The sequence below is a fragment of the Sorex araneus genome, chromosome 2, assembly GCF_027595985.1.
Source record: "Sorex araneus isolate mSorAra2 chromosome 2, mSorAra2.pri, whole genome shotgun sequence".
Taxonomy (NCBI): Eukaryota; Metazoa; Chordata; class Mammalia; order Eulipotyphla; family Soricidae; genus Sorex; species Sorex araneus.
Genome location: NC_073303.1, coordinates 102,059,971 through 102,132,059, shown reverse-complemented (window position 1 = coordinate 102,132,059; position 72,089 = coordinate 102,059,971). Strand labels below are relative to the sequence as shown.

Here is a 72,089-nt window from a genome sequence, read left to right as displayed (position 1 = left end):
CATTATTTAAGTTTAAAGGCACTTAAAATCAAGTCATACAATGGTTACATGTTCTCAAATCAATGCATGCTACTCAAATGAAAGCAATGAATAGATATAAAACTGTATGAAAGATGTACTCTTTTCAAATCTGCTCTAGTTATGTCCGTTTTCCAATATTCAATAAGCATCTACTATGTATGAGATATTAAACAATGCATTTCATTATACACATAGTACATAGGAAATGAGGCATTAAAACAATGCTTTCCTGTAGAGTGATTGATTTTCATTGTACATGTTTCCTGGTCATTGGCAGGTTCCACATAGGAACATTTAAATGTAAATAGAAGGATCCAATTACTCATATCCAAGTGAGTGTGTCTGTTTCCTGGTAACTGGGTAATTCACTTACAACTGGCATTCTACTAATATAGTCCAGTAATATTTTGACAAAGATATAATGAAGTGATAGCTTAAAAAATATACATTTTACAAAACTAGGATCTTTGCAATTATGTCTGACATTAAGCAAGCAGCCACCAAAACAGCCAAATCTTAGCTTTGTTGGGTTACATTGAGCCTTCTAACTAACATAGTAGTATAAAAAGGATGTCTAGATACTGTCATAATATTGCCAGATATTTTTTGCCTCTAGTGTCTTCTAATGCATTTACCTGTGCATGTGTAAGGCAATACCTTCATAAGAATAGGGGAAAATTAATATTAGGCTTAGGTTTTGGACAATAGTAAAGTGAGTTATAAGACATTCTTGAAAATAATGTCTAGAAGTCCAGGGTTACCACTTTTAGCTTAAGATAAGTCTCCAAAATAAGTATACAAATGTGAACATTTTATTTTATTTATTTATTTATTTATTTATTTATTTTGCTTTTTGGGTCACACCTGGCGATGCACAGGGGTTACTCCTGGCTATGCACTCAGGAATCACCCCTGGCCGTGCTCAGGGGACCATATGGGATGCTGGGATTTGAACCCGGGTCGGCCGCGTGCAAGGCAAACGCCCTACCCGCTGTGCTATCTCTCCAGCCCCAAATGTGAACATTTTAAATACATAATGGCAATTGGTTTTAGTTTCCTAAGGACTGTTTTGTTATTTGCTTGCTCTTTAATAACTCCCATTGATTTATTTTATTTTGTTATTATTTTTAAATAATGTAGGATTACTGCTATTTGTTCAGCCATTGATTAAGTTGATTGAATTGGGCAGGAACGGCACATCACTTTTTTTTTTAATTGTATCACCAAGAGATAGAGTTACAAAGCTTTCATGTTTGAGATTCAGCCATACAATGATGGAACACCCATCCATCCATCAATGCATATTTTCCACCACCCACATGCCAGTCCTCACCCTGCCTCTACAGAAGACAATTTTCCCAACACTCTCTAATTTTGGGCATTATATTTTGCTCGAAATTTTCCATCACCATTCAAGCCTACCTGCGAGGGACAAATGTTAGATATTTTATTTTCCATTGCTCATTTTGAGTATCATGAGAGCTTGCACCACTGGGATTGTAAATGTAAATTTCTATTGGCCAGGGCTGTTGGTGTGCTAAGATGGAGCCAGAGGCAAATTGTGGGCATGATAGTCAGTCTGATGGGTGGGCGGGGAGCTAGGGAAGGACAGCCCAGGTCCTCTGCTGCCATGCAGCCTGGAGATTTAGTCCTGAACCTGCATACCTGGGCCTTGCTTGTGGAAGCTCTTGGTCACCGGGATTCCATCTGGAGTAGGCGGGAAGACCTGCTCCATCTGAGGTGCCATGGTGAAATTGGCCTGGCATGGGGCCTGGAAAGATCTCCGGCACTGTGACTTGCTGCTGTGTCTCGGGGCCAGAGCTGTTGGTGTGCTAAGATGGCACCCAGAGGCAAATTGTGGGCAGGACAGCCAGTGTCATTCCCTTCTATAAAACAGGTTGCCACATCAAAACCATCTGTAAAAGAAAAGTGATGAAGAAGCAGTTGCTCATAATATACAGTGACATTCATCTCTGGGAAATGAAAGGTTAGGGCTGCCCCTAATTTCAGCATACTACTTCGTGTGGGTAACGGAGACCTTTTACACTAAAGTCTGTATTGGACTCCCTAGTGCTTTTCACACATGCCCAGTTCTTGGGCATCACCTAAGCCATAATTTACACATCCACATCATGAGTAGCCACAATTTCTTTTTTTTCTCTGTAGTCAGTAGAGCATTTAGTTTTAAATTATACAAATAGGAAACTTGATGAATCAAATATTATGTACATTGTTCAGTTGTCATACTATAATGAAGCAACTAAATTAGGGTTTATACTCATTTCACCTGTATTCCAACATCTAAGTATTTTTAAACACCTTATGCTTTTTTTCTGCTGTTGATAAGGCAACCACTATGTCTTTAAATATGTAATACATTACTTTATTTTTGTCCAATATATCTAGTATTTTAGTTCACATATTACAAATACTAAAATTCACCAAATGTTAAAATGTTTTGCTTCCTTATATGACTTTCACATTTTAACATTATTTTTCATGGAGGCTGGAGAAATAGTCCAGTAAGTGGCCACAATTTCTATCTGCACCATCGTTGGTCCCCACAAGCAGGTCCTCAAACAGGTGGATTGGGTGCAAGAAATTTAGAACGTGAAACCAGTAAGAAAGTGAAGAAATTGGGCAAGAAGTGGAAGATAATCAATGCATGATGAAGGAAGCCAGGGATGTGGGAGATTGGCATCTAATCCCACTGGAGAAACCCCAGGACCTGGTATGAAGCTTGTCTCTGAGGCCTTGGTCTTTGAGTGTCTCCACCAGAGGGGCAAAGGATCTAGAGGCATCTCAACTTCTGTGCCCAATGACCGTGGACTGAGGACTACTAGATATTAGAGACGGAGGTGGCACAGGAGTTACTTTTTAATTCACGGCAAAACACAATACTACAAAAAAAAGAGCCTTCAGGAAAAACACAGGAGCTAGACACTTGAAGAGTCTGTGCTGATATGAGGCTCAGAGGTTATAAATGGGAGGTTATGAATGCAGAGCTGCCAGTATCAGTTATATGCTTCACACAATGTAGGGCCCGGCATCCTTCTTTTATGTCTGCTTTCAAAACCACCAGCAGTCCGATTTTCCCAACATTTGACTGACAATTTTGTATACTTTTCTGGGTTTTCTTCTCCCATCCAGTACAGAAAAACTCAGAAAATGTTCAATCTTTGATGACTTTAATCCAATTCACCACCAGGTGAATTTCATTCAATATACATTAAATTAGAACTGAAAACATTATATTCTTGAGACTACATCATGAATAGTTTGTAAAGTTGTAATTCATGGTGAATCAATTCTTAAAAAACTGAAAATCATAGAACAGGAGATAAGGATATTTGTCACACATTTTATCCACTGCTAAATATTCATATAACATCCTAGTTCTCTGATAAATAACAAAACTTTTAAGATCTAGTTTTTATTTTGTTTTTTTTTTTCTTAAGAATTTCTTTTTTTTTTATAATTTATTTATTTTTAATTAGAGAATCACCGTGAGGGTACAGTTACAGATTTATACACTTTTGTGCTTATACTTCCCTCATACAAAGTTCGGGAACCCATCCCTTCACCAGTGCCCATTCTCCACCACCCGTAAACCCGGCGTCCCTCCCACCCTCCCCAATCCCATCTCCCCCCCACCCCACCCTGCCACTGTGGCAGGGCATTCCCTTCTGTTCTCTCTCTCTAATTAGCTGTTGTGGTTTGCAATAAAGGTGTTGAGTGGCCTCTGTGCTCAGTCTCTAGCCCTCATTCAGCCCGCAACTCCCTTCCCCCACATGGCCTTCAACTACAATGTAGTTGGTGATCGCTTCTCTGAGTTGCCCTTTCCCCGGAACGTGAGGCCAGCCTCGAAGCCATGGGGTCAACCTCCTGGTACTTATTTCTACAGTTCTTGGGTATTAGTCTCCCACTCTGATATTCTATATACCATAGATGAGTGCAGTCTTTCTATGTCTGTCTCTCTCTTTCTGACTCATTTCACTCAGCATGAAACTTTTCATGCCCATCCACTTAACTACAAAATTCTTGACTTCCTTTTTTCTAACAGCTGCATAGTATTCCATTGTATAGATGTACCAAAGTTTCCTCAACCAGTCATCCGTTTTGGGGCATTCGGGTTTTTTCCAGATTCTGGCTATTGTAAACAGTGCTGCGATGAACATACATGTGCAGATGTTGTTTCGATTGTACTTTTTTGCCTCTCTGGGATATATTCCCAGCAGTGGTATTGCTGGGTCAAATGGGAGCTCAACCTCTTTAACAAATGGTGCTGGCACAACTGGACAACCACATGCAAAAAAATGGGTTTAGACCTTGACCTGACACCATGCACAAAAGTCAGATCAAAATGGATTAAAGACCTCAACATTAGACCACAAACCATAAGGTACATTGAAGACAAGGTCGGCGAAACCCTCCACGATATTGAAGATAAAGGTATCTTCAAACGTGACACGGAACTAAGCAATCTAGTAAAAACAGAGATCAACAAATGGGACTACATTAAACTAAAAAGCTTCTGCACCGCAAGATATACAGTGACCAGAATACAAAGACTATCCACAGAATGGGAAAGGATATTTACACAATACCCATCAGATAAGGGGTTGATATCAATGGTATATAAAGCACTGGTTGAACTCTACAAAAAGAAAACATCCAACCCCATCAAAAAATGGGGCGAAGAACTGAACAGAAACTTTACCAAGGAAGAAATACGAATGGCCAAAAGGCACATGAAAAAGTGCTCTGCATCACTAATCATCAGAGAGATGCAGATCAAAACAACCATGAGATACCACCTCACACCACAGAGACTGGCACACATCCAAAAGAACAAAAGCAACCGCTGTTGGAGAGGATGTGGGGAGAAAGGGACCCTTCTACACTGCTGGTGGGAATGCCGGCTAGTTCAGCCCTTTTGGAAAACAGTATGGACGATTCTCAGAAAACTAGTTTTTATTTTGAGCTTTTGGGTTTTGGGGACTTTGTTTTTGTTATTGTTTTTGTTTTTGTTTTTGTTATCTCAATATTCAGGTTAAAGTATATCTCTCTGCCATTATTGGAGGTTATGCTACTTGTCTCTTCTCAGTTCCAATTGCACATACTCTTGAATATTAGGGGAAGAACAATACAATTTCTAAACTTCACATTTATTTCCCCAGCATTTGGATTTTCCATGCTGTTTTTTTTTTTCCTTTTGGACCTAATGAGTGGCATCAGACTCGGAAATCTGTATTTTTAGTTATGGCTCATGCATTTTGCCATTTATCCATTTTTAACCAACCAGAAGAAGAATTTGCCCTTCCATTTCAGAGCTACTAGCAGTAACATGTGACTTAGGCTTGGCCAATCAGAACATTATTGCATTATCAGGGAAATAATTTTTCCCTATAATAAAGCAGTTGGTTTTGCATAGGCACACGATTCTTGTAGAACCAATGCAATTCATTATGATGCTTTCTAGAAATGTTTAGGACATTGCATTCTTCTGGTCTTGAACCTTATGTGAAATTGCTGGCTACCTTCTTCACGAATCATGAATCACGAAAATCACCAATTTCTTGGGCGGACTCAGTATCCTCTCATTTCATCCTTTCCCTGAAATTTTAGAAGGCTATCTCGACTGACCCTCACAATGATGTCCCACTGGGGGCTCTTTCAGGGTCAGGGGAATGAGATCCAGCTTGTTACTAGATTTAGCATATGAATACACCATGGGAAGCTTGCAAGGATGTCCCATGTGGGCAGGAAACTCCCAGAAGCTTGCCAGTTTCTCCCAGAGGGTGAAGCAGGCTACATGATATCGCAGCCACGCGCTTCTGAGAGCTTGCTTTTAAGTCTCTCTCTGGATGTTGGCCATTGATGGGATTACGCACACCTGGGTTCCTCTGCCCTTACCTTCATGGATGAGGCCTGTCCGAATGTGTGGAGAGGGGCCTCCAGCATGGCTGTAGCTAGGTTCTGGTGGTCTTCGGCTGCCGGGAGCTCTGTTCAGGGTGGGGAGGGAAGCTGGAGCCCATCCCCTCCCAGGGGCCCGGGGAAGACAGGAAATAAAGCTACCTTCTTATTTCCTCTTAATTTGGAGTCTGAGAACGAAAGATAATAAGTAGTACTGCACAAGGGAGAATGGGTCTAGGTCAGTGGTTTTCAACTATTTTTCTGCAAACCCGCATTGGAGCGAAAGCACAGTGGGTAGGGCGCTTGCCTTGCATGTGGCTGACCCGTGTTTGATTTTTCCATCCCTTTCAGAGTGCCCAGCAAGCTACTGAGAGGATACTGCCCACACGGCAGAGCCTGGCAAGCTACCTGTGGCATATTTGATATGCCAAAAGCAGTAACAGCAAGTCTCACAATGGAGACGTTACTGGTGCCGCTCGAGCAAATTGCTGAACAACGGGATGACAGTGCTACAGTGCATTCTGCAAACCCATGCAGGTCTGTCGAAATTTATTGCCCACTCATAAAATAGCTACCATTTAATTGGTAGTGGCTTTCGCCAGCTAGTCCTCAGTCCTGTATTGGCCTGCAGGTATTAAAACAATTGAAAACCACCTATCTAGATGACTATTTCAGCCTCCCTTGAGGCAGGAATTCTTCTGACCTTAACACACTTCTATAAAATAACAAATCACTTTTGGCTTATAGTAGCCCAGTTGAATTTTCTGTTCTTTGATTCCAAGACCTCTATAACTGATATGAAGCCTCTAGAAACTTGGCTTTAAATCTCACTTTGCCTCTTGCTAACACAACTTTTAAAGTTCAGCTTCTTATTCATTCAAATGGATATACAAGTAGCCCCTTGACGGGGAGCTTATGAAGATGGAATGAAATAATTTATGTGAATACCTCTGCAGTGTCTGCTATAAAAGATAGCCAAATTCTTCTTTTCCTTCTCCAGCCACTTCCTGAACTACTTACTGTTCTTCCCTAAACACATGTCAAGTAAGGTAAAGTTCTGTAGACTGAATACCTTGTCATAATTGGTAGAATAAGAGAACATGCGTTCTTGGAAACCCTGATATTCAAGTAACTTTGATCTGTATCAAATCCCATACTGAGTAAGAGGGGGACTCCAAGCTGTTCTCACTCTGCAATGGAGAGTTGTCTCATCCTTATCACTTGAACAACTTATTCACCTTTTTTGAATCACTGTAGATTACTGTCATCCCGTTGCTCATCAATTTGTTCGAGCGGGCACCAGTAACGTCTCTCATTGTGAGACTTATTGTTACTGTTTTCGGCATATCCAATACGCACGGGTAGCTTGCCTAGCTCTGCCTGGTGGGCTTGATACTCTCAGTAGCTTCCCAGGCTCTCCAAGAGGGGCAGAGGAATAGAACTCGGGTCGGCTGCATGAAAGGTGAACGCCCAACCGCTGTGCTATTGCTGAATGTCAGTTTTTTTTTCTCAAATAAGAGGAATATTATAGAGTTCTTTTATCATGAATCTGTTTTGTCTTTAAAATATTTTATGCATGTTCTTTTTTAAATTTTATTTTCATAAGTGTTCACAGTAATTGATTAAATCCAATATTTCAACACCAACCTCACCCACATTATATCTTCTCACCACCATTATTTTTAATTTTCCCACCGCCACCCAAGACTGCCCCGAGGTCAAATGATAAATAATTTATTGTGATTGTTATGAATAATTTACTAAAAATTATACAAAAGGTTTCCTTAAAGGAAAAGTGTGAAAATTATTATATCTCATCTTGGGGCCGTTAAGCCCCTTTATTAGACTAACACTAACATGTTGGATGGTGATTTGGGGGTTCGGAAGCATCTCTGCAACCTGTGGCTCTCTTCTGAGATTCATTTCTGAATCTCTGGATCATGACCATTAATGTGCTTAAATGGCACCCAGAGGCAGATTGTGAGCATGATTACCAGGAAACCAGAAGCACAGGGAGATGGGAGGAATGGCCCATTTCTGACTCCAGATGAGCCTGGAGATTTCAGCCACAAGTTTTGAATACCTGGGTTTTTCAGCCTATTTAATCTCGTGCATGAGGGGCTTAGGGTGTACCTGTGAATGCATGAGCATGGCAGCCATTGGGTTCTGTAGGTTTGTGACTACAAGGGTTCTTTTGGGGCAGATGGAGAGAAACATCTGACCCCCCGAGATGCCAAATGAAATTAGCCTGACACTGGGTGAGGAGACATCTCTGCAGTGGGTTGCTCTCTTCCTAGATTCATTTGTGAGTCCTGTGCCTCATGTCCTGAAATGCCTTTTCTCCTACTTAGTAGAGTCTAAACTATCTGTACTTGTATTCAGAACAAGGTAATATTGGTTGATGAAGTCAGTGTTCCTAGAACAAACCATACTAAGAATCCTTGATTCTCACATGCAGAACCCACATAGCATAAACTTTAAATAACTCCTTACATTTTGCTACCAATCTGATCAGCCCTGAAATGTTACACTTTCAGCAGCTCTAGATTAAGATATATGAAAATTGAATGCTTTGGTCATTTGCTCATTACAGTTAATTTCTGGATAATATAGTATTTTGAATGAGACCCAGGAAACCAGCTCCTAAATATTCTTAACACAACTGAAGACTTGTCCTGACTTGTTAGTTATGGACATTGTTGGGCCATTTTACCCAACAATGGTCAAACATAAATCATACTGTTTCACCAAGAGTTCAAGGTTTTAGTTCTGAGTTAGTTGAAGTTCTAAGAGCTTTCCCTCCCTCCACCATAGCTTCCTACCTTCTTATAATTAGTCCATCACCCTAATTTTTTATAAATCAACTGAGAAGCTTCTTCATTGTTGTCAGTCATTATTTGATCGGTATATTGCATGCAACCCTTCTAAAAATGTAAGAAACACAAAACAAATAAAACACCTTTGGTCTCGGAAATTATTTTACAACATGCATATTATTAGCCTTGAGAGGAAAAACAACAACATTGATTTTACTTCATTAATGTTAAGTTAGATAAGATCGAGAAAAGAAATATACAGAAAGGGAATATTCCAACACTGAGAACAATGATAGAAACAATGAGAAACTGGAGGAGAAGCACATATTAGGTCAAAATGATCCTTTCAGATTGCATCTTTAAAGCAGATATGCACATATTATGAATATAAAGCATATTTTCATAGTTTACAAAACACTGGGCACTTAACATATGCATTTAATACTCATGACAACATTTAGATGTTATAGTTTCACTTCATAATAAGTAAACTTGTACTTAGCCCAAATTGGTTTCTCAAGATCAGTTGTGTAAATTGTAACTAAAGGGGGACAAAAGAGATAGTACAGTGGGTAGGCACTTACTTAACACACAACTGACCTGAATTTGATATGGTCAGCATCTTGTGTACTTCCTCAAGCCTTCCAGGAGGAACCCTGAGCACAAAGTCAGGAGTAAGCCCTGAGCAACACCAGGTGTGGCCCAAAAACAAAAAAATAAAAAACCCTATGATTTAAGAGTCTATGTTGAAAATGATACTTCTCTGATTAAGAAAAATTGCTAATTTATCTTCACAATTTACAAAGAATCAGTTGTGACTTTGATTGATTATTTGCCCTTTTCACTTGGAGTTTTCACTGTTTTGAGTCATCAGCTAAGTGGTAAGGGAGTTTAAACACCGACCACTATGGAAGGTGGATTTTTAAGAGCCTGCTTCATAGAAGGAGTAACTAAAGAGATTTTAGGGAAGAATTGAGATTAAAATCCATGACTTCTTTTCCAGAAAAGTTTCACATCTGTGGCCACAGCTGCTTGCCTCCTGGATCTCACTATTTGGGTGTCTACAGCAACTGCTGTGCTATCTGAGGGAGCTTTAATGCTGTCTCCCTTTTGTGCCACAGATGGCTTCTATCAGGTCAGTAACGAACACCTCACAGATAGCCCTGAATTTTGTTAGAAGAGGACATCTTCACAGTAACTGTCCTTTAAGGAAAGCAATTTTATGAGTGGATTCTGGTGCAATTTGCCTGGGCTCTTTACTGATCCAAAACTCAAAACTTGCTCTGCTTTTTTCAGAAACTGAAAAGCTGAAGCAGCCATCTCAGGGAACAGCTCCAAGGATCCTGCAACTGCTATTTATGGCTTTCAATACGGCATTTGTTTGTGGGAAATACAATTAATGTCATTTAGTTTTATCCAAACAGCCAATAGCAGATAAAGAATCATCAGAGGAGAAAGTGAGTAGCTGTTCAAAGGGGTAATTATAGGAAACATACATTTAGAGCAAGTGACAAGATCAGTATTGGCTCCTTCAAAAGGACAGAGAGAAGGCTCTGGCACCTTTCCAGGGCAGACATTAATGTTTCCTAGCATGAGTAGAGGTATAATTATGGGTTAAAACTGTGAAGGGATATGGACTATTCTGGGGTTAATTTTGCTAATGCTTGAACATAAAACTATGTCCTCATTTCAGACTCCATATTTGATGCAAATATTCACAAGCAAATAAATCCCTGGTATGCAATGTATTAAAGGAAATACTACTAGAATATGTCTTATATTTGACATAACAAATTAAATATTGCTGGTGATTTCTCATAGCCTCAAATACTCTTAATGATCAATTTGGGTCATTCCTTTTAAATTCTTTGTTTTATCAATGAAGCATATTTATTTACTTTACTTTCTCTCTTCAACTCCATCCTAGACAATGAGTTCTTCAATTGCATACCTTATTCAGTGAGTTATTCAGCAGGTATGGGTCTCTACTGCCTAACATATAAAACACTTAATAAGTGTTCGCTAAATTTTCAAAATTATCTCCAGATATCTTCCTTATTATTTTAAAGATTTTTTTAAACAATTTTTTATAGCTACTCTCACAAAAATGGAGTTATCAGTCAGTCAACAGACTACTCATGAATACATACATACATGTGTGTGATATATAAATGTTGGGCTTTTCATGTATCTGTGAATCCCCCCTCCTTCAGAAAATCTTCCATTCAGCCAGGCAAAGGAAGAACTTAGAGTGTTACAGAGGGTCACATCTTGTCAGAAGGTCTTTACAGGCCATATTTTGAAGTTATATGCTTAATTTCATTCACATCCTGTGGGCCAGAATTCTGTCACATGCTCTGACCAAGTTGTAAAAGAAGCTGGTATAATATGGCAGGGCTGAATGTCAAACAAAAATGAGAGAAAGAAGAAGAGGCTTTTTTAGAAAAGATTTATTTCATTGTGAATACCATTTAGTTCATTCTTGGGGGTGTGGGAGTGTAAAATATTCAGGGAAAAAGAAATGGAAGGATTCATTTGTATTGCTGTGTTTTCTTTTTTGAACTGTGTAGTGTACACATACAACCATCTGTTGTATTTTTCTTTGCAAATTCATTTTCCCCCTGAAGTATGTTACAACACAATAAAAAGTTTACTAAAGCTATTTGATAGAATGTAAGGCCTCTAGTCAAAGCATTTGGGATTCAAACAGTTCTTCTGCGTGGAATATGTAAGAGAAGTCAATCAGAATTCTAGTTTATTAAATTTGAAAAAAGAAGTAGGACTTTTGCAATTTAGAGCTCAATAGGTGTGCAAAGCTAATTCCTATCTATCTGGATGTCCTTTAAATTTAAATTGATTCTAAAAACAGTGGAAGTAAATGAGCACATGTTACTCTACTGGAAAGGGTCGGCAAAGTCTGATATGCAATTCTTTTATGCTACTCTTTGGCTAACAAGAGCTTCTGCTGCTCAGTGTCCTTGCTTGTACCTTCTTATCAAAGAATCATAAAATGTAAGAACCGGAAGTCTCTGCAGAGACAGGCACACTTGTCAGCTTTCTAGTAGGGGCAGGGATCTCCTCCAGTACTTTGGACAAGAGGTCAGTCCAGGCCCTGCTAGTGGACAATGCCCTAGACATTCTCTGTGGACCTACTTATTATACACTCTAGCAGACCTACTGCTGCCAGGAGAGGGCTATGGGAATGTCTTGAAGCACAAATAACCTTTATCAGACCTTTGAAAATGATCTTTACACCTGCTTATTTCCAAGCAATTATATAAATTTGCTTTGCTATGACAGAGTGCATATCCAAGATCAGGATAAAAATTGGTTAAAAATTGTTTTGACCATCTAAAGTTGCTATTCAACTCCTTGATCACAAAGATGGCATTTCCTCACCCAGCTTGTGGACGATTTTGTTTATAACTTTAAAAAAATCATATAAATAATGTTCAAAGTTACTTGATGGTTTCGTATAGACCACGTTCATTACCTGCAATCTCTGGTCTGGAGAAAATGCATAATAATAAGTGGAAAATATGGAATATTTTAAAAGTAGTGATAAAAAACAATTTGAAAGTTGATGGGATGTGAAGTTATTTGTTTAAGAGAAGTTATTGTGACTAAGTGGTTATGCAATTAAGATAAACTATAATGGGAGTTATACAAGGATTCATTGGAAAGCTGGCTGAATGCTTAAATGATGTGTAAATTGAAAGGCTTTGAGAATGCAGATACAATGACAATATTAAAAGCCCAGGTCATCAGGTGTATTGAGATTCTTCCCTTTCTCTAGACATTAAAATGTCAGCTCTATTCATGTGCTAAAATTCCTACAGGTGCACATTTTTCAAGACAAGTGAGATAAGTTTGTAAGTGGCAGTTCCCATGTCCTAGACAGATGTGTTCAGCTTTCAAAGTGGCAAGTCTCTCCCTCCCAACTGAGTATAAATCTAATTGAAAGATAAGCACAAAAGCCAGACAAAAATTGCAGCTTAAATCCTTGGACAAATTGACTTGCTAATACTTTCCTGACTTGCAAAATCTCTCAAAGTTTAGGGCACCTTACAATGAGAGCTGTATTTGGAATGTGACTATCAGATGAAGAGAAGACTTGAGCCATTTTATTGTCCCAAATGACCCATCGGAAAAGGCATGCTTCCAAAGGTGTAATGATGGGAGGAGGGAGCTAGATACTAACGGAAACAACTTCTCAGAGAAGCATAAGAAGTCCATTTCCCATTAACAAAATAGAATTTCCAAACTCTGTCTATATTCTAATCACTCGTTCCCTGTAAAACAATAGGAAATTGGTTCACACTAAAAATCTTGTGCAGGACCCGAAAGATGGTTCTTTGGGACAGTGTTTGAAGCTATGCATCCCTCTGTCACCAGGAGCTGCAGTATGTTCTCTGCCCAGAAGTCACATTTGCTGGTAGAAATGCAAAGATTGTCATGGGCAATAAATACATAAGTAGGTCTGAGCTTCAATAGCAAGACACAAAAAGAATTAGGAAGCGCAAAATAAAACTGCTTAGGAATCTGCTGACTTCTCTGGGGTAGAAATGGTGCTGGCTGATTGTACACTACTTCTGTCAGAGCCCAAGAGGCTCAAAGGGATTGTTCTGGAAAATCCCAGAGCTGTTATAAATTTATGGTCACAAGTATTCTGTTATTAATGTGCAATTCCAGCTGGGGGTTTAGAATTGAGTATTTCAATTCAATTTAATAAAAAGACTGTGAAACCCAAGAAACACATCAGTCTTTTATAGTATAATTTTATGGTCTTTTGTGGCTTTGTTCTATGACTCTAAAGTGAATACAACAAATATATTTTTCTATAAATTTATTTGCATAAGCATATTACACAATATCAGTTATTAGAGTTTTTCATTCATAAACTGTCTTGAGCAAAGTTACATCTTTAAATATCAAGACTTTAGAAAGAAAGTCTTAATACTGAAAAACCCTGAGTATACTCTCTGAATTTTTGAAAGAAAATTCTAAAGAAAAAATTAACCACTTCTTAATTTCTTCAACGTATCACTATAAACAGACTATAGAATGAAGTAGTATTAATAAAATGTTCATACAAAATTTCCTTTGCATGTAAAAGCAATCTATGCTTGCAATCCCTCTGCTAGATCAGCTATCTGAAAATTTTAAGATAAACTTTGCACAGTAAAATGTAAAGATTTTTTATTTATTTAATTTTTTTTTGCTTTTTGGGTCACACCCAGCGATGCTCAGGGGTTACTCCTGGCTCTGCACTCAGGAATTACTCCTGGCGGTGTTTGGGGGACCATATGGGATGCCGGGGATCGAACCCAGGTCGGCCGCGTGCAAGGCAAACGCCCTACCCGCTGCGCTATCGCTCCGGCCCCTAAAATGTAAAGATCTTAAGTGCATAATTTGAAGAGTTTTAATGCATGTTAAACCACTCTGTGGGAATTTCTAATTAAAAAAAAAACCCACGGATGGAAGTGTCGGGGTCTCAGCAGCTGGCCTGAGCCTTTGACCAAATCCCCTGCCCCTGAAGCAAGAGCCAGCCCTGTTTACAGAGACCCAGGGGCTCGCTCCAGCACTCCCCACACGTAGGCACTGTGGTTGAGGGTGAGGGGCGTGACTGTGACCACCCACGCATACTGATGAGCGGCCCTAGACAGGATATGCAAATCATTAGCTGATATCTGTAAGGAGCCTGACGGGGTGAACGTGCCTTACGTGCCTTGGGTGAGAATCCCACACTGAATATGTGCAAAAATACTCTGCATAAGGGCCAAAAAACGGAGAACTGCTTGACCACCAGACTTCCCCCTCTGCAGCTTCTTTCCCCTTTCTTTCTCCATGGTGGCCTTGGCAGGTGAGTAGAGGGCCAGGGCAGAGGCTTCTCCCCTACCCACTCCCTCACTTTTAGGGAGTAAGTCTGGTGACTTCAAGGGATCATACTCCAGTTAGCCGGGGTTGACTGGCCAGGACCCCGACATGGAATATGCCCCTAGGTGAAATAGTTCAGGTACCAGAATGCAAAGGATTTTCAAAAATGCACCCAGGAAAGAACAAAATATCAGGAAAGGATAGAATCAATGACAAATATCTGCCTGCTGCAAATGTGTATAGAGCAAGCATAGAATCTTTCAGATATAGGGCAGCAAGGGCAAAAATGGAATAGGAAACTGTCAGAACTTCACATTTTAAGAATGCTTTCTGATAGCTATACACAATACCCCAACCTCTGATCTTTATGTACCTACTGAATGTTGAACTGTCCTTAAAGTCTCTATCAACAATCGCTCACTTGTTAGGAGCCCTGAGCATATGGTGGGTGAGGGATATTGTATTGAGTACACGGTCTGCCTGTGAGACTGATGATGGCTGTCCATGTGACCTAAAGTTTAGACAATATGTAAATGCTTGTTTGTCTTCTTACATGTTTGTCTCATTCTCTAGTGACTGACCTCTCCTCCCCAGAGATCAAACAAAGGTGTCAACCAATTAGCATTAGACAGTCTTCATCCAGGCAGGAATTTCCACCACCACAGAGAGCTCCTTCAGATTCCCTTCTAGTTATAGCTTTACAGGCAACCACTGCTCTGACTCATTAAATTTTCCTCTTGCTGAATTTCATATAAATAGATGTAATAGTGTGGTCCTTTATGTCTGGGTTCTTCCACTTGACACATTTTTGCAATTCACTCATCCTCTTACATTCAACATTAGCTACTTTTTTAAAAAAAAATGTATTTGAGGCCACACACAGTAGAGGTTAGGGATTATTCCTGGCTCTGTGCTCACAGATAACTCCTAGCGGTGCTTGGGGAACTGTCTATGGCGTTGAATCCAGGTCCCCCTATGCAAGACAAGCTCCAATCTGCTGTACTGTCTATTCCAGTTTATTTTCTTTTGCATTACTGTCATTACTTGCCACCATTTTTGGTGGAAATTCCTCATTGTTCTTCCTTTCTCTTATTGTTGGATATTTGGGTTGTGTCCCTTTTGTTCGTATTGTGAAACACTGAAAATAATCAGCCCCTAACTCATGATGCAAAATTTAATTGTTATTTAAAAAATAGAGGGCAATCTCTCTTGTACCCTGTTGTCTTTTTGGATGAAGGTGTTGGAAGAGTGCTTTTGGTGTGTTTTAAATTTTGTCAGGAGGGAAGAAACTAATTTAAAAAAAAAAAAACAAAAAATAGAAGTTAAAATTATTAGGCTTCTAGGAAAATAAGAAATAGATAGTATCTTTATTACCTTGGAGTAAGCCAAAATTTCTTATTTACAGCATAAAGAACACTCAACAGAAAGAGTTAATACATTAGACTTGGGCCGGAGCAATAGTACATTTGCCTTGCACACCGCCAACCTGGGTTCAATTCCCAGCATCCCATATGGTCCCCTGAGCACCGCTGGGTGTGATTCCTAAGTGCAGAGCCAGGAGTAACCCCTGTGCATCGCCAGGTGTGACCCAAAAAGCAAAAACAATAAAAATTAAAATTAGACTTTATGAAAATAAAAGCATAAATATACAGCATAAGTAGAAGGATAGAGTGCTAGGTGAATTTAGTCACTCTAAATCTTGCCATAGAACAGGTAGTCCATTGAACAGATAGCCAATCAAAATAGAGAATGCTGGTGGGGCACCTGGGTGACTTATGTGAAGTGGGGAGAAGCCTTAAGAAGGAAATCTGCCACATCCTCTCTGTCTACCTCTGCCACCTGGGAACAGCTGGGGAAACCTAGGACTGATAAGAATCTGCTGTGAACTTTGCTCCTTGCAGGAAAGGAAAGTCCTGGGTTCTTATCTTTGCCTCATAGAAAATCATTTCAGGAGGAGACAAGCAGCAAAGTTAAATGTTTTATTTCAAATGTTTTATTTAAAAGCTCTGGGAAGAGAAGAGACAGAGACAGAAACAGAGACAGAAAGAAACAGTCTCAAGAGAGAACACAGACTCACATTCCAGCGTTAAAGTGTGACGAGATAAGAGCACACATCCCAAGGGTGGAGGAGATGCAGGTGGCAAGTGTTCGGGCACTGCATGTTCATCAGCAACACATGGGCAGAGGCAGCGCATGGGCTCAGGCAAATGTGCACACTTCCTTTGTTCGAGTTAGCTTGAAGGGCTTCTCCCAGCTGCCCCCGGGGGACTTTCTACCTAGGTGAGAAAGAGTCCTTTCTAAGGACCTCAGCTAAGGTGGTTGCCAAGGAAGTAGAGTTGGGAGTAGTGTATGGTCTTTATTGATACTCCTTTTCTGACGTTTCTTCCTCTCAGCTTCTCTTGGAAAGGGTCCCAACCTTCTCTGGATCTGTGCTGGTGCCAAGGAAAGGTCTTATCAGAACTTAGTCCCTGTGTTCAAAAGTGGGTTTTGGGGCTGAGTGATAGCACAGCGGGTAGGGCATTTGCCTTGCACGCGGTCGACCCAGGTTCGATTCCCAGCATCCCATATGGTCCCCTGAGCACCGCCAGGGGTGGTTCCTGAGTGCAGAGCCAGGAGTGACCCCTGTGCATTGCCAGGTGTGACCCAAAAAGCAAAAAAAAAAAAGTGTGTTTTTTAGCAATCTTAGGGCTAGTAGGTTTTATTACTTCCCTAGAATCCGTTGCCATTGGCGCCCTTTCCTATCTGCCTGCCTGCCTGCTTCAGTGGGGGTGACTAGGGATGGGAGATGGCAGCAGATTAAAGGAGACCCCAGTTTCTTTCTCTCTCTCTCTTTCTTTCTCTCTCTCTTTCTTCTCTCTTTCTTTCTTTCTTTCTTTCTTTCTTTCTTTCTTTCTTTCTTTCTTTCTTTCTTTCTTTCTTTCTTTCTGTCTTTCTTTCTTTCTTTCTTTCTTTCCTTCCTTCCTTCCTTCCTTCCTTCCTTCCTTCCTTCCTTCCTTCCTTCCTTCCTTCCTTCTTTCTTTCTTTCTTTCTTTCTTTCTTTCTTTCTTTCTTTCTTTCTTTCTTTCTTTCTTTCTTTCTTTCTTTCTTTCTTTCTTTCTTTCTTTCTTTCTTTCTTTCTCTCTCTCTCACTCTCTCCGTCTCTATCTCTTTCTCTCTGCATGCACTCTTTTTGCTTATGCCCAGGCAAACTACAGGATCAGTTCGGGCTTGCACACCCTGACGTATGACACAGTGCAGGGAGGTCTTACTGGCAGGACTCAGACACTCCAGATAGCTCAGATTCAGGCAGCTCTCGGATACCTAGGTAGGGACGAATTGCTGAGCATAGGAATCTCACTCACATGCAACATGGCCATGGTCAGAGAGGAGGAAAGCCAGGAGAGGAGGACAGGAACTTCTGTGGTTCAGTTGAGAGAGGCCCAGCGACAGATACAGTGCCCAGGGACCTCTCCAGGAGCACACGGCAGCAGGCTAGACGCCAAGGAAAGCCAGGACAAAATGTCAGGGAACCATTTAGGTTTAGCTCCAAAAACCGTGAGGATACCACATTTCAGATTGGACAGAGAGTAACGCTAGGTAAGACCTGGTCTTCCTACACTGAAGACAGGACCAGGTCTTCATGCACTGGAGATGGGACCTGGTCTTTGCACACCTGAGGCAAGTGAGCCACATGGGACAGGACCCAGGAGGTCGTACATGGGATGGAACATTATCAGGGAGTGGAATGGTGGCATGGTGTGCCGGTAAAGAAGAGGCCTGGACATTTGGGGAGGATCCTGAACCCACCTATTTAAACTGGGAAATGAACTCTAACTTTTAATCTTCTGAGTTTTGTACGCAAATCTTTCAAACAATTCTGAAGAGCTCACCAGGACAGGGACAGGAAAGATAGTACAGCTGGAAGGGTGCTTGCCTTGCATGGAGCCAACTTAGGTTCTATCTCTGGTACCAGGTATGGTTCTGCAAGTGCCTTCTCCCACCCTCTGCCCCGCCCCCAGCCCAGCTCCCCACCAAAGGAATACCTGAGCCTGGAGTAAGCCTTGAGCACCATTGGGTGTAGAAATCCACTCCCCACACCTGATGAAAGTTTATAATGGCAAGAAGTGACAAAGGGATGCTGGTGAGATGGAGGTTATTGATTCTTTGATGATGGGGGTTATATAGTAGAATTACAAGTACAATATAACATGGGAACTTTATAAGCCATATTGCTTTTCTCTGCTAGGATTTATACTCAAAACTAAAAACTGAGTACCTATAATATTTCCCAGTATCTACAGATATTGATTCATGAAGATGCATACCTGAAACTTAGATAATATTATAATGCAACATTATTTAAGTAAAAATTAGTTATTTAAAAATCAAATTGGCAATAGAAGATTAAAAAAATTTTACATCATCAATCACCACTGTCACTGTCACTGTCATCCCATTGCTCATCAATTTGTTCTAGCAGACACCAGTAACGTCTTTCATTGAGAGACTTATTGTTACTGTTTTTGGCATATCCTATACGCACGGGTAGCTTGCCAGGCTCTGCCGTGAGGACTCCATATTCTCTGTAGCTTGCTGGGCTCTCTGAGAGGGGCAGAGGAATTGAACACGGGTCGACCGCATGAAAGGTGAAAGCCCAACCGCTGTGTTATTGCTCCAGCCCATCAATCACCAAAAACTGCAAATAAAAAACAATGATATTCTATTTTATACACATATGAAGTGTGAAAAAAAAGCTAACAACATCCCAGTGAGAATATGAAACAATTGGAACTCTAGACATTATGAATAGAAATGTGAATCTTTACAAAATTGATAATTTTTGGACTTTTATGCTACTAGAACCAAGAAATCCCATCCCTGGATATTTTAACAAGAAAAAATAAAAATCCACCTTTTAATTTATTTATTCATTTATTTTGCATTATTCTATACAGTCTGCTTGGAAAAGCTTTCCTGTAAGGATGAATAGTCATAGCACAGTCAAGAAAAGTTAACATAATTGAATTCTTTGTGTGTCAGACACTGTACAAGGCAGATTATACATATTATAGTGGCAATATGTCTTTCCCAAAAGTAAACAAATAAAAAGTAAATAAGGCCTTCTTTTATTATTTTATGCATTCATCAAATATTTAATCAGCTTCCATCAGTATTGAATGCTATTCTACTGCTAACTATACAGCATAAAATAAAATTAAGGAGTAGGTTGCTATTTCAGTGGTATTTAAATTTAGTGGGAATTGAGGAACCATAAAACACTATGTTGTAAAACAGAAAACTCTTAGGACCTTTGTTAAAAAGGCCAGGTGAGATGTGGATAGTAGCCAGCAGAATGTATGAGGGCAGAAGAGGCATTTTTGGTGTGCTAGAGAGATAGCATGGTGTTAAAATACTTGTACAGGGCAGGTTCCAATTTGATCTCTGCTCTGCATATGGTCCCTTGAGCATCACGAGGAGTGATCCCTGCGTACAGGGTCAATAATAATCCTGATCATCACCTGGTGTAGTCCGCAACAAAACAAAACAGAACAAAAATACCACATTAATCAGTAAGTTAGAAGATGATCCTTGATATTAAAAAACAGCTGTGAAGAAATTCAAACCAGATTATAAGCAAGGGATGCATGATATGTAGGGTAGCTGTGGATGTAAAGAGAACATATCGGGAATGTTATTAAATGAAAGGAAAGAATGCGTCACATGAAGATCTACTTGCAAAACACATCAAATACCCAAGGACAGTAGAAACAAGGGCCAAGAGGATTGGTTCACAATTGGAAGCCTGCCTCAAGTGCTAGGAGAGCAGGCATTTGGGATAGAGAAGGGACCACTATGACAAAGATAGTTGGAAGTGATCACAGGATGAGAACTGCTGCTGAAAGTAGGTAAAGGAACATGATAACCTCTCAGTATCTGTACTGCAAACCCCAAAAGGTGAGAGTGAGGGCGGTGAGGGAGGAGAAGGAAAGTTCCTGCCACAGAGACATGCTCAGGGGTGGAGGCAGGGGGTGGTGGGAGGGAAACTGGGGACATTGGTGGTGGGAAATATGCACCGATGGAGGGATGGGTGTTCAAACATCTTATGTCTAGACCCCCACCATGAACAGCTTTGTAACTGTGTATCTCACAGTGATTCAATTTAAAAAAAAAAAAAGAAAAGAAAAGAGGGGGTGAAAAAAAGAAAGCAAGGCTTTTCCTGTGAGGACTCCCCAAGAATTCCAGGCCAACAAAATTTGGATAAATTGTATACAATTTCTCCTAAAAGCCTTTTTCTTTCTCCGCCCCCAGCCCCAGCGCCTAGCCCCCAAGAAGTCTGTATTCTCTCTAGAAAGCAAACGAACAAACATATAGAGTAGAAGGAATAGTAAGAGCAAAGGCCCTGATATGAGAACAAATCTGGCAAGTTTAAAGAGTCAGTATGGGCTGGAGAGTTAGCACAGTGGGTAGGGCGTTTGCCTTGCACGTAGCCAACCCGGGTTTGATTCCCAACATCCCATAAGATCCCCCGAGCACCACCGGGAGTAATTCCTGAGTGCATGAGCCAGGAGTAACCCCTGTGCATTGCAGGGTGTGATCCCAAAAAGAGAAAAAAATAAAAAAGAGTCAATGTGACTTGCCTGTGTGACTGGAGAGAGTGTCAGATGGTTGGAAAGATGGGGAGGAGCTTTTCTGCACTGTGCAATGATGCATTTAATAAAGCAATGGCAAATCATTCACATTTTATTCTAAACTCAATGAAACTCCACTGAAAACTTTTAAGCCAACCTTTTAAGATCTATTGCAAGGATATGGTCAACACTCATCTGATGAGAAAAGCATCGTCAATACAGGATTAAGGAGAGTTGACCAAACCTCTTTCTCATAAAAATCAACTTTGCATTCAGTGATTAATTTATTCACTCAATAAATATTAATTTAATGCTACCATCAGTCAGATACTTTTCTAAGCATAAAATTAAATCATAAATTGTATAATCAAAACACCCCTGTCCTTGTGGAGTTTATGATCTATTTCTGTACTTCTTTCACTTGGCAGTAGAGTTCCCTGGAAAGGGAGGGGAACAGACATGAGCATAGTCAACACGTGGGGGCAGCATGGGGTAGCTTTAGAGGTGTACAAAACAATCATTTTAGCCTTGTTTTCAAACAAATATCATGATAAAGCTGAAGAACAAATCAACTTTCAAGCGAAAAAACCTTATTGGTCAGCAAGTAGAAGCTCTCCTTATCTTTCTCTCTAGATAGCATTGCCTTTATCTGTACACACCAACTACAAAGTAATTTTTGACACAAAATAGCATCTTAATTACTCCTAAATCATTCTGTTCAAAATCTCAGTTTTTTGGTTCTTGGAAAAGAACATAATTATAGAGAGTTGATTGTATCAATGCCATGATTTGAAGAAAAAGAATGAAGAAACCTAGAAAAATATTTGTTCCTATACAGGATTTGAATATTAGGCTTATTGACTATTTGGATCCTTTCTTTCACCCAAACTAAAAGCAGGAAAAATAGGACCATGCCATTTCAGACAAAAGTCAGTTGTAGGCATGATCTGTAAGTTTATGGAGATATTTCCATGTGGAAGAACAACTTGACCTTGTTTATATATAAAGATAGAATGAAAATATTAAAGAGATTTTCCTGATGACAAGATATTCATTTTTGCTGATGCCAATTTTCAAAATATGGATAACTTATGTCTAACATGCCTTCAGAACAAAAAATACACATTTTTCTTTCAAGCCCAATTACAATTTTATATTCTGCCAAATCTCTCTTACTGTGGAACTTCAAGGAATAAAGAACAGCAGAAACTTAACTAAGAGACTCAAGTGACTGTCTTTATTAAAATTCAGTGTTAATATAAAATGTGACCTCAAGTAGACCTAGTTTGTCAGTGCATATAAATAACTCACTTGCATTGGCACAAGCCAGTGGTTTGCATGTAAATGAAGAGGCTGATAGACTATTAGCTATCAGCATCCCTTACTATCAGAAGATTTGAATTTTGCTACTAGAAGGAATTAGATCAAGCTGTAAGGACTGCCTTTGGTTGAGATTCTAAATAAGCATCATTTTATTGAATGAAATAGGTCTGAAAAATAGCTAATGATGGATGGAGGTGTCTCCGATATTATTGCTACCTTCCACCTTCCCATCCAGGCTCAAATAGACTTTTCAAGTAGGACTCATCCATTGCACTGCCTCCACTAATCCAACTCTAGGACTGTAATTAGGCGCTATGTTAGTCAGATATCACAGAAAAGGCATGAATAATTAAAAATTAAAATATGGCTGGTTCCAGCAAGTGCTTGCAGCCATGTCTCCAGACTGTGAACCAAGCTTTTGCCCCACGCTGGCTAAGGGGGGAAATATCCTTCTTCCTTAGTTTTTCTTCCCTCTGGTAAGAAGCAGAGTGGTGTCCTCCATATTATGGGACTTTTAAGCAGGTATAAACTTGGTGGCACGGAAAAAAATGTGTTTTGAAAAAAAAATAAAATAAAATTTGGGCTGGATACAGCAGGTAGGGTATTTCCCTGCACTGGCCAACCTGGGTTCGATCCCCAGCATCTCATATGGTCCTCCAAGCACCTCCAGGAGTAATTCCTGAGTGAATGAGCCAGGAGTAACCCCTGTGCATCACCAGGTGTGACCCAAAAAGCAAAAAAAAAAAAAAAAAACAGGGTGTAATAAAAATGAAAGTCAAAAATAATAAAATAAAATATGCTTGTTGGCCAAAATTTAAAAAATAAATAAAAAGAGGGTGTATAGCAGCCTTCTATTATTAGTGAGATATTTTTTCAGTATCCACTACCTTAAATTTCTAATAAAAGAATTGATACAACAGATTTAATCAACTTAATTTACTACAACATATTTAAAAGGGGTGAGGAGGATTTCCTGAAGTTCAAAATCAAGGTGCCACAGAAATAGTTCAAGTGGCAAAGCCCATATCTAATGTATATGAGGCCCGGAGTTTGATCTTTGGGTCACATTCCAACAACCAACATGGCTGAATGAAGTTCTGGTAGTCCCCAAACACTAAGAGGGCATAGGGGTCACACCTATAAAAAGTATAAATGTCTCTATAGTACAACAATGAAAATAATGCACTCTACTCTTCTATTGCAGCTCTTGTTCTTGGAAGAGTAAAATTAGGGTCACTTGGGGTAGTCATAGGAGGTCTTTATTCAGTCTTAAAGGTAAAACAATATTGGCCACATAGAGAAGGAGAAAGAGCTTATGGTTCTTACAACACTTGGCTTTTATCCTATACCTTTGGAACACAATTTAAGGTTGCTTGACTATTTTCACCTAAACCAAATTAAATTTAATATTTTCATTTTTCTTTTATTTTTATTTCTTCTTTATTTTGCAATTTAGGATGTATCTGTTTTAATAAAAACTATAATGATAGTAAATGTAGTCAGAACTATTTCTTTACATAGTAGTATTAAATGCTATGCTAAGCTTTTTTTTTTTAATTTAATTTGATCTTTTTAGCTTTTTGGGTCACACTTGGTGATGCACAAGGGTTCCTCCTGGCTGTGAACTCAGGAATTACTCCTGGAGGTGCTCAGGGGACCATATGAGATGCTGGGAATCGAACCAGGGTCCGCTGTGTGTAAGGCAAAAGCCCTACCCACTGTGCTATCGCTCCAGCCCCATTAAGTTTTAAAAAATTTGATACAGGGGCTGGAGCAATAGCACAGTGGGTTGGGCATTTGCCTTGCATGCAGCGAACCCAGGTATTATTCCCAGCATCCCATATGGTTCCCTGAGCACCGCCAAGAGTAATTCCTGAGTGCAAAGCCAGGAGTAACCCTTGAGCATCACCGGGTGTGACCCAAAAGCCAAAAAAAAAAAAAAAAAAATTAAAACAGAACAGGAAGGGTTGAGTGAACAATCCAGAAGATCCAAGCATTTATGTTTTTTAAGATTTCTCAGATTTAGATATTTTCTAGTTTCTCAGAGACCTGCAGAATGAAGAAGCATGGGAGAATTTAGAACACTGCCATTGCTTTTACTTGAGTCATGGGTATTTCTAGCTAGAAACTTAAAATTGATCTTGCATAGATTATCTTTAGGCTGCTTGAGTAAATACTACCCTGAGGGCTTACTTAGCACAGTCTAGGTTGAGATGGAAGACTCTATCTCTGATTTACTATGAACAAAGCTATTTTGGAATGAAATGGACAGTATTGTTAGCAATTTGTTTCTAATTAACATGTTCTGGTACTTTTCTTGAATTTTGACCAAACCCACTCATTTAACCAAAATCACCGAGAGGATTAGTCTCCTGGAGAATGAGATTGAACAAATCGTACAGGTGTTACAAAGGTATCCAAAACACAATTGTCCTCTCAACCCAACAATTGACAAACCCAGAATCCTTGGTTTGACACTATTATCATTTTTTCTGATAGAAACTATAGCACCATAGCACTGCCGTCCTGTTGTTCATCGATTTGCTCTAGCGGGCACCAGTAACGTCTCCATTGTAAGACTTGTTACTGTTTTTGGCATACCGAATACACCACGGGTAGCTTGTGGGGCTCTCTGAGAGGGATGGAAGAATCAAGCCCAGGTCGGCCACGTGCAAGGCAAACACCTTACCCGCTGTGCTATTGCTCCAGACCCCACCCAAAAAAAGTATCAAGACCAAAAAATAAATAAATAAATAAATATAAACAGGATTTCGGAAACACCCCAAATCCAATAAGATAAGCTCCACTAAACAAATAAAACAAAACAAACAAACAATGCCAACTTTTCCTAAAATCCATTCTATGAGGCTTTCCCAAGTTTTCAGTTTTACATCTGTGCTCACAGATAACATGACGCCTTCTTATGTTATTTCAACAAAGAACATCTACAGCTTTACCTTGGACACCCTGCCCGTCACTAGAAACTATATACATCGTAAAATGTCTTAGAAATGTTTATAGAAACTATAAACATCTTAAAATGTCTGACTGTAATTGTCCACAACAGGAAGGCAAGTCAGGTGTGGCTAGGCCTCTTATTTGTCTTTAGCTACAGTGAAAGACTTTCAAAACTAAGTTTAGGTACATGCTGAACAAACTCAAACAACAGGAAAGGACTTGACCTTTGGGAAAATGGAACAGATGCCCTCTTCTCCTCCTCCTGTGATGTAACCTTAGAACTCTGGAAAGTTTATTTAAAAAAAAAAAAGATAAGATTCTGAAAAGTGGAGAGAAGACAGAGTTTCTAGGAACCTTATATCTTAAAGTAGGATGTTGTGCCTTGTCTATATTGAACTGGATACTGGAGAGTTGGAAAATGGAAATAACAACATGAACAAACAAGCTAATCCTGCTTCCTCCACTATCATTCCCAAAGTGAGTGCTGCAATCCTCCCAACCCCACCCGCCACCCTCACCTCAGGGGCTGGGAGATCCAAGAGACTGGAAACTTCCAGGGGATATTATAGGAGCACCAAGGTGCTGTGGCCTGTGGGGTTTACTTTCTGTTTGTTTGCATAGAGAAGGTTAGAGAGCCAAGCAAAGAGGCAGCATATTTGAAGATTTAAATAGGAACCACAGAATCTCAACAGAGAGAAACAGTCTACAAGAAGAAAGAAAAAAGGCAAAGCCTCTGAGACCTGTGGGGCTATAACAAAAGGCGTCTGTCATCAGCATATCTGTCATCAGCATCACAGAGGAGAGGAAAAGAGACTAGGCTGAAAAATGTACTCAAAAAAAAAAATAAATAAATGTGGGTTAGAAATCATCCAAGCTTTTAAAATGATGTAAGCCCACATATTTAAGACGCTGAGCAAACTTCAAACTAAATAACAAGGCCCCCTCATCAATCTACAAGATAAACGCTATTTGCTACAGATATAGATATAGAATTTCCAAACGCTACAGATATAGAAAAAAAGTAGAATGAAGACAGAAAAAAAAATTGTAGTGTAATGAGAGAAGTGGTCCTTTATCTATAAAAGGGGAAAATTAAGTAACACTGCACCTTTTGTCATAAACCATCAAGTTAAGGGAAGTAGCGCAATAGAATATCCTGGACAGGATATATATAATAGAATATATATACATACATATATATATGTATATATATATATATATATATATAATCAACATATAACCATCCTTCAGCTCAACAGGCTGAGCACATGCCTTGTATTCAGGAGGCTCAGACTCCATCCCTGGCACTGCTTAGTTCCTCCAGCACCACCAGTGCTGACCACCAAACACCAAATAAAAGGTATTGTGCTTGATGAAGAGGTCGTTTCACATTCATGCTAAATTAACAAAATCCTGGGTTAATCTTACAGCCACACTGTGCTCCAATCAGAGTGGCTGCATTTCAAGTACTTTGTAGCTGCTAGAGGACTCTGTGACACTAACTATGCCACGGAACCTCTCAGCCTTGTTTATGGCTGTGTGTGCTTCTTTAAACTGAGAGTCAGATCGCTAATCTACCTTGGGCATATCATGCACTCTTACATTATCAGAGAAGTAAAGCTCTATTTCATGACCAGAGATTATTTCTTACCCTGGCAGATAGTTTAAATGTGTCATGTCACAGAGGGGACACACATCTACAAAGAAAGGAAGCAGGTAGAACAGTTCCAACAGAAGCTTTTGCCTCACCACTAAGCCTGTCATATGAAGAAATCTAAAATGTCCAGTTATACAACTCCTCACTCCAATGGCATCCTTTGTGGCGTCCCCTCTATCTACAGGGATGAGAGATGGAGTCACGCCAACCCCACAACTGCACCGAGCATGATCGCAGTGGATGCTAGCATAAAAGAGCAGTCTCTAATCAAAGTTTTAGATGTGCAAATCAGAAAACCCAAATTCAGGTGGAGACCAAATTTGGTCCCACTAAATTATTTGTGAATTTTGAAGGGAAAATAAGAGCGGGAAGGATAGCATTTCAAAGTTGTTTATCAAGACTGAAGATTTGGGGGGGCAGGTGGGGAGAGTTCACAGGAGCACATGCACAAGCATAAAACATCTCCAAGCCCAAGCATGGAACCTTCAAGCATGCACAGCACAGCACAGCACAGTTATCCCGTTGTTCATCGATTTGCTCATGTGTGCAGGCACCAGTAACATTTCACAATGGATTTGTGAGACTTCTTGTCACTGTTTTTGGCATATGGAATACGCCATGGGTAGCTTGCCAGGCTCTGCCATAGCGGGCGAGATACTCTCGGTAGTTTGCAGGGCTCTCCAAGAGGGGTGGAGGAATCGAACCTGGGTCAGCCATGTGCAAGGCAAATGCCCTACCCGCTGTGCCATCACTCCAGCACCAAGCATGCACAACTAAGGCAAATGTTCCCAGTCACCCTTGAGACAGTTTGGAAGAATAAAATAAAAAGGGAGTTGGGGGGCAAAAGTAAACAACAAAGACAAAAAAAAACAAAAACAAAAAACCATTAGGATTAATTATAGAATGAATTTCTAGCAGTTCACTTTTTTTTCTCTTTCAAATTGGCCTCAGTTATGAGGGAAAGAAAAAAATAATATTAGCACAGTTCTTTGAGAAGGTCATGAAAATTACTTCTCACCAGTCATTAACTAGTTTTAAAAGTAAAAAGTTCTGAGTGGAGCATGTAGCTCAAGTGGTAAAGCACCTGCCACACATGCATGAGGCTCTGAGTTTGGTCCCCAGGGAACATGGTCCCCATATCACCAGGCCTGATCTTCAGGAGAATAAAAAGTAGGTACACTTCAATTTCAGTAATATGGAATTTCAGGCAGTTCAGTTTCTCTGAAACATTCATCTTTGCAAGGTTATCAAAAGCAGAATTTTCATAAGGAGGCAACTGATCTATCCCATTGGTCACATTGTTTTTCTTAAAGAAGTGGAGCTACACAGAATGTCCTGACCCCGTGCCAGGCTGTCCTCACTGGGGCATCTGGAGGAAAGGGGGCTTGGGGGGTTTGAGTTTCCCTCTTCACCCCAAGGAGAACCCTAGCAGCCCAAAACCTCCAGAACCCAACCACAGCCATGCTCAAGGCCACCCTCCACAAGCTCGGACGGGCCTCACCCAAAAGTGAACCAGCAGAAAAACCCAAGTATGTGGAACCTATAACTGAGATCTCCATGACCACTTGGATTGGGACTGGGTTTTCTCCCCCCAGCTCCCCAGTTTTCCAGTAGCCTGGCAGTCACACCTACAAACTGCCCCCCAGACACCATGTAATCTCATCAATTCTAGCCAAAATCCATTGGCCATAAACTAAAGCTCCCAGAAGAGAGCTACGCAGAATTTCCTGGAGTGCACAGCTACAAAGACCTCTTATATTTTACTCTAGGATGTGCAGGGCTGAAAATGTGATAGTGGCAAATAAAGCATAGTCTACCTTCCAGTAAAGATTCCCAGCAATTTTTTTGTCCTCTCCCAAATTCTGACTAGCCCCCAGAGTGCTCTGTTGATGCAGCTACTTATCACAAATTCTCTGAAACTGCCTTAGTCAGGATGCCTCCCTTACAGTCTGCCTCCACTGGCCTTCCAGAGAACACCTTCCCTACCCCTTATTCCCTTGAATGCACAGCCTTAGGGCTTGGGGAAGAACATCTGACTTCGTCCTGGCCATGATGTGCTTTTCGCCGTGCATGCTTCATTGCGTCACTTGATCATGCTCCTGGCCGCTACCACACAGGAGGCATCTCCCGATTCCAATCACGCATGGCAATTTCTTCAATGGCTATGTCACCAGTCTCTCCTTCGGAATTCTGTTTATTTAGTGTCAGAATCCAACCGCCATCAGTGATTTGTATTAACCTCACCGTAGAATGGAAACAAAAAGTACAAGCTTTTTGTTCTGCAGCAAGTTATTCAAACTCTTGCAGATCCCTCACAAATAAAACAGGAATAAAAATAGCTACCTAGTCACAATGGTAGATTATTTTAGTTAATCTGCACAGGATGCCACCCAACAGCGTTTATTAGTATAATGCATTGCCCTCCTAGGAGGAGTTGGATAGAAGGAGAACAAATGAACAGGACTTCCTCTTTGTGAAAAGAGATCTTCCTGAGAGGAGAATGGCCATGCCTCCAGGTGCAGAGTTGCAGAGCACACCAGGAAAGGAAGGACTGCTGCAGGGGAGGGTTGGATAGGGGCAGGGCCAGGATCAAGGCCCTGCGGCAGAGAGCAGGCAGTTGCGGGTTTGCTCCTAGCAGCATCATGAAATAGAAAAGTCTGGCTGGCTCTCCAGCATAAACAGCACTCCTCAATCAAATCAAATAACTTCCTCCCTGGCATCAATCTAGGTCTTTTAGAAAGATGTGCTATCTACAGAATGGAATACTATGCTGCTGTTAGAAAAGATGAAGTCATGAAATTTGCATATAAGTGGATCAACATGGAAAGTACCATGCTAAGAGTGAAATGAGTCAGAAAGAGAGAGACAGACATACAAAGATTGCACTCATCTGTGGAATATAAAATAAATAACAGGATAGGAGACTAACAGCCAAGAATAGTAGATAAGTACCAGGAGGTTGGCTCCAAGGCTTGGAAGCTGGCCCCACATGCTGGAGGAAGGGGCAGCTCGCATAGAGAAGGGAACACCAGGTAAAGTGTGGTTTGAGGACCTGCATGGGATGGGAGATGCACTCTGAAAATAGAATATAGATCAAACACGATGGCCACGTAGTGCCTCTGTTTTAAACCACAACACCCAAAAGGAGAGAGAGAGAACAAAAGGAAATGCCCTGCCACAGAGGTGGGGTGGGGTGGAGGGATGGGGTTGGAGGGTGGGAAGGATACTGGGAACATTGGTGGAGGGTGGGCACTGGTGGAGGGATATAAACAAGATGCAAACATGAAAGTTCATAAGTTTGTAACCGTAACTCATGGTGATTCACTAACAAAAAAAATTTTTTTAAAAAAAGATGCGCCACAATTTTTAAGTTACTTCTGTATTGGCCCAGGAAATCCAACAATCCTCAGATGACAGACTAGAAGGGCAGAAACCAAGGGGTTGGCTTTGTGAGTCAGAGAAGAGAGACTGTAAAGCAGAGCCCAGATGATGCTGAGTTGCTGCTTTGCAATCCCTATCCTCTCCCTAGTGAGCCTCAAGAGCTGAGGGTCCGCTGGGATTTTCCTAGTCATGCTCCCCTAGGGTACCTGGAGCAGCTGCAGAAAATGCAAAAATTTGCTTCCCGCATGATTTACAAACCAAGAGAGCCCAATGACACAAGCTCCCTTCTTCATCACATACTTTTCCTCTTGGCAGCAAAAAAAGTCTGGGTTCAAACTTGCACATTAAAAACAGAGAGCAAGAGTAAGACAGATAATAGAGAGAAGAAATACTCCGAAGGGCTGATCAAGAACAAAACCAAACAAGACATTTAAACAAGGACAGAAACCTCCATTAGCTGCAAAAGTGCTCTAAACCCAAATCGTGGTGACAGGTAGTGACACTTATGCAGAAGAATAGGGGTCAGAAGTACTGACCTGGCATTCTGAGAATTGTGTCATTAAAAAGCTGAGAGAGCAGGAGAGAAGGGGGAGGAGCTGCTTCCACACAAGCCAAGTGAAAATCCCAAACAGCATGAGAAGATGAGTAGGTGAATAAAAACCAGTCACAGTTCCATCAGTGTCCTTCTGTGGGGGTCACCCTCAGAACTCAGGGGTCTACCTCTCAAACACACCTGCTGAAAGAGGAAGACAGAAAACTTCCGAAGAACTGCCTTCCAGTTCTCCCCTTACAGGAAGAACTGAGCTCAGGAAGTCTTTAACACCTTTGGATGTGTCGGCCACACCATCAACTCATCTCTAGCTCTTCTGAGTCTGGGTCATGCAGTTCTTTCTTTCACGCTTTTACTTTTCACATCTGATTCTTTCTTCCAGACCCCAGATCCTCTTTAGATAAGAACTTGGTCTTATTCAGCTTCAATTTCTTTTTATCAGAGCCTTCTCTGTCAGATGAGAAAGAGTGGAAGGAAGGGCAGGGCAAGATGGGGGCAGAGGGAGGATTTGCTGGATGAGTCTTTTGGAATTCTGCAGATTTCACTGATTCTCATCAAGGGCCTCTGGAATCACCCATCAAGGGCGTTAACTCCTGCTCAGACAGACTATTGTGATCTCTTTAAGAAGTTAGTGGATGGAGCTGGAGCAATAGCACAGTGGGTAGGGCGTTTGCCTTGCACGTGGCCGACCTGGGTTCGATTCCCAGCATTCCATATGGTCTCCTGAGTGCCGCCAGGGGTGATTCCTGAGTGCATGAGCCAGGAGTAACCCCTGTGAATTGCCGGGTGTGACCCAAAAAACACACACAAAAAAAGAATTTAGTGGTATGTGTGTGTGTGTGTGTGCCTGTGTGTGTGTGAGGGTGTGCTTGTGTGTGTGTGTATGTGTATTTACCTTCTCTGTACCTCTGTCTTGGACTGGGGGGATAACACAGCAGGTAGGGCGTTTGCCTTGGATGTGGTCAACCCGGGTTCAATTTCTCCATCCTTCTCTGAGAGTCCAGCAAGCTACTGAGAGTATCTGGCGTGCAGGCCAGAGCCTGGCAAGCTACCTATGGCATATTCAATATGCCAAAAACAGTAACAACAAGTCTTACAATTGGAGACGTTACCGGTGCCTGCTTGAGTAAATCAATGAACAACAGGATGACAATGCAGTGCATGATAGTGCAGTACCTCTGTCTTTGGATAAATTTGGGGATGAGAAGGTTGATATCATTCAATCTCTACAGTTGTGAGCATTGAATGATTGAGTGTATATGATTTGCTAAATCCTGGGCTTAACACAAATGCACATTAATTATAAGCAAATATTGGTATGTCAGATGAAGCAATTAAGATGAAACTGGTGTGTGTCATCATGTCAAGCTAAGGGATAAAGAGCCTCAACAATTCCATCTTTCTCCTCTCTCCTTCAGTAATAGAGCCCTGAAGTCTCTGTGTATTAGCTATCTGTAAAAAGCAAAAGAACTCACCATGAAAGGACTCAAGCACAGAAGCCAGACCTGGGTCCTAATCCCAGATTCACACAGGGCAGGGAAACTTTCTTCTCCCAAGGGTCGTCTAATATCTATAACCACATTTATGGGCCATACAATGCAGACAGATGGACTGAGAGCAGCAGACAAGAAGCATATGCGTCTGTCTTGTAGTCCTCAGTCTTGTCTGAGCTTCACTACTCACCTGCAATTTCGGGATGAATGTTTGATGGCTGTGCTCATGACAAAAAGAAATGCATGCACAGTACTTAGAACACGGACACTTGAGTGTTGAAGGAATTTACCTCCATCCTTTCTGAGCTCTCTCCTCTAAATACACAGTGACTCTTGGATTCCTCTCCTCCTTCAGTAGAATTACAAAGACCATCTTCCACAGCTAACAAAGGAATGTGACAATATCTAGTTCAGTGAGTTGGGGCTAGGTATAGTCACAGCATGGGAGTTGGTCCTTTCCTGAGTTTGATGGACAGCAATAAGTACGTGGGGTCTTCCACAGCCAGTCCTGTCAACCTGCTGCCAACACTGGGGACAGGTTGCTATGTGACAGAACTGCCCCTTCTAAAGGCCACATCTTTAGCAGACAGGAAAACATGCAAATTGAGAAGTGTGTTGCTTTTGAAATGACTAACAATTGTCAGACTAGGATGCTCTGAGATGGGTAGGTGACTGAGAAAATGTGATACAAAGGGAAAACACACAGTCCCAGGGAGAATTTCACAAATGACCAAAGTGTGGCAGCTCATTACAAATATGAAAACAACCTGTTGCCTAAAGACAGACTGCAGGGTAAACAGACAGAAAGGGCCACTCCATACACAAGAAAGCAATGATTCCTGACTACTCTAGGTGCACATTTTCCCACAGAATGCAGGTTTTGAAGTAAATGTAAAAATAAAGTACAGAAATAAGATATCCAAGAAATAAAGAATATTCATTTGATTCACTAATTATTTCAACAGATTTTTCTCTTCTTTTTGCTAATTAACTTTGTGTTGTAGAGAAGCTCTGACAAGCATAAATATAGGATGCCTCAATCAATCTCCATTTACTCATCCACCACTTTAAACAAATCCAGGCTTGATCTATTACTTCCTATCTCTATCTCTTTTCATTCCCCTTTTACCTGAACTCTATTTGTTATTGTTATTTAGCCACAATTGATGATGCTCATGGGTTACTCCTGGCTCTGTGCTCAAGAATTGCTCAAAGAGAAACTTGGGGGACCATATGGGATGTGAGGGATTGAATCCAGGTCAGTCCTAAGCTAGACAAGTGTCCTACCTGCTCAACTATCTCCTTGATCCCTTTTCTGAACTTTTTAAAGGAACATTTAAGAAATACAAGTTTCATCCACATTCATCCATCCTTTACTCACCACCTTCTTTGCATGTCGGCCGTGACAGGCAAACTAGATATGGAAGATTCATTGCCTTCACAAAATTCATTTCTCAGTAAATGCATCTTCTGAAACTCATAATGCTGAGATATTTACTTTTATAAAAATACTGCAGAGTGGGAACTGTGCTAAATACAGTACTCAACACTTTATTGTCACTGTCACTGCCCTCCCATTGTTCATCGATTTGCTTGAGCGGGCATCATTGTGAGACTTGTTGTTACGTTTTTGGCATATCAAATATGCCACAGGGAGCTTGCCAGGCTCTGCCGTGCAGGCAGGATAGTCTCGATAGCTTGCGGGCTCTCTGAGAGGGATGGAAGAATGGAACCTGGGTCTGCCGCATGCCAGACAAATGCCCTACCCTCTGTGCTATCGCTCCATTCCTCAACACTTCATTATAACACTTCATTATAGATCATTGGGAGTTAGGAAGACTATATTAAATAAGCTATAAGCAACACTTCATTCTAGCTTATTTAATATAGTCTTCCTAACTCCCAGTGAGGTCAGTGATCTTAACAACTCCATTTTGCATATGAGAAAGTTAAGACAGAGAGTGATTAAGGTCTTCTTCCCAAAGTCACAGAGCCATGAAGTGATGGTTCTGGGGTCTACAAAGTGCTATAAAGGGACTACATAAGTAATGGATATTTTATCTAGGGTCACTGAAGAATGAGTAGAAATTTCCCATATAGACAAGCAGACAGAGTGCCATCTAGAAAGATTCAAGTAACGAAAGAAATCAAAATGCAGAAAGCAAATTTGTGGGTCAACTATGAATGCTAGAAACGGATCCGGAAAGTCAAGAAAGGCCGAGCTAAGGGCCTAGTAAGCATACTAGGAAGGATGCCCTTCCCCCTGGCCTCTGGTTAGCCAACGGAGATGAGCAGGTTTATGACAAGACCAAATCATATTATATAGGTAACTCTGGAGACCATGACAATGCAATATGGGGGAAAATAGAAGGCTACCTATGTCTGGCTAAGCTGGCAATGGAAATTCCTGGACCAGACCAATGGAAATGAGAATGAAGAAAAAGATAGGAATTAGAAAACAGGTGACATACTGCTAATTGAGACTCATTTTTAAATTGCTGGCAGAAGTCCAAATTTCTGAACAATAGTGAATAGGCACTGCATAATCATAACGAGTTGTTGGGCTGATCCAGAAAGCAGTTCTTAAGTTATCCAAACCTGTTTGGAACACAGTAGTCCATCCCCACTTCTAGCTAGTTGTTGGTAGAACAGGAGTTTAGGGATCTATCCAAGACAATGTCTGGGAAACTTCCTTTACAGAATATTGTTGTAGGGTCTAGAGAGATGTCACAGTGGGTAGGGCATTTGCCTTGCACGTGGTTGACCCAGGTTCAATTCCCAGCATTCTATAGTTTCCCCTAGCATCGCCAGGAGTAATTCCTGAGTGCAAAGCCAGAAGTAACCCCTGTGCATCGCCGGGTATTACCCAAAAAGCAAAAAATAAATAAATAAGAATATTGTTGTAAATATTGTTGTGGACGGATGCTCTTCCCTCCCAAATGCTGGTCAACAGGACACCAGGGAATGACAAAGTACTTGGTGGAATAAGGCTCCTGCTTCATTCTGGCAGAGAGCTAACTGGAGGTGTCAACAGACATGCACAGGACCTTTGAAGTTCATGCACAAAGAGAACAAATGTATCCTAGGGTTAAGAAGATACAGCAGTTGCTGTGGGCTAGTGACAGTCTGCCGGGCCATAGACTCCTACCAGGAAAATGCCAGAGTTGTGTAACCGAAAACATAAACTGCATGTCAGAACCCAACTCGACACAGTATTCAGAATGAAGAGCCTAACAGGAGAGGACCTTGAAAGAGATGAGTCAGCACGCAGGAAAGAGTTAACAGCAGGTCTGACTAATCTTCCAAAGAGCTGCCCAGACGGGATTGGCCTTTGCCTGATAACCAGAAACTTGGAGAGATCCCTCCATCCCAGACAACAGTTCTGGCTCCCTCTGCCTAAACTGTTTGTCAAACAATATGACTAACACTGAACTCCTGTGTTTCCTCTGTGAGTCTTCAATTGTGGTACATGCCAAGCAGAGATCACATGCACACCGGCTGCCAGTAAAAACTCTAGTCCCCACTGAGTTTCCCTAGCTGGCAACATTTCAAACATGTCACAACTGGTTGCTGGAGGATTTAGTTTCCCTGGTTCAACTCCACTGGGAAGGATCTTTGGAGATGTGTGCCTGGTTCTCCAAACTTGGCCTTGTATGTCATTTTCCCCTACTGATCTTGCTCTACATCCTTTTGCTATAATAAATTACAATTGTAAATGCTAGTATTTTCTGAGTCTTATGACTTTTCCTAGTGATTCATCAAAACTAGGCGTGCTTCTGAAGAGTCAACCATTGACCCTAAAGAGAAACAACACCAGCATTTGGGCACCTGCCTGACAGAGTAGGCAGAGGTCTGGTATGGTAGCATCAGTCATATGAGACCGTTTTTAGATTGTAGTGTCTCAGTGTTCTCCTTGAGCTGATCTTGGAGAAAGCAGAAACAGCCTGGATAATGGAGGAGGAAGGGAAGAATGACAAACGCAAAAGGAGAAACAAATGAGTAAGCAGGAGGAAATTGCCTACCCCTGCCACTCATAACATGCCTGACCTGAGCCGGAGTGGGTGGGAGGACGAAGGGAGGGGCTGCAAAAGATGAAGAGGGTACTGAACTGATTCAGAGGTTAAACTGTGAAAATTCTAATATCTGAAGGTGAGATTGTTATTATAATTTAAAGTAACTAGAAAGAGGATACAAAAGGCAAATGTTTTGCCTACAAAGTTGTTAACACTGGAATGGAAGATCCAGCAAGTATGTTGAGGGCAAATTGTAGCACTGTCTGTAGCACTATCTTCCCCTTGTTCATCGATTTGCACGGGCACCAGTAATGTCTCCATTGTGAGACTTGTTGTTACTGTTTTTGGCATATTGAGTACACCATGGATAGCTTGCCAAGCTCTGTTGTGCAAGATCTCCGAGAGGAATCAAACCAGGTCGGCTGCGTAAGGCAAACACCCTACCAGCTGTGCTATTACTCCAACAAGTATGTTGAGGGCAAATTGTAAACAGAACAAATCTAGATCCTGATTGACTCTTACCAATTTTAGATCCTCCAATAGTATCAAAACCGACTTTCTGAATACATAAGTTTTCAGTAAAACTGCATGAAGTAGATAGGTAAATATGTTCATCTATCTATAGCTAAAAGAACACTGACTTTGAATCATAGCTGTTTCCTTATGTGATTTTTGGAGATGGTTCTTACTTTCTCATATTCTCAGTTTATGCTTCCATTGAATGGGATCTTGAGTTTCAAACTCTGCTCATGGGTCATTAGGAGAATCAAGGACTTTCTAACACCTTTGCAGTATTTATTTGTTTTATCTACATAGGCTACATACTTTATCTCATGCCCCACTGGATCTTTTTTTGAAGACATAATTTTTGTGAATGTCTACTATCTTAATTTTATTTGTAATTTTGAGTTCATGCCCAAAGCTGGGGTTTGGAACTAGAAAGACTTAATCTTCTGCTGTCTTTGTCACTGAACAACTGAGTCAAGTAATCACAAATATAGCTCTTTAGCCACTGCCCCCATCTTTTAGACAGTTAATCACCACATCTACTATTATAAACCACCGAGCTATTATTTTGCTTAGTGGAAATAAGGCCTGTTTCCTTTCCCATTAATATTAACATAATGATGAATCCAATTTTACTTTTTATAATAAAACAGACATTTCAAAATCTTTTTAAGTTATACACTATGCCTTGAATAATGTCAATATGATGTAATTCAAAGCAGGAAAAGTAGTAAATTCCAAGTTAGTTTTAAATGGTGTCTCAAGTTACATAGGCATTGTAAGCCACCACCAGGGCTGGCAGATAATTTTGGAAGATCCACAATTCATGAACTGAACTGTGAAGTCCAAGAATGTCTGGCTCACTCAGAAATTGAACTGGTCTTCCTGCAACATGATTTGGAAACACATTTTCATAGTTCTTGAGTTTCCCAGTTTTTTCTCTTATTTAATCCGGATTATAGATTAAAGATTAATCCTGAATGGAAAATAACAACAAGACAACAACATATACTTTGAACAAAGATTTTGAGTGAAGCTTGAGCCTCTCTTACTTTCATTTTTATTTATTTTTTTGTTTGTTTTGGGATCACTTCCATTGATGCTCAGGAGTAACTCCTCATTCTAGATTCAAGAATTACTCCTGGAGATGCTCAGGGGACCATATGGGATACCAGGGATTAAACCCGGGTCAGATGCATTTAAGGCAAACACTTTACTTAATGTATTATTGCTTCAGCCCTCATTTTCATCTTTTGAGGATGAGAAAGAGAGACTAAATCAGAACTCTAAACCTTGCTCTATCTAAGTTCATATATGAGACATCAGAGATATAAATGCTCATGCTTTCTTCTCACCTATTATATAATAATAAAAACCTGAAGCAGGAGAAGCTAAATTACAGGTGCTTTTCAAAAGATCTCTGGATGATTCTAATAGGAAATCATCACTGGTTCATGTGGTGTTTGTGGTGATTTCAACCCTTAAGATTCAACGTATAATCTTTCATCTGAAATGTGTCTATAAGACCAAGAAATGACATCTGCATTCCTCTTAAAAAGCCATCCACATGCTAAGGTTTCTCTTTGCATAGTGAAGGAAGTTTAAGTCTGTCCTGTGGACAGACAAACTCAAAGTATGGTTTTAAGAACTAGCTAATGCTATACATCTGGGAGATAGTGGTGAAATCTAAGACCAAGGGAGTTAGAACCTCAACTATGTTGCAGGGTCAGGAAATAATAAAAATTACTGAGGTCACAGATGGCAATAAGGAGGGGAGGGGTGTGTGAAACAAAACACGTACGCCTTGCCCATATGCATTGAAACCACGTCTCTTTATAGTCTCTTTATATTGTATAAATATTATGTGCACAAAAATGAAAGATCAATCTATGTGCTAATTCGCTTGTGTCTCGGCTGTTTGAGATCACCATTTATGATGCTATAATGTATTAGATAAAATAAAATCTATAGCAAGAGAGTTTGCCTCTTCACTAGAGCCCCCGAAGACATCATCCTCCATGTTCCATACTGCAAGGGCTGATAAAATCAAGGACTACCTCCCACTCCTCCAAACCAACCCCGGCTCTGATTCTTTAAACAGCCCCATGGTGCTACAAATTTGATTCCAAAATATTTCAAGTACCTGCTTACATTCCTTTGATTTGTCTGTGTCTTTCTGGTTCTCCATTTGGACTGTATGTACCTCCCTTGTACAAATGTCTTAGAACTTCCGAGTAAAGCATTTCTCTAATCTCTTCAATCCACACACAACCAGCTGTCATCCAACCCAAGCTTCTTGGTCTTTATTGACATTTGAGTTCAAATCATTCTTTGGTGCAGGAGGGACAAATCTATGCCATGTAGGATGTTTGGGAGCTTCACTGACCCATACTCGTTGGATGTCAGTAGCAATTCCTCCCCTATATGGAGACAATGACAAATGTCTTCAAACACTGATAAGTGTCCCTAGTGGAACAAAAATATCTCCAATTGGAGATTTTAGAACATTTGTACAGTGCTGTAACTGTACAGAGTGTCCCAGTACCTGTGAGGGAAATGGTACTATAAGCTCCAACAGACTGGGACTGAGCCCACATACTATGCAAGCTTTCAAAAGAAAGGCCCCAGCTGAAGAGGAAACAAGCTTCAATGTGATCAGCTGTGTCAGTTCCATTTAATTGTAAATTTGGACAGGCCCGCTGAGTGAAGTACAGCATGTTTCTCGCCTTGGGCACTAATATTATGCCAGAATAAAAGCAACCTGAGAGGCATTTATTTTTGTGGAAAGTGCATGCATGGGCAAATCTCCGCTCATCAGCTTGTTTTGAATTAATGTGAAAGCTATAAATAAATTGTTCTGTTTTGGACTGGCTTTGATCTATTGTTATTCCTCCCTTTTTAGAATCCTTTAAAGGCAATTTTCATTCAGATCCTTCCTCAGTGAAGCGAGTGGACTTCAATAATTTCACTCAAAAGCCTCAGTCACTTTCTGCACATGATTCCAACATCAATCAGCTTCTCCTGGGATGGTTATCCCTTAGCGGCCCTGGAGAATCGAAGATGGATGGACTAGGTTGAAGCTAGTAGGACAGGCAAGTAATGTGAAGATAGCAATTGTGACTAACATTTTCCTCTTATGTTAAGGTGACTGTATCATTGTGAACAAATCACTGCTGCCACAATTTTCAAGTGTCCTGGAGGAAGAGGCACAAAAGAGATGTATTGCCTTCTAGAATAAGAGGCATGACCCAGAAACCTTGCCTCCAATTGGGTAATCAATAATTGAGCCTCCTATTAGAAGCCTGCATGTATGTCTGAAGTTGCTGGAATCTGAATGTGAAGGACCAGTTTTCATTATCACAGGATAGTCATGAGTTCAAAGTAATTGAGCATCTGTATGCCTGTCTAATGGATACTTGGGAGGTGTAGAAAATTAAATGATCTTTACGCTAAAATCATCCCAGTCCTATTATATAGTAATGTGAAACTAATCTGAGATTTGACTTTTGTTTTGTTTTTGAAAAGAACCCTCAGAATATCTTCAAACAGCCTTGTAAGTTTTAGAGTTTTCTGATAAATATGTGGCATAATACCGAGTCCATAGAGGTGCTTCTCATCATCACTTTTATCATCATTCTCTTCCTTCTTGTCTCCATCATCACTGTCCTCATCATCATTATCATGATTATCATTATCTCTTATTAAAGAGATGAATTGCTTGGTTGATGTGTGCTGTATGTATATTCTCTCCATTTGTGTCAAAGAAGACTCTAATTATTCTTTCCATGGGATGTGGGGAGAAAGAGTTTATTTGTTCAGCTTTCCCGTTTCATAAAAAGATTCCCAGGAGGTTCAAGCACTTGCAAACTTTCACGACTGAGTGAACAATAAATAGAACATTGCACTGATGCAGCTGGAAGGTCCAGAAGATTGAGGTGTGGATTATACAAATTGAGTGTAGAATAATTAGAGTGTTCCTCTGACTTGCCTTTCCTTGAAGTGCGTGAACTGTGATTTCATGCAATTTTTTTCAAGTCAAACAATGCTCTCTCTGCTCCAACTTAATTTTTTTGTTGTGTATTTTTGGGGTCACACCCATCTGTGCTGATGGCTTCCACCTGGGTCCACACTCAGGGATCACTCCTGTAGGGTTTGGGGGAGCACATGGGATCCTGAGAATGGATACCAGGTCAACTCTCTGCAAGCATCTTACCCACTGTACTATCACTCCAGAACCCTCTACTCCAACTTGAACCACAAAGTAAGTTAGGGAAGCACTGTAAGTAAGCTATGGATAATGAAGATAAATGCACATATAATTCAGTTGATTCATTAATTAAATAGTTGTGTGACTTGTACCATTTATAAGCTTCAGCATAGCTTTTTTTTTCTGTTACCTCTGACATAATCTTCTAGCTCAGTTCCTGCAAGGATTTGTGACAAATATTTAGAGAGGAGGACTTTATTCAATAAAATGAACCTGAACTAGGAGGTTCTTAAAACTAGAAACCAAGGGGCCAGAGCAATACTGCAGTAGGTAGGGAATTTTCTTTGCATATGACCGACCTGGGTTTAAACAACCCCCCCATCCCATATGGGGGGAATTAAACCAAGCACTCCCCAGCACTGCTAAGAGTAATTCCTGAATTAAGAGCCAGGAGTAACCCCTGAGCATCACTGGTGTGACCCAAAAAGTCAAACAAACATACAAAAACAACCCTAGGAACCAGGTCATTGTTGAATAACAGTGAGATAATAAGCTTTCCCCACTCAAGGAAGTGGCCATATTTGTGTAAAGACAGAGTCAGGACCATGGGGTAGATAAACTAAGAATATCATCTTATATGCCACTGTTTTATAGCACAGTGAATGAATCTGAGAGATATGAGGCAAAATGACAGATGCATTAGAAATAGACATTCAGGAGTGGAGTAAAGCCCCTATGAGTGTTTATTTAAAAAAAAAAATCAAAGGCTCCAGGATCAGAAAATGAAGATAGGAAGTGATGAGATCCTATGTATACTGCATTTGGGCATTGAGTCAGATACTCTTGCTTGCTTGTCTGTTGTAACCCTTTCATATTTTTCACTGGTGTGCCTTAGGAAATTGCAGTTTCACATGATTTACAAGCTGTTCAACCTCACTGAAAATAAAGAAATATACAATATTTGGTTTCAAAGGTAGAATTTCATCAAAGAACATTTATGGAGAAATCGAATTGTAGTTCCCACACCTAGCTCTATGTGATGCTGTAGATTACAAATGAGCTTTCACCAAATTGATTCTCATTCATAAAACCACCTACTGGATTTGTTTTAAATGTTCATCCATAAAAGAAAATAGTTGAATTTAGTGTAAGAACATGCTTCTTTTATCTGAGAACTGAAGAGCCAGGATCTGAGATTCTCAGAATATATGTAAGTCAATGGGCCACCATCATACATCTAGACTGGAGAATCTACCTGCACAAAAGCCAACAGTTAACTCCAAGGACTCAAGGAGTCCAATTCATTTTATCATCTGATTTTCCATTCTCTATCTTCTCGGTAGAAGAGGCTTACTCATTAATCTTCCCTAAAATAAACAAAATATCCTGGGGAGAAACCCAGTTTAACCAAAAGATAACATATGCCTTTTAGAACATTCTCTCCCTTTAACAAGGAGGCTCACCTGCTGTATTAGACTGACTTGAATTGCTCCCAGCAGCCCATGGGGAAATAAAAGTAGAAACAACTTCACTTTTCAGAGACTTTTCCTCATTCGGAGTGTGTGTGGAAATGAATTTAAAGCACAAATCTGTACTTACTGAGTTTGAAGCAAATTGGGAACTTGGTCACAAGAAATAAAGGTGGTTAATCTAATTTGAAGACTGCATGCAGGCAAAAGAGTATCTGTGAGCTGCTGGGACCTGTTCTCTTCTCTTGAAGAAAACCTAAGAGAGAAGAATGATGCACTTATCTTGAGGGCAGGATAGGTGCTCAAGAGATTTTGAGGGGCTGGAGTGATAGCACAGCAGGTAGGGCATTTGCCTTGCACACAGCTGACCCGGGTTCAATTCCCAGCATCCCATATGGTCCCCTGAGCACCGCCAGGAGTGATTCCTGAGTGCAGAGCCAAGAGTAACCCCTGTGCATCACCAGGTGTGACCCAAAAAGCAAAAAAAAAAAAAAACAAAAACAAAAAACAATTTTAAAGCTTGCTTTCAAATTCTTCACATCTCGAAGGAATGTGGAAACCATTTATTGAACATGTGTGGTATAATAGGAAGTTGCACCTCTAGATGCTGTGAAAGCCACCTGTGCACTAAACACTTTTCCTTGCCTATTAATAAAACTCTACCACCCTCCCAATACACACACAAACCACCTTTTTGTTGACCATACAAAATTAAACTTTTACTCATTAGATAGTTTCTGGGTTTCTTTTGAGCCAGAAAGACTCCTAGGATTTTGGACATTCAGTTATAGGACCTGGGATGCTATTATTTATAATGATGTCAAAGACTTTTCCCTTTAAAATGAACACAGTTTATATTATTATGACAACATTTACTAAATAGTAACTCCATCTCAGACACTATACTCAGAATTTAAACTTTCTTAACTGATCTAACTCATAAAACCACTGTAGAAGGTGGCCAATCACTCTATCCTTACTTTAGAGAGCAAATTGAAGTTTATAGGGATCAGCAAAACTGTTATGTAACTAAACTGTTAGAAAGGGGTCTTTCTGTGATTTGAAACCAGGTAGCCTGCTAGTTGGGCGTCTCTTTGAGTTGGTTAGTATACGATGAGCTTCTACAACCCAAGCAAGAAGATTTCCAGAAGAGTTCATGAAGCACTGTGGTTCATAAAAGCTAGATGAAATCAAAGTTTTCACCAACAATATCATTATGTAAAAGTACAATTTCTCATCAGTTCTAGGTCTCCAGAAGGCAATTTATTACTGTCACTGTCATCCCATTGCTCATTGATTTGTTCGAGTGGGCACCAGTAACATCTCTCGTTGTGAGACATTGTTACTGTGTTTGGCATACTTATTACTCATTTAAAATAAAATTAAGTAAGTTTGTAAACCAATTAAGTACAGTGATTAAATATTACTACTACTAATAGGACAGATGGACATAATTTGCTTCCTATTATGATATACTGGCACCAATATAACCACCTATGCAAAAAAAATATTGTCAAGGTACAAAAGAAATCCTATCTCCCTCTGAGTTATTTAGAAATTATCCTGTACCCCTCCAGGTTATTTGAAACCTGGCCAAAGATCAATATAACTGAAGGATAAATGTCCTTGCCTCAAAGTATAGAGGAAGATCAGTTTATCCTGTTTCCTTTCCCCCACAAGTCTCTTACTTTGTTCAGAGCCTCTGGAACTAGGCCATGAGAGGATTTGATTGTTCTTTCTATCACTTGCTGCTCTGTAGACAACATTATCCTCCCTGTTTTTCTCCTATTAAAAGCCCTTCTCGTGGTTGTTTACAAAAGAATGTTACTTTAGGAACAGGAGTCTTCCAACTTGCCAAGTTATTGCCAGTAAAGCTCTTTCTCAGCCCATCACATTATCTCTTGTTCATTATCCGTCAAGTGGCAATGAAACTGAATATTTCATTATTACAGCTGGACAATTTATAAAACAAGTTTCAGATAGATTAATAAGAGGAGGAGAAAAATGTATTAATAAAATATATGATCTCCTGTACACACACAAAAAAAAAACTAGCAAAACTGAATGACTCACCCTTTCAAAGGGACTTAGTTCAAGTAGCACAACACAGGTCTAGCATAAAGTCTTGAGTTTGATCCACAACAATGCACTGCCCCCTGTGGCCTGGGTGATCCCTAAGCATCACTGAGTCTGAGAACTGAATTGAACCCGTGGATGCAGTGCATGAATGAAACCATAGAGGCCAAATAGATGCTCCATAAATTTTAAAAGATTAAATTGTTAAAACAAAAACCCTTAGCTAGGATTAAAATGGGGAGGGGGAGGTCACTTATGGAGGTTATTAAAGAAAATGAAGATAAGAAGATTTGCCACCTGCTCTGGTGAAAACAGGCAAGGAATGGCCCTTTCATAGGCAGTCTCTTCTTTTGTGAAAGCAAATGTATTTTTCTTATTCTATTCAAATTTTACCCAAAAGAATATGCTATCATTTTAAAGAAATGCTTTTATTTGGGGCACTGTCACTTACAATACTGTTAGTGACAGAGTTTCATGAATACAATATTCCAATACTACACCTTCCACCAGTGTCAATTTCCTCAACCAATTCCACCCCTGATAGAAGTAAATGTCTTGTTCAAAGGCAACTCCACCCAGACTTCAGAAGTCCTCCCAGGAAATCATCCACTGCCAAAGATAGACTTTTATTTCCTTATACTATTCAACAGATCAAATCAGAAAACTGACAAACCCAAATTGAGCATTCTACAGACAATTTTCTTGCAGTTTTTAATAATACCAGATTTTTATAAGGAAGTATAATAAGGCAGAGAAACAGTAGTGATTTTTTAAAAAGAAGAAGAAAAACCACTAACTATATCTATCCAGAATAGAATGAATAGTGGAGATACCATTAAAGGTAGTTATTTGGGGACTGGACGAACAGTATAGGGATTAAGGCACTTGTCTTGAATGCAGAAGACACTGGATCAATACCCAGTATCACCAGGAGTGATTCTTCAGTTTGTAGAGCCAGGAATTAGCTCTTAGAACCACGGGTTGAAACCCAACACTGACCCCACAGTACTCTCCACCAAAAAAACGTGATTAAAGTGACAACTGGAATATCTTAATATAGGATTTTTACATATCAAATGATACAAATGCATTAGTATTTTGAGTGTGACCACTGTATCATAGTTTTATATTTTTCTTATTCTTGGGACATGTGAGCTGAAAGGTTGAAGATTGAAGAGTCCTTTCTGTGTGCACTTTTTCCCTAATTAGTTTAGGAAAGAGAAGAGAGTCATATGTAGCCAAATGTTAATTGTGTGTCTAGATAAGTAAGAGTGCTCATGCTACTATATCTTTTACCTTTATATATATCAACAACTTCAAAACTAATAATTGAAAAATAATTTAAAACAAATTCAATGTTTTTCCAATAAAATAATGCACTGCAGGTAAAATGTGGAGGAGGAGAGGATATAAGGATACTTAAAGATAAGGAACAAGGGTAAAGATTTGCTTGGAAGAATAAGGATCACCATAAATAAGATGTAGTTAGGTGTAATGCTTGCAATTGTCACCTGAATACATATGAACAGAAGTGAAAATAATATGTCAATGTACAGAGGAAGCATTTGATGTGTTTTTTTAGCCTTGATTTTGCTCTCACAAGTTAGAATCTATATCAAAGTCCAAGGACTTTTCCTGGTACCATTATTTTTAATTAACCGCTTCCATGATCCTTTTATGTTGATCTAAAAATATTTTGGGGGAGTTTCTAATGCTCCCAACCCACTTTCTTTGTTGAAGGATTGGTTATAGACAATCACATTTGTCACACCTGACCCTTACCCCTTGCTACAGGTAATTTGACTAAGATTAGGCATTGGAACAATGCTGGACCCATCAAATTTCTCTCCCAGAGATCTCAACTTCAAAACATGAGATCAGTCTGAAGAATTTGAACTGAAAAACTAGGCAGTATCAGAATAAACAATATACAAAACAGTTGAAGTTATGAAGAAAAATAATCATAAAGGTGCAAGAATTAAATAGAGTATGTGCATGGATCAATACAAGAGAAAGACCTGAAAACTCTCGGGGAACAGAAACATGAAGAAACCTGATCTGAAGGACCCCCATTGTCCACTTCTATCTCCTAAAAAGACTATTTCCTCCACACCCCATCCACAAAAGAGTTCTCCTTTCTCCTTTCCTTGTACTAATTAGACACATTTCAATTTTTCAGTTGTGCACGTTTTTGCTGCTGGACATGAATTACACTCTCGTCTGTGTCTGGGACCCTATCATCAGAACATTTTTTTTTTCCTAAAAGCAGAAAATCCTGCTTTTAGGACACTTCAATTCCTGAAATACTCATCCCAGTCTCCTCTCCTTTCCTTCTATTTCTGGGCCAGCACAGACCTGGGCTCACTTGAATGGTGACATGATTTATTTTACTGCTTCTTTTGTTAATGTATAGATTGGTGGGATATTCTATTTCTAGTACACTGATTGCCTTAGGGAGCATTGAGGGCCAGGGACAGAAGTCATCCAGCTTTAGCTTTTATTATAAAAGTAATACATGTTACTAATAGAATTCTTGAGGAGAAACAGAAAAGAAAAATAATAATTTATAATCTTATCATCCAGAGATAAATCCTATTAATATCTAGGCTCATTTCCTTTCAGATTTGACTTAATGCAATTCAGATTTTGCACATACAATATGGAAACTCTATTTTCAATACGTGGACAGCATTTACCTTTTTTTCTAGGAATTTTAACCCATTTATGTCTGATTTCTAATCCATGCCCTTAGCTAGTTACCTAGATTTATCTTTCAAGGAACATAAATGGCTGCACATAATATCCTTTTCCCAATCTCCAGCTAAAGGATGACACTTGATTTCCACTCCATGTAGCAGGACTTGCCTATAATTTTTAATGCTCTAAAATATTTTAAAATATGAATGGTACTCTATTTGATGTAAAAATGTTAAAATACACAAATAGATAAAGCCTAATTATACACAATCCATTGTTAAACATGTTGTTTTTTTCTCACTGTTTGCTAATATAAATAACCCTGGAATATACAATTGTATGTTTTGGAGTCTTGATGAAAACTGACAATCTGGTTTCACAAATGGTTTCACAATTTTCCTTTCTTCCACTGGTACAAAATTTCTCTTGCAGAGATTCTCATCTTTGCTGTCACTTGTCATTTCACTACTTACAAATTTAATCATAAAAAAATACTGGTTCATATTTGCTGGAGTCTTTTCATTTATAATTCAACTTGATAGATAAAAAAGAAGATTTTTTTCCCACTGGGTGGTCCTGTGTATAATTTATTCCTAATGTGGTGTCTTCTGCTTGATAACCTTGAAGTTACAAAATACACAAAACTTGCCATGTGAATAAGTCAATGATCCACGCTTTGCAGATAGCATTAGTATCAGTATTAGTATCTCCCCAAACTGAGAATCAAACTTGAGTAGATCTATTTCTGAATGGCAGAAAACTTTAAATTTTACACAACTGAATATTATAGCACTGTAGCACTATAGCACTGTCATCCTGTTGTTCATTGATTTGCTCGAGCAGGCACCAGTAACGTCTCAATTATGAGACTTGTTGTTACTGTTTTTGGCATATCGAATACACCATGGGCAGCTTGCTATACTCTGCCATGCAGGCAGGATACTCTCAGGAGCTTGCCAGCCTCTCCGAGAGGGACGGAGGAATCGAACCTGGGTCAGCTGTGTGCAAGGCAAACACCCTACCCACTGTGCTATTGCTCCAGTCCACTGAATATTATAACTATAGAAAAATTGCAATACCTTTTGTAACTAGTTATTGTTGGTATCTGATTTCAATTCAATGATTGTGTTAAAATTGATACTTTGATTAAAAATTGCAGATAATTCCTTATTGAGCTTACCCTAAACTCATTTTATAAGGAAAGAAATAACTGAAAATGTAAATTTAGTATTATTCTTTGGTTCCTAATCTTCAGTCTTGCCACAGGACATTTGTATTTTATTTTGCAATTGTAATAAGAGAAGTCATTTTTACATGTCTATGATTTTGACTCCCAAGAAAGCTTGATGTTGCTTGTACCAGCTCAAAAGAGGCATTGAGAGGCATTGTTAAAAGTTCAGGAATTTTTTGAGGGGCCAAAACAATAACACAGGGTTTAAAGTGCTCAGGGCCAGAGAGATAGCACAGTGGTTGAGGCACATGCCTTGCATGCAGCTGACCTGAGTTTGATCCTGTCATCGCATATGGTCCACTGAGCCTGCCAGAAGTGATTTCTGAGTTTAGAGCCAAGAGTAACTTCTGTGTTGCATTTTGGGTATGACCCCAAAACAAAAACAACACACCCAAAAAAGTGTTGGGCTGGCATGCTGCCAACCCTAGTTCAATTCCTGACCCTGCATATGGCCCCCCAAACACTGACAGGAGTTATCCGTGAGCACAGAGCTGGCCCTAGACAGAGCCAAGTGTGGCCTCAAGCCTCTGCTTCTGCAGTCCCGCCCAAAAAAAGAATTTTGTGGAGCAACCCTAGAGACAGGAGCTGAGCACAGGTTGTCCCTGTCTCCCCTCCCCCTTCCCTTCTCCAGTTGATTTCCTGGCTCCCCTACTGTCCAAAGTCCCGGCCCCACCACGTCCCAGAAACAGGAAGAGGAGAACCCTGGGAGGAGACCAGAGAGGAAAAGCAGGACACACAGGAGAAAGAAGGGATTCTCCCCGAGAGAGACGAGAAGGCAAAGCTGAAGGTCAAATATCCCAGGCTAGGTCAAAAGCCTGGAGGCTGTGACGTCCTCAGGAAGAGACTCCAGAAAGGGCAAATGTACTTTGACTCAGGAGACTACAGCATGGCCAAAGTCAAGATGCAGAATAAGCAGCTGCCCAGTGCAGGAGCTGACAAGAACATGGTGACTGGTGACCACATCCCCACCCCACAGAACCTACCCCAGAGAGAGTCCTCGCTTGTCACCAGCAAGCTTGCAGGGTGACTGGGCCCCTTCTCCCCTGCCTCACCCACTGGACCTCTATGTATCATCAGCAGGGCTGGGGCGGGCATCTCAGCAGATCTCAGCTCACTCGCCAGCCGTAACTGATTCCGCTGGGGGCTGTGGAGAAGGCCAGATGGTTGAGAAGCGCCCTGAGTTCATTTCTCTGGTAATTTGGAGATCTCTACACCTTCCCTGTAACCCAGGTAGGAACCCAGAAACAGGAGACTAAGATGGGACAATGCTACCCCTTCTTTTTTCCCTTTTGTGTAAGAAACTGAGGCGTGCATTGTGCATCTGGAAGAGAGGCCCAGGAATTGCTTAGACTGAGCCTAGGGGAATCTGTGACGAGCCCCATGCCTGCAGGCTGGCCATACTGGCAACAGGAGCATGGACGAGCTCTGTTTTCTGTGCTCCTCAGTGTTCCTTCCCTCTAGGCTGCTGTTGTTCCATGTCTCCATTCTGATAGGTGTGGAGGAGCCTCAGAAAGAAAAAGCAGCTTGTTCGCCTCAAGAGACAGTGCCCACTTCCCTCCTGCCGCCATTGTCTCTTAGTCGGCCCTGGCTCTCTACTCACGATGTTCCCCGGAGAGGCTCACTCTCTCCCTCACCAGCCTGGGGAGGCTCATGGGGGCTGGACAGAGCACTGACATAGAGTTAGGAGTCTGGGTTCCGATTTGGCCTACGCTCTCACAGAAGCCACCCATTCCCCAGGTCAGGTCAGTCTGCCTCTGAAATTTTAGCTTCTCTGTAAAATAGAGTTGTCACTAGCAAGCTTGCAGGTTGACTGGGCCCCTTCTCCCCTGCCTCACCCACTGAGTCTGAGTCTGAGTCTCCGATCCAGCTGAAAAACACTGCTTTTCGTTGTACCCCTAAGAGTGAGAATGGCAGCAGGTGGCCTTGCAGAAAGGGACACTGTGAAGGTTGTGGGAGAGCGGGAGTTGAAGTTCTGTAGAGACTCAGGCCCGAGGGCCTCAGTAACGCATTGGGGCTAGAGCATAGAAGCTTCTAGTCCTGGGATGGCAATCAGTTGCATGCCAAGAAGGGCATGCTCAGGTCTGCACTTTTGGAGAAGTCCCGGGTGAGTGTGTTGTCAGAGAAGGAAGAAAAGGGATAAAATTCATGAACCTCCTGGGCCTTCCTCCTGCCGGATTGGCGCACAGGTTCTCGGGAATGATTCACCTCGCAGGAGTCACTCCCCAGAGAAGACTGAGTCAGGCACGGGGAAGAGGAGGGGAGAAGGCTAGCAGCTGGCCGGTAGTTTCTAGGAGGTTCTGGTTGTTACTAGCTTGGCCTGAATCTTCCTGACTGCAGTCCCCCAGGCCATGGTGAGAGCAGACTGCTCAAGAGGGTGCAGTTCCGTTATTCTCTCTGCCCTGTCACCTCACAGACTCTGATCTGCCAAACACTGGCCCAGTGACAGTAGTCCAGAGATGTGCAGCCTCTATCCTGACTGGCCATTCCCATCTCAGGCTCTCATTCAGACTGGACAGGAAGGAATGGTGAGAGCAGGGTTCCCAGGTCTCCTGACACCCTGCCCCTTGCACCTGCCCTGTAATTGTATATAATTTGTGTGGGGTTTTTTTTTGTTCCATTCCTCATGCTATCTTCTGAATCCACGTGAGAAGGGGAAAATGTCAACACCCCGTATAGTTTCCTCAGTTGTCCAAGCCATATTGTACATAGATATGTCACATGATTACATATATATATATATACAAGCATATATATATAAAACTTTTAAGTTTTTTTATCTTCAAATTTTTTAACCAATTTAAAAAAATTTTAAATAGCACAAACTCTAATTAAAATAATTATACTAGAAATGAAGATTAATAAATATTCCAAATTCATCACTTCCTAATTATTTTACTATATTTTATTTCATTGCATTTATTTACATGTCTTGCCTCTGTATTGTAGATATTCAATATAGTGGTGCATAGCTGAATTATCTCTTTTTGTAATGTTAAATTTATAACTTAAAAATTCTACATAATTATATTTACGGCACTGAAAATGAAAACACTACAAATCAAGGCTTTTCCTTCTTACCAAGTGCCAATACCCCCAAAGAGATGGTCATTGTTAGAGAAACATTTGCTGACCCATCAATACATAAAAGCTATAGCCGAAAGTAGATAATGGACCAAACATGATGGCCTCTCAGTGTCTGTGTTGCAAGCCATAATGCCCCCAAAGTAGAGAGAGAGTATGGGGAATATTGTCTGCCATGGAGGCAGTGGGAGGGTGGGAAAGAGGGAGTATACCAGGAATATTGGTGGTGGGGAATGTGCACTGGTGGAAGGATGGGTGCTTGATCATTGTGTGATTGTAACCCAAACATGAAAGTTTGTAACTGTCTCACAGTGATTTAATAAAATTAAATAAAAAAAAAACAATGGTATGTTCATATTGGAAATGGTAGGCTTTGTGACAAGTACTCCTTTTTTCCATTCCCAACAAAACTGTTCTGTAAAGAGCCATATTGCAGGGACTGGAGAAAGAGTGTAGAGGGAAAGACAGGACATATGATCTCCTGAGAACTGCCAGGAGTGATTCTTGAGCACAAAGCGAGAGATAAGCCCTTAGCACCATGGGATGTGGCCCAACCTTGCCTGAACTGAAGTGTGGAGAATCTCCAGCATTATCACTTCAAAGTTCCCCAATTTTGTGTAATAAAACTAGATTTGAAAACTAGGTAACACACTATCAGAGTAGACTGAGGGGCTCAAAGATGTCTAGAGACTCTGGGACAAGACAACCACCTGATTTTTTCAGTTGATTAGTTATATCTGGGGGGAAAATATAAGTAAACACTGCGTTTACTTTGCCCAGAATTGCCTTTAGAACAATCTGCAATTGAAAACTAGCTTACTTTGATCTCTTCCATTAAGGAAACAGACTTTTGAAAAGGATCTGATTTGTGGTCTGGAAATGTGACTTGGTGGCAAAAGTCATGCCTCCTAGAAGTGTGAGGACCTAGGTTCAGTCCCTAGCACCACCAAACAATGTTTTAAAAAATTAAATTTGGAAAAAATGATTTGCAAGGACCCTGGGGAAAGAGGTGTGTCATTCAATGGCTAAAATTACTTGCCTTAAAAGCAAGGTCATGAGTGTGATCCCCAGTATTCTCCTAAATTTCTGAGTGTGGTTTCAACAGTTCTGCTTGATCATTCTCTTTGCGTGCTTCCTCTAACACGCACCCAGATATGTGTGAACACCGCGAGTAAAGTGCGTGACTCCCCAAAGAGCACACAAATAAAAATTGTTTATGTGTTCTGCTGCCAAAATGGTGAACCCAGCAAGCATGTACAAAGCCCAAGACAAACCCCTAATGAGCACTGTAACAAGAATGCATACAAGCACCAAGGCAAGTATGTCGTGAGGTCTGATCATTCACTACGATCATGAAATAGAAGGGGAGGTAAAGAGAGAGAAAAATGCATATTTATTTTTTCATTCTTATATATTTTTGCTTTTTGGGTCACACCCAGCAATGCACATGGGTTACTCCTGGCTCATGCACTCAGTAATTACTCCTGGCGATGCTCAGGGAACCATGCTGGGAATCAAACCCGGGTCTGCAGCGTGCAAGGCAAACACCCTACCCACTGTGCTATTGCTCCAGCCCCCATATTATTTTTTTTAATTATTTATAACTGAATTCCAAAAATGCAGAACTATTTTCAGAATGTCTAGCAGGCTCAAATGATCTCAGTCTTCAGGCCCACAGAATAGACTAGAATTTTGGAAGATCAGGACAGTAAATATCAAATCCTTGTTGATAGTCTTGTAGAAAACAGTTCTAGGACAGATATGAAATCTGAGATGAGCAAATTTCACTGACTTTTTTTTAGTTAAAAAAATGGAGTGTGTATCTTGGAAATTATATATTTGGAAACCTGATGTTAATCTCTAAGAAATTTCACATGCCTATATTTAAGTACAAAGACTATGCTTGCAGAATAAAGAAATTAGTTCAGGACAGAAACCCAGGAACAATGCCATCATAGGTGGGTGGTTCAGAAAGAACTACAGATGTAGTATGGTAGAATTTAATAAGGCAGATGCAAGCTCTCCCCTAACAGTCTTGCAGACCCAGTGAAGATATCAGGATTTAGTTAAAATTCTTGTGTTGTTCTTTATGGGCATAGGTACTTCTGGAGGATTTTCTTGTCACATATGTGAAGTATTATCCTCTGGGAAAGGCAAAAGAAATGAGGAAAAAGAAACAAAGAGGAAGAGGGAAAAACATAATTGTGGGAAATGTAGGAACTTTTACTGACTGCAGAGATTATTTTTAAACACATTGTAGACCCGACAGACAGTCCGGAGCACAGCCTGGGAAGTTGCTCCTAACATTCTAGTGTTCAAAGGGACATCAGAAGGAAGACCTGGACTCACAAATGAACCTCAGAACCAAGGAGCTTTTTTCAAGACGCCTCCAGACCTTGCACCAGGACCATTTCACCAGAGTGCCTCAGACAGGAGCAGGGATCATCCCTCCCTCTATCCCTATGAATCAGACAGGCTGCAGACTTCCAGAACCCAATGAAAAACCCAGGTATGTGGGACCAGTAACTGCAAACTCCAGGCCTCAAGGGGGAGGGAACAGGTCACTCCTTACCATCTTCCACCCCTATGGGGGTCTTGGTCGTCACACTCACGAACTGCCTCCGAGTGTCATTTAAGCTCATTAAGCTCATTAACGGCCATGATCCTGAGAGACTCATATATGAATCTCAGAACCAAGCAGTTCACTACAGAGACATTTCTTGACCCTAATTCATCATCATCATCATCATCATCATCATCATCATCATCATCATCATCATCATCATCCCGTTGATCATCAAATTTCTCCAGCGGTCTCAGTAACGTCTCCATTCTTCTTAGCCCTGAGATTTTATAAGCCTCTCTTTACTCGTCCTTCCCAACGATGCTGTATTGGACCCTATTTGACCCTAATTATTTAAAATTTTAGAATTTTAAAATTTAGATTTTAGAATTCCAGGGACACACGACCACCTTCATGACTGTGAGATATCTCATGCCGTTCATAATAAGCAATACAGATTAAATTATCTAGCATCTGCCTGTGGGACAGGCTTGAGTGTTGGTGGGAAAATTTGAAGCAATGGTGGTGGGAAGGTGTAACTGTGGTGGGATTGGTGTTGAAATGTTAAATGTAATCCATGATTGTGAACAAGTTTATGAAAATAAAATTTAAAAAAGGAAAAAAAATGAAGAAAGACCTGATCCAGATAAAGTTCCATAACAGAAAAAAGATCTTTCAGAAGATTCTTTAAAAATGTCTTTTTTGTGTTCCTAATGTACATGTATCCCGGTGTCTTTGCTTTCCACAGCTTGTCCTGGGAATGACTTGTCAGTGATCTAGTGTGATGATGACTTTAAGGTGGGCAGCTGAAATCCTTAAGATATTCTTATACCTCTAGAAAAAGGACTTGATCCTAAAGTACCAGACTTACAGACCAGGTCTACCACTTTACCTGCCATTTGACCGTGAGTGAGCACTCTCCCATTAACATTCTTTGCCAGTGGTTCAGCCTCTTGCACCCTCAACCATGTCAGTATCTCTTAATCTCTTCCTAAAACTTGACAGTCTTTTACCCTAGTTCTCTTTTACACAAAGGAAACAAAATAAACTTTATTTAGCAAACTCCTCGTGCAAATGCTTTCCCCAAAAGTCATGAATATGACACTTCATAGAATTTCACTAATTGAGAGCTGTCAAGACATCTCAGAAGGAAGTATAAACAAGTGTCAAGAGAATGTGTGCTTACCACCTGTTAGCAGATCCAGGATTTCTTCGATTGCTAAAAAGGCCACCTCATGGGAGGACCTGTTCGGGATGGGAGAGGCGTGCACGGAGCAGACTATAGACCAAACACATTGGCCACCCAAGACCTCCATTACTAACCACAATGCCCAAAGGGAGAGAGGGAACAGAGGGGAATGCTCTGCCAATAAGGCGTAGTGGGGAGGGGAGTGGGGTGGGAGGGGGTGGGAGGGGTTGGGAGGGGTGATGGGGTTAACAGTGGAGAACGGGTACTGGTGGAGGGATAGATACTCAAGCTGTATATGACCGAAACACAAGCACAAGAATACGTAAACCTGTATCTGTACCCCCATGGTGATTCATTAATAAAAAATTTAAAAATTTAAACAAATAAATAAAAATAAAAAGGCCACCTCTGCAAAGGTCTGTGAGTTCCTTCATAAACAAATGGTGAAAATGTCCAGAATTGCAGAAATACTATCATGTCTTCTCAGGTCTTGGAAGAACTGGTAGATTGGTCCAGATGATTGTAGTCAAAATGTGTTTACGTCTTTTTTTTTTCTTTTTTTACACTTTACTTACTTATTTATTTATTTATTCAATTTTACTTTCATAAAGTTTTTCACAGAAAATGATTACATTCAATATTTCAACATCAATCCCACCACCATTACACCTTCGTTCCACCATTATTTCGAATTTTCTCACCAACACTAATGCCTGCCCCACAGGCAGATGCTAAATAATTTAGTTTGTATTGCTTGTTATGAATAGTATAGGTTGTCCCATGACCACAAAAGCGACCTTGTGCTCCTGGTTATCCATAACAGCCAGGTGGGGAGAGGGGGAGCGACGCCCCTCCCCGCTTCCATGTGGCCTGGAGTAAAAATCCTGGTCCCGAGTACCTGGATTTTTCTTATGGAGGTTTGTGCCCACCAGCATTCATTTGAAGCAGGCAGGGAGAGGTGCTCCATCTGAGGGGCGCTGGTGAAATCAGGTCAGCAAGGGGTCCAGAGTCATCTCTGTGGTGAGCTGTTGTCTTCCAAGACTCATTTGTAAGTCTCTGAACATTGGCCATTAATGCACTTAAATGGTGCCTGAAGGCGGTTTATGAACGTGACAGCCAGCACAAGGGATGGTTTGGGAGATGAGGAGGGACGACCCACCCTGACTTCATGTGGCCTGGAGTTTTGAGTCACTGGTGCTGTGGTGTCCACTTTTCTAGAAATTAATTTGCTCACACACAGAATTGATCATTGTTATTAGAATTTTCCAGAACAGAGGAAGGTTGGGTGCCGTAAGAGACTATGTTAACAGCATAACAGATTGGCCAACCTTTAAAAGTCATCTCCAGCTTCATTTGAAATAACACCACAAAATCACTGTTGCTTTCAAATACGTGTTTTATTTTTTTTGCCCTTCTTGTCTAGAGCAAAAATCTTTTCCTCTTTCTTCAACCACTTCTGACAATGTGTAGCTGGCATTGAGCAGTTTGAAAGTGGCTTTTTGATTTGAATCATGACAAGATATTTCTTGAAACTGTTTAGCTTTATGCCAAATACGAAATTGGATTTGTGATGGTTGGAGCAGATGGAAAACCATGAAGAAACACCGAAGCAGTCACATTACAGATCCAAGGGCTGTGAAATCAGGCTACTTTCAGACGGGGTACTGGGTGGAGTCCCAAGACTAACTTCAAATCAAAAAAGAAAATCAGCAAGGTGATATGGGAATCCTCAACCCCTTGTAAATTGATGTCCAGTTCTAAATTTCTCAGAGAATGCCCTGATAGTTCTTTGTAGACAAATCCAAGCTGTATTACCCTCCAGGCTCCCAAGCTTTCCTGAGACTGAGTGGTAGACTCTTCCTTCTCAAATCTTTCTACCCTGTTCAGCCCTCCTCTCCCTCTGTCTGTAGATTTAGCTCTTACACAATGTTTCTTCATGCTGCTCTCCTCTTTTCCTCCCAGCTTACCTACTCCCAAATCACTTGAATGTGTCCCAGCTACTGGAAATCTCTCCAAATGGGTTTCTCTACTTATTTTCAAGGAATAAATGAATGTCAATAATCAAAAAAGAATAGGAAGGAAACTTACATTACACTTCTGTAAGCACCATGTGATTACTCCCGACAGTGAATTAGTGGGGACAAGAATGAGCATACACCAAACCTTTCTATGGAAATAGGTAGTGGTCAGATCAACTGTAATGAAAATGGGGTTCTGTGCTGCATCAGTCAAACTTGATGCAGGACCCTAGGAGTCTGGGTCCACAGCTTGGCCCCCTGTGGATGATCTGTCATTATTAATAAATCATATAGTATATATAGATAAGACTAAATGAAGTAAATACTGGAGGTGCCCAACATCTAGCTCCTCCCTGTTAGGCAGATCAATAGCGTTGCAGCCATACCTCCGTTTCTGTAGCTGTTCCCAGATTCGGAGAGCTGCCTGCAAAGGGGTCCCATAGTAGGACCAGGCAGGACCCATCTAAGTACAACCTTGGATCTGATGGTCAATAGAGGTGCTGCAATGGGGGAAGGACTCTGGCTGTGGATGGGGACCACCACCTTTTGTGAGGTCCCTTAACCCCGTCCTGATCACCTGGACTGAATGCTTAGCAAGAACCAGGGCTACAATAAACTATGCAAGATCTGGGCTGCATCGAACATCTGTATAACCACATCCCAGAACTAGATCTATCTCACTGCTGAAAAACTTGTGTTGAACCTCCAGAATAAAAGTTTCACGTAGGGAAATGACCATCTCATCAAGGCTAAGAAATGATCGTGATGATGGAGAGCTCAGATATGCTTCTTCCTTGGTGTTTGAGGAGCCAGCATGGGATCCTTGACCCGCTCCAGTATCCTGAGATGGTCCCTATTGCACAGGTCCCCTGATGAACGATGAAGATGAATGAAGACTGACCTACATGTAGGGTTATAATTTTTCTCTCCCACATTGGCCAAAGATACTGGGACAGTGTTTGATTTTTCAGTGACTTCTCAATATGTTGATTTATCTCTCTAGTTGGAAGATAATAACTACCAATCAAGGGATTCTCAATAAATTTTCATTACTTAAGGAAAAAAAATAAAAATTTAAAAAGAACAGAGGGAGGAATCACTTCTAGGCAGAAGTGTTCATATTCAGGGTCTGATAACCCTAATCACTTTTTTCTTCATAGAACGGGTTGTGGGAGGAAGTGACACAGGTGCTGGCCACCACCTTTTTTTTTATTTATTTTTTAATTGAATCACCGTGAGAACAGTTACAGGGCTTTTAGGTTTGAGTCTCAGGCATACTATGCTCAAACACCCATCCCTTCACCAGTGCACATGTTCCACCACCAATAACCCCAGCATACCCCCCTCCCATTCCCCCTCTGCCTGTGTGGCAGATGATTTTCACTTTACTCTTTCCTTACTTTGATTACATTCAATTTTCGACAGGAAACTCACTATCACTATTTGGAGTTTTTCCTCCAACCGTCAGACCTGTTGGAATGGCATCATTAGATTGTATGTTTTCTGCTTTTGGTAACAAAGAGCATATGGTGTTGACGGTCTCAAAAGCGGCCGCCCAGATTTGAAATTCTGGTATTAGGTCCAGAGGTATTTCTGCCAGCAGCCGCTGCATTCTGAGATTGGTTTCTGTGGCTCTGGGATCATGGCTGTTCAGGAGCGGAGGAGCTGTACATGGGCTCAGGGTCTCATTTGGGCAGGAGGCAGGGCCGGTTCTGCCTCCCCCATCGCAAGATTCCCCATGTACCCCTTCCCATCACTGCAAACTCCTACTTCTCTGTCCAATTGGTTCTGAACGTTAGTGGTTGCCATGCTGTCCAGGGGGGAAAAGGCCAAGGGACAGAAACCCTTCCCCTCCCAGGGCTGCACAGGGCCGTAGCTTAATTCAGAGTCCAGGAGTATATCTGCCAGCAGTCACTGTGTTTCTGAGATTGGTTTCTGTGCCTCTGGGACAATGGATGCTCAGGGACCACCTTGGTTTTGGTTTACTATGATGACAAGATGACAGTGACACTGTTTCCTGTACTGTGCTGTGCTGTGGAGAAAAAACTGGGGGTGGGGGCAGCAATTTGGGATGCGGGGTGATCCTGAAAGTATATACTCCTCATTATTCTCTCATCCCCATTTCTTCAGATTGTATTTTCCAAGTTCAGTGTCAGGGAATTCAGGTAATGAACAGTAAGAAAGCACTGATGGGATGTATCAGAAGAAGTAAATGTGTTATTTTTCTTCTTTTCTGTTCAGAATGTATCTCAGGCAGCATCCTCGTCTCATCCATGACTCCAACTCTAGGCTGACATAAATGTCAGGGTTCTCACCTCCTAAGAGGAGCCAAACACTTTGTCCTTCCTGTCCAAGGATGATTCTGCTTTTTCTAGGTGTCCAATCCCTGGGTTCCTTTACTCTCCTAAGTTTTATCAAATGCTTTCATTTCTTTTGTAATGGAATGAACATTCACTGACTTAATGTTAGTTAACATGCAATGAATTTCTTTCTCTATCCTTGCAATGAATTTCCTCTAGTGAAAGGGACTGTATTTTCTGTTCACATATGAAAAAATAAAGTCCATTTTCCAGTGTGATTTATAAAAAACAAAGTATTATTCTGTCACCCCACAAAACAGACAGGTGACAGTTTATTCTTGTTGCCTGGACACATGCAATACCACTTCTTCCTTTCCCACCTAGGACTTCAATCCTACAACTTGTCTTTCTGGAACTCGATAACCTTTCTCTGAGTATAATTAAGGTACTATCATTAAAACAAATTGAAGATATTATACTGATAATGATTCTAATTCAGATGTCTTTGGCAAGGTCTTTCAGACAAAGAAGAGTTCCAATCTATGCATGTAATAAAGTCTTTCAAAGATGCTATAATTTTGGTCTGTTCACTAGTTTGTGTTACTTATGTTGGATTTATATCTAAAGTTTTGGTGTTCCTCTCATTGGAATTTTTTGGTTCACCACATGGTGCAGATAAATGAAAATTGCTGTGCTGCATGAATATGAACTCATTGCCTGCCTTGAATGATGATTTTGGTCAAAACTGAGCTTCAGTTTGACTTCAATAGAAATAACTGGGGCTGGAGCGATAGTACAGCAGGTAGGTCATTTGCCTTGTATTTGGCCGACCCGGGTTCGATTCCCAGCATCCCATATGGTCCCCTGAGCACCGCCAGGAGTCATTCCTGAGTGCAAAGCCAGGATTAACTCCTGTGCATTGCCGGGTGTGACCCAAAAAGCAAAAAAGAAAAAACAAACAATAGAAATAACTGTTGTTGCATAGCTTGTTTCAAATAGAAGCTGCCAGCTGGAGACTCCTCTGCCTATTGTAACAAGCAGAAAGATTGTGTTTGGCCTACATAGGCCTTTTTTATTTGTAAGAATTGTTATTATGATACTCAAGTTACATATTTCTATTGAAAATCTCTAATATTTCATGTCTATTGAAAGGTCGAGAAACATGACTATGGACTTCTTTTCCTACATGATAGTAATAAATTCTTGATTTCTTTTCTGAGGGTGTGGGGCTCCTCTCATTAGTGCTCAGGGCTTACTCCTGGCTCTGCACTGAGAGATTACTCTAATAGGTTTGGGGGCCCGTATGGCATGCCATGAATTGAACCTGGTTAAGCTGCACGAAAAGCAAATACCCTACCTCCTGCACTATTGCTCCAGCCCCCAGTTATTAATTTAGAAAAAGACTTTCTCTCTAGGTCACTGTGGGTTGAATCAGATATTTTATTCACATATTTAGATTGGGCAGTCACCTGAATTTGAGTCCTCTGTTATAGACTATAGTGGATAAAAAAAATCTATATGGTACTAGTTACTAAGATTTAGAATTGTTAACATAGCACAGTAAATATATGCAATATGTAATAGGACTTTTCTGTGTCTCTGAAATAATACCAGTGGAAATAAGAACATTCTCTTGAAGCATTTATATGCCAAGATGCTTGCTTTTGCCAAGCAATAAAACAAATAGTATATATAATTTACATATGCACATATATATGTATGTGTATAGACATACTTGCATATGCACTTACACATACATGTATGAGAGAGAAAGAGAGTGAGTGAATTTTTTTGAGAATTATTTTTGTAATAATAAGGGCCAGAAATTCTAAAATTTCTCAAGTAAGCCAGCAGGTTGGAGATTCAGATAAGAACTGATTCTGTAGTGTTGGAATGGAAACTCATAATTTTCATGTTTTAGTCTAAAGACAGAACATATATATGGAGCAGTAAATATCTCCTTTACTTTGAGATATCTTATTTTCATCTGTCTTCCTTTGAAAACCTATCTCTTTGATCTGAAGATTTTAACTGATAGAAAATAGTCCACTGTGTTTATCTATAAATTGTAAGTAAGCTACTTAAATAAAGTTTATGGATTGAAAATATTAATTCTATCTTTAGAAATACACTTATAACAATATCTGACCAAATAACTAGGCACCAAATCATACCCAATTTGACATAAAACTAATCATCAGACAGGTTATAAACAATATATTAAGATGAATGCCAGAGTCTATCTTCCTTACTCACTGTTTTTTTTCTGTGGAAATTTAAAGACTTTATACAGATACATGCATCCTATTAGGAAGGCAATAGGCAACTTAGGTGTCTCTTGGATTTTCAATCAAAAAAAAAAATAAATAGTTAAAGAGAGCCCTACTACATTGTTTATTGTCCATGGCCAGCCAGGGTATTTAAGTAATTACTTTACATTACACTCATCAACATGTCCCATAAACCCAGATTCCAATGTCAGCATCAAAGAGTTGTATGTTCCTAAGGAAACTCAAAGCTCCTTCTACTTTACCTGCCTGGACTCCTCCCCAATCATAGAAAGATTTTTCTAGTGGTTAAAAGAAATGGATATCAAGAACACATAGAGGTTATGGTCAATTGTTGGGACTAAGGAAGAAGAAAGAAAGATTGTGAGAGCAAAAAATTGATATGAGGTCAGTTGTCTAAGAAGAACTGGTCCAAATTTTCCTCAACAATACCTGCTTTCAGAGAAGTCATCAGTTCTTTAGACTGTGTTGATAATCAGAGAAAGTTTCAGAAGGGATGTGACCATCCCAAACATTTCCCTCAAAAAGGCATGAGAAATTCCTTTAAATAAGAAACCCAGGACAGGTTCTAAGATTAATTCTTAGCACTTTTTAAAATAAAGGGCAGTTTCCATGTGTCAGGGTGATGGGCAGACTTATTTTTTTGAAATGTGAAATTTAAAAAATATAGACATTACTGGTGCCTGCTTCAGCAAATTGATGAGCAACAGGATGACAGTGATACAATGATTTCAAAATATTAAAGCTTATTTCCCACTGATTGTAAATAGAATATTAATACGCTATTGGATGCTATTGAAAAGTATTTTATCATAAAATCAATAATCAGGAGCATCACTTTGGAGATACTCCTGGCTATTGCTCTAAATGGACACAGAATAGTCAAGTAAAGTCTCTGAGAGGGTCTTCTCTGTAGCAAATGAAATGACTTGGCAACTGCATGGTGTTTGCTTCTTCTAGGACCACTGCACCTACTTACATTTCTATGGTTTTGTTAGGTGACCAGAAAAGACACTGCATGTAGGTCACTGTGTCCTGAAAAGACACAGTGGATAAGTGAAAGGTCTATGAAGGAAAGCATGTCATAATGGAGTAGACGGACATGGAATCAGTTACAATGCAAGCTAGGGGTTCCAAATCTGGTGAAATCTGAAGCTAATAAATTGTGGTGGGGATTTTATGAAAAATCTACTCTCAGAATAAAAATATTTAAAAGCTTATCAGGGGCTGGAGCGATAGCACAGCAGGTAGGGCTTTTGCCTTGCGTGTGGCCAACCCGGGTTCTATTCCCAGCATCCCATATGGTCCCCCAAGCACCACCAGGAGTAATTCCTGAGTGCAGAGGTAGGAGTAACCCCGGTGCATCGCCGGGTATGACCCAAAAAAGTCAATCAATCAATAAATAAAAGTTTATCAATAAATCCATATTCATTTTTTGGGGGGTATACCTTAGTAGTGCTCAGGGAGAGAGAGAGGGAGAGCTTCCCTACAATTTTCTATCAACCATGCTAGGTGTTCAATGCAAAACCCATGACCTGAAAACCATGGATCTCGTCAAGTCACGAAAGTTCTGAGGATTAGCTACCCCGTTCATTGTTTGGGGTGCCTTCAGGATCCACACAACACAGATTGGGAGACCATGTCATGTCAAGAATCGACTTGGTGTTGAACATATAAAATATGGATAGTAATTCCTGTACTATTTACCTTGCCCTAATAAATATTTATAGTGGGGGAAAAATAGATCACATTGAATGTAAAGACTGAGATCTAAACTTCCTTACTTTTACATTTCTTGGTCAATGCACCAGAAAAACACACAGTCAAACCATTCCGCACTGTGTTTTTTTCTCTTCACCCAGTACAACACACTGGGAATTACTCCCTGGGAGGGAGGAGCTTAGATATCAAGAGCTTAAAGGTCTATTTGCCTCTAAGAGTATGTGGCAAACATAATAAGAATGTAGGTAGATCTGCACTTATCTACATTACTGGGAAACCAGGCCTACGATTCAGGAAATCCATGAGGTGAACCTCCAGGATGGGAAGAGCTAGTAGGGTGGCAGGCGTGGGAGGGTAGAAGCTAGAAACAAAGGGGCTTTTGGGCAATGCCTGTGGATTTGTGCAAAAGGTAGGAGGAACAATAGCAAATCTGGTATCACTGCATTTGTTGCTGCTGTCAAGAAATGTGCCTGTAGATAGAAAGCTTGTTTAAAGCTCAATTTTCCACTTACAAAGATATGTACCTTGGAGTATGGAAGAGAGGGCAATCACCAGGAGGAACAAAACAACAGCCCACTTCATTAACACATTCCAGAACCCTGAGTGCTTCCTTTTTTATTTCTCAGAGTCTCTTTTGCTAAGTAAGTTAAGCCCACTTCTTTTCCTTCTATGGGAATGAAGACAGAAATATTATCAGGAGTGCTTGTCAGTCTGGCCTTTCTCTTTGATCTTTATTGCCTTTGCCTGGGGCTTCTGATTTTGCCCAGAGAAGATACTACTACTCCCCAGACCCTGCTAGTTAAAAGGAGATTTCAAAGCATTTCGTGTTAGAACCAGAAAACTCTATTATGACCAAACTCTGTTCATCTAAAAATTCTAGCTACTATTAATAAATCAAAGTACATAACTTTTTGTAATCAAAGAATTTTATTTCAGGCTACACAGACTTAGGTAGGAGCTTAAAATGTACCCTGAAAGGCAACTGAGGATAATGAGGAAATGAGAAAGATAAAGGTGGGTGGCTAAAGGAAAGCATCTATATCAACAAGTTTGAACTATTTTTACCGATGCATACTTGGTCACTGACTCTGTTCAGCGGAAAGTCCATAATCATCAAGCCCAATGATTGGTGGTTTCTAAAAATAATTGCATTTGACCAGTCCATAGGCCCAGTTTAAATCATGCAGGTAATGCAGTTTCTCTATAATGACTACTTAGGTTCCTTTATAAACGGGCTCCACTAATTTTCACACTCTGAACACCATAAATATTGTACTATTTAAATGCTGGTTATGACTGAGGCAGTTGTAGAGCCCTGAATCTCAAACTGCACTTTTCCATTTACTCACTGGAGGTTTAAACAATTCATTAGCCTCGCTCACTCTGTTGAGAGGCAAGATGAGATGTGAGTGTACGTTGTCTAACATGATGTCTGGCACAGAGCAGCTCCTCACTATATGACAGCCAAAAAATGGTTATTCACTTGTTCATAAGATTTGCTGAAACCTAGGCATGCGAACAGAAAGTAGGTCTTAGAGAAGCTTAAGATTCAGAATGGGAGCCAGTAAAGAAACTACTAGTCTGGTGGGACTTTAGTGGAAGGGTCCCACATGATCTGGACTAGCTTTCTATACTTAAGAAGATGATGTTGGAGCTGATTGTGACAAGGGAATTGGTATGTCCAAGCAGATACATGGAAAAAGGAAACTCTGAAGGCCACTCAATACCTCTATTGCTAACTACAACACCCAAAAGGAGAGAGAACAAAAGGGAATGACCTGACTCAGGGACAGGGTGGGGTGGTGGGGGAGGGGTGGGGGTGGTGAGAAGGATACTGGGATCATTGGTGGAGGTGAGTGGGCACTGGTGGAGGGATGGGTAAACAATCACTGAATGAGTGAAATGCAAACACAAAAGTTCATAAGTTTGTAACTGTACATCACAATGATTCTCTAATAAAAAATTGTTTTAAAAAAAAGGAAAAGGAAACTCTGAGAGCCAGGGACAGAGCTTAGAGATATAGTGCTTGTCTCCTATATGTGAGCCTTGGTCCTCAGTACCACTCAAAATAGTGAAGGACTGAAGCAGCCCCAGACAGAGTGTTCAGATACAGATACTGAGAAGATGGTACTCTGGTCCTAAGGTGAAAGACGCGAGACAGAGAAGAGATGAACAAGGGAAGGGGAGCCTGACCCAAAAGTTCTTTTCAAAGGAATATAGGACTTTAAATTTTGTCCTGTAGGAAATTGGGAGACAACGAACACATTTCAGTTCCATGAGCATTTGTTTGTGCGTGTGTGCACGTGTTTTAGTATTTAGGGGCAGGAGAATGGAAAACCAGGGAGGAAGGTGAATTTTATAGTGTTCCCCCAACTCCAATCTGTTAGACACACCACACTTTACAATTCATTGTCATTCATTTGGATATTAGAAAACCATATATTGTTTCTTATATCATGTTTGGCATAAGCTCTACCCTGACCTTAAATCACACTCTCTCCTCCTCCACACTAATCTGGAGCTAGCACACTACCAGTTAGTCCATCTGTTTATTCTCCTTATTATTAATAGCCACCATTTAGTTGTCCATAAATATAAGCAAGATGCCTTTTGCATACCTTCACCATAAGGTGGGAATACAAAGGTTAATAAATATCACTGACAGGTGTACTCAAAGGACTTGTAGATGGGTGGAGAACTTTATATAGGCTAACTACATTTTCTACAATATGATGTTCCCAACAATGATATAATATGAGGGCATCATTATCTTCATCTTAGAGATCAAAAAACACTTAGGGAAGTTAAATGACTCTCCGAAAGCATGCAAAGAATGTGTTCTTTGTTGTTAATTTTTTTTAACCATTCCCTTACTAAGAGGGGAATTCTTTCCAACCCCAAGACCTCTATCTGTGTAAGCAAAACTACAGTAGATAAAACATGACCAGCTCTTTTATACCCTCTAGAGTAGGGAGGTCAGAGAGAAGAGTCATCCCAGGTGAGCAGCAATTTGGAAAGAGAAATGGTACACCTAGTCTTTTTATCTCACTTATAAGGAAGGATAAGACTGTTCTCTACTTCTATGGTCCCCTCATACTCAAAGTTGACTGCAGACCTTTTAGTAATCTGCACTTGGTTACATACAGATTTGAAGGCTCACCTTACTGTTTTTATCCTTGACCAGCTATTAGTTTGTTAGGACCAGCATGATAGAGTGTCATGGACTGTAGTATCTTATTTCCTCATAGTAATGGAGCCTGATTGCTTAAGACCAAGGTTGATTTTATTCTGAGACCTCTACCTTTGACTTTTAAATGTTCTTCTCCTGGTGTCTTCACAAAATCATTGCTCTTTGTGTGTCTGTACCCTAGTATATTGGTTTTGTTAGGATACCCATCATATTAAATTTGCAACACTCTGCCCTCCAATGACCTTCGTTAGCCTTAATGGTCTCTTTAAAGACTGTCTTCCAGGGCTGGAGCGATAGCACAGCGGGTAGGGCATTTGCATTGCACACAGCCAACCCGGGTTTGATTCCCAGCATCCTATATGATCACCCGAGCACCGACAGAGGTAATTCCTGAGTGCAGAGCCAGGAATAACCTCTGTGCATCACTGGGTGTGCCCCAAAAAGAAAAAAAAAAAGACTGTCTTCCTCAAAAATCTTTAGAGTGGCATGATTCCATGGCAAAGGCAACAGAAACAAAAGTAAACAAATGGGACTACATCAAATTAAAATTTTCTGCATGGCAAAAGAAACATGGGTGAGACTCATAAATGAATCTTGAAATAGAGCAGAAATGTCTTTCCACCCTGTGCCAGGATAATTTCAACTTTTATATATTTTATTTTCATAAAAGTAGTTTCGCAATAGTTCATTACAGATAATATTCAAACACCAATCCCACCACTGAGCAGCACAATAAGAGGGAAGTGTGCGAAGGTTCTTGTATTTCATTCTGGAGTCATTTCAGCCTGTAGATAGGAGAATATAAGCAAGTGTGTTAAAACCAAATAAATGTGTGCTACTTTTGATAAGTAAGTGAGATAGAGTGTAAAAAGTAGTGCAGCCAAACTCTCCAGGAAATTTGCAGGGCTCTCTTCCGGAAGCTTTAGTTTGTAGTCTCTGGGTCTTGGCCATTGATGGGATTACATGACCCAGTGGGCAGTTTGTGGGTGTGACTGCCAAGCTACTGAAAAACTGTGTAGCTGAGGGGAGAAGGCTCAGTCCTGATCTGAGTGAGCTTGGCTATCTCAATCATGGGTTCCTGTATACCTGGTTATTTTGGCCAGTCCCCTCTTGGGTGAGGCTCGTCCAAGTGTGTGTAGAGTGTCAGTGAGCATGGCACATGATAGACTGATTTCATCCAAGCAAGGGTGTGTGGATGTGGGCAGATGTGTACCTCTGCCTGCCCCAGATGAACCCCAGCAGCCACAAACCTCCAGAAACTAGTTGCCACCTTGTTCACAGTTGACCTTCACAGGCTTATCCCAAACCCCCCACACATGAGAATGAATCTGTTGAAAAACCCAGGTATGTTGGACTGATGACTGAAAACTCTAGCTTCACAGAGTTGGCAGCCTCCCCCCATCTCCCTGTCCTTCTGGTTTCCTGGCAATCACACCCACAAACTGCCTCTGGGAACTATTTAAGCACATTAATGACCATTATCCAGAGACTCACAAATGCATCTTGGAAGAGAGCAATATGCCACAGAGATGCCTCCAGACCACAAATATTTAAAATTGTAGAATTCCAGGAGTGCAGGGCCGCTTTTGCAGCCACCCAACATCTCATACTATTCCTAACAAGCAATAAAAAACAAATTACTTAGCATCTTCCTGAGGGGCAGACATGTTGGCTTGTTGATGGTGGGAAATTTTAAAATAATGGTGATGGGAAGGTGTAATGGTGCTGGGATTGGTGTTGAAATATTGAATGCAATCAATTATTGTGAACAACTTTCTGAAAATAAAATTAAAAATAAAAAAGCAAGCATGAAAGTTTGTAAGTTGTAACTGTACCTCACGGTGATTCACTAATATTTTTTTTTAAAAAAGAACATTTAATAAAATAAATATTAACAGACACACAAATGAAACAAGCTAAAACAAGGGCACCCAATCAAATGGAAGAAAACATTTGTACTCAAACACCTTAGCTAAAGCATTAATATCCAAGTTATATAAAGCACTCACAAAGATAAACAACAAAACAAATCCAAAAACTCTATTAAAATTGGAGAGAGATTGAACAGGCACTTCTCTGAAAAAGACAGATGGCCAATAGGCACATGAAAAGTGCTTATCATCACTTATGAGAAAAATTCAAATCAAGATGACAATGAGGTAAAATCTCACACCAGTGAAAATGACACATATCAAAAAACAGGAAACAATCTGTGTTGTGAATGTGGTGAAAAAGGAACTTTCAGCCATTATTGGTGGTAATGTTGTTTGGTTCAGCCTCTATGAAAAACAATATGAAGACTTATCACAAAAGTAAGAATAGAGCTTCCATACAATCCAGCAATTCCACTTCCTGGTATTTACTATTAAGATAAAAAAGAATTATCCAAAAGGACATGTATGAACTATTATTCATTGCAGTACTTAATACAATAATTAGGATATGGAATCAACCTGGTAACAGATGAGTGATGATGAGCATATGGTTTTTCTATAAAACGAAATAGTACGCAACTGTAAGGAATGCTGAAACCATGTAATTTGCTAAACTTTCATGAAACTGAAGTACACCATGTGAATGAAGTAAGTCAGAAGAAGAACAAATATCAGCTGATCATATATATGGTATATAGAATAACAAGGGAATGGAATACAAGGTATCAAAAGGGGCTTAGATTATCACTGTCCCTAGGTTCCAGAAATAAGAAGGATAGAGAAGTAAAGAAATTAATGAGGGAAGTAGGAAGAGGCTGATGCAAGATAACAGGTCTTGGAATCAGGGGTGTTGGGCACATCATGTGTGTAGACAAATGATATATGTATATATCTAAGCCATAAAGCAAACAATACCATAAGCATGAAACCCAAGCAACAATATCTAGACTTAAAAATGATCCTTTTATGATGCAGAACTTCCATACAGCCAGCAAACCTGGAGACATTGGTGGGAGAAGTTGACAATGGTAGTGGAACTGATGTTGGAATACTGTGTCCCTGAAACCACTCTATTATGAACAACTTTGTAAATCACAGTGTTTCAATAATCATTTCAGAAAAAAAAATTCATAAATCTTTGAAATAATAAATAATTTGTCACCAAATATAATTATAGTAAGAGGTATTGAAGTGAGCACTTCGACACAGGAATGAGGTGAGGGCATGGAGTAAGGGCAACATCATGGCCATAATCACTATACTAGATAGTCTCTTTTGTGATGAAAAAAGATTGGTGCAAAGATGAGAATGCAAGGGATGAAGCCATGTAAGCTCCGATGAATGAATAAATAAATTAACATGGGAGTTGGGAAGAAGAAGGAATTATCTTCAGCTCCAGGAATGGAGCTAGACTATGAGAACCAAAGGGATGCCCATGTTGGCCACAGGCAACATAAATCAATCTTGATTTCTGTGAGAAGAAAAACATGTATCATAGGAAGTCTAGAAAGATAATCAGAAAATACGTGGGAATCATGAAGTACTGGGCTTGTAAAGATGTGCAATGAAAGCAAGTCATTTTAAAATGGAGTTTACTCTAAGTGAGTCTTCGGGTTGAATGCGAGCTAGATACCACTGCATTTACAGAACTCCCTTTGAGACTCAGATTAAGACAAGGTCTTCTAGAGTATTGGCATAAAGCAGTGCCTCTCCTTGACTGGAGAGAGTGCAAGACTATTGGGACAATGTTTCCAAGAGTCTATGACAGTTTCCTGATCAGATATAAGTGGTGTAACCAGATAAACAGGGGTATAAGTTAGTAGGCAGAAACGATTCTGCAATAAGAAGTAGCATCTTGGAGAAAGTCTTAGCATAGATTACTGCTCAAAACAGAGAGACCTAGAAAGTTTGCTAATTTTAAATGATATGCTCTTTCTATTTACCCATAGGACATCAGCCTGCCCACCTGCAGGTGAATGAATTATTACACAGTAAGAATATAAATAATCACAAACAAATAAGATGATGAAGCAAGAATTTTAATCCACATACTTATGTATACACCATCTCCATGACTAAATTGAAATGAAGACTAAGGTGCTCTTAATATGAGAGATTTTGTTTTTGTTTGGTTATCATTAATATTAAAGAGCGGGCAGAATCCACATAATCCACATTTTTTTAAGAGAAAAGCAAGTTCAGTTTTCCCTTCTGTAAATTCTTCTGGAACCTGTGAAGCCACGCAGTCTTCACAGGCAGTGTAGCCTCTACAGATGACCCTTGTTTTTCTGCTATTTGACATTCAAGTCTAAACAGCAGAGTTTGTGTCCAATGCTGTGTTTGTAGTAGCAGTGAATATATTAGTGAAACTCAAAACACATAAATTAACACTAGCTATATGGAGATCTTTGCCATAGGCTAGAGAGAGAGAGTGAGAGACAGAACCCTATAGTTCCATGTTTGAGAAGAGGCTATTTGGATGGAGGGAAGGGAGACAGCAGGTCCTGCATTATTCAATTTACTGGGTATTTAACAAATTCCATCTATGTGCCCATTGTTATGCAAAGCCCCTAGAGAAAAGTAATAGGAAAAAACAATAACTGATTCTCAGGGTGTTTCATTCTTGTAGTTCTAGATTTCATAACTAAGACCTGAGCTCTGGAATTTTAGGTTGCAGATTCTATCACAAGGGCATGTCATTTCTGAAGTATTCTTGCCCAAATCCTATAAATTCATACTAGTCATGAATAAAAAACAGATAAACCCAGACATCCTAAAGGATACCAAATCAGTATTTCTAAAGATGGTTAAGATCACAAAAATAAGGAAGGACTAAGAAATTTTAGAAGTCCATAGAATAGTGACCCTATAAGAAATGAAATAATAATAAATAAAAAGAGGTATAGTGGGGCTGGAGAGATAGTACAGCAGATCAGGTGTTTACCTCGCACACAATAAACCTGGACTTAATTTTTGGCATCCCTATCCCTACCCGGAGCACTTC

The 72,089-nt window shown here is 40.3% G+C and overlaps 1 pseudogene; it reads left to right on the top strand.

Annotated features, from left to right (window-relative positions):
* Positions 1 to 16,761: 16,761 nt before the first annotated feature.
* On the top strand, positions 16,762 to 49,827 carry LOC101543253 (alpha-endosulfine-like; annotated as a pseudogene).
* The last annotated feature ends 22,262 nt before the right edge of the window (positions 49,828 to 72,089 follow it).